The sequence below is a fragment of the Rutidosis leptorrhynchoides genome, chromosome 2, assembly GCF_046630445.1.
Source record: "Rutidosis leptorrhynchoides isolate AG116_Rl617_1_P2 chromosome 2, CSIRO_AGI_Rlap_v1, whole genome shotgun sequence".
NCBI lineage: Eukaryota > Viridiplantae > Streptophyta > Magnoliopsida > Asterales > Asteraceae > Rutidosis > Rutidosis leptorrhynchoides.
In genome coordinates, this window is record NC_092334.1 from 147,137,104 (window position 1) to 147,209,192 (window position 72,089).

The 72,089-nt window shown below is 33.3% G+C and overlaps 3 protein-coding genes across 3 annotated transcripts; 1 reads left to right on the plus strand and 2 right to left on the minus strand.

The window, feature by feature from the left end:
• Positions 1–31,635: 31,635 nt before the first annotated feature.
• Positions 31,636–37,767, plus strand: LOC139891481 (uncharacterized). The gene is made up of 10 exons (XM_071874453.1): positions 31,636–31,751; positions 32,478–32,847; positions 33,402–33,605; positions 33,867–33,924; positions 34,058–34,120; positions 35,813–35,888; positions 36,378–36,490; positions 36,596–36,685; positions 36,771–36,902; positions 37,406–37,767. The coding sequence occupies exons 2-10, from the start codon at positions 32,483–32,485 to the stop codon at positions 37,538–37,540; spliced, it is 1,236 nt and encodes a 411-aa protein (XP_071730554.1). The 5' UTR covers positions 31,636–31,751; positions 32,478–32,482; the 3' UTR covers positions 37,541–37,767.
• Positions 37,768–38,523: 756 nt separating this feature from the next.
• On the minus strand, positions 38,524–43,732 carry LOC139891482 (rop guanine nucleotide exchange factor 14-like). The gene is made up of 7 exons (XM_071874454.1): positions 43,610–43,732; positions 40,506–40,871; positions 40,064–40,218; positions 39,896–39,970; positions 39,539–39,808; positions 39,076–39,420; positions 38,524–38,982 (listed from the first exon to the last, which is right to left on the minus strand). Exons 1-7 carry the CDS (start codon positions 43,692–43,694, stop codon positions 38,608–38,610), a joined length of 1,671 nt encoding a protein of 556 aa, XP_071730555.1. The 5' UTR covers positions 43,695–43,732; the 3' UTR covers positions 38,524–38,607.
• A 4,226-nt stretch (positions 43,733–47,958) lies between these two features.
• On the minus strand, positions 47,959–48,697 carry LOC139888339 (uncharacterized). Its single transcript, XM_071871348.1, has 2 exons — positions 48,382–48,697; positions 47,959–48,242 (listed from the first exon to the last, which is right to left on the minus strand). Exons 1-2 carry the CDS (start codon positions 48,695–48,697, stop codon positions 47,959–47,961), a joined length of 600 nt encoding a protein of 199 aa, XP_071727449.1.
• Positions 48,698–72,089: the final 23,392 nt, after the last annotated feature.

The window sequence follows — 72,089 nt, forward strand, 5'->3', positions numbered from 1 at the left end:
TCTTCAAATGTCTTACAAACTGATCTCGCCTTAAATAGTTGTGCCGAAGAATTCTGACCGACTCTAGACAAGATTTCATCAATCATGTCTCCGGGTAGGTCTCTTAAAATATTGGGTTGTCTATCCATTTTGTGTTTTTATACTGTAAAATAGACAAGAGTTAGATTCATAAAAAAAATACTTATTAATACAAGCAATTTTTACATATATCATAAAGCATAAGCACACTATATTACATATATTACACCACACGAATACAACTATCTTATTCCGACTCGCTTATTTCTTCTTCTTCGGTTTTGGTTCGTTTTGCCAAGTTTCTAGGGATATATGATGTTCCCCTAATACGAGCCGTCGTTTTCCACATTGGTTTAGAAAAACTTGGTGGTTTAGAGGTTCCCGGGTCATTGTTACAACTTAAGGACTTCGGGGGTTGACGATACATATAAAGTTCATCGGGGTTGGAATTAGATTTCTCTATTTTTATGCCCTTTCCCTTATTATTTTCTTTTGCTTTTTAAATTCAGTTGGGGTCATTTCTATAACATCATCGGAATTCTCGTCGAAATCCGATTCATCGGAGAATTGGTAATCCTCCCAATATTTTGCTTCCTTGGCGGAAACACCATTGACCATAATTAACCTTGGTCGGTTGGTTGAGGATTTTCTTTTACTTAACTGTTTTATTATTTCCCCCACCGGTTCTATTTCTTCATCCGGTTCCGATTCTTCTTCCGGTTCCGACTCTTCTTCCGGTTCCTCTTCGGGAACTTGTGAATCAGTACACGAATCATTCCAATTTACATTTGACTCTTCATTTTTATTAGGTGAGTCAATGGGACTTGTTCTAGAGGTAGACATCTATCACATAATATCAAACGCGTTAAGAGATTAATATATCACATAATATTCACATGTTAAAAATATATAGTTTCCAACAAAATTTGTTAAGCAATCATTTTTCAAGTAAACACGGTCGAAGTCCAGACTCACTAATGCATTCTAACAAACTCGATAAGACACACTAATGAAAAATTCTGGTTCTCTAAGACCAACGCTCGGATACCAACTGAAATGTCCCGTTCTTATTGATTAAAAACGTTCCATATTAATTAATTTCGTTGCGAGATTTTGACCTCTATATGAGACGTTTTTCAAAGACTGCATTCATTTTAAAACAAACCATAACCTTTATTTCATCAATAAAGGTTTAAAAATCTTTACGTAGATTATCAAATAATGATAATCTAAAATATCCTGTTTACACACGACCATTACATAATGGTTTACAATACAAATATGTTACATCGAAATCAGTTTCTTGAATGCAGTTTTTTTACACAATATCATACAAACATGGACTACAAATCTTGTCCTTATTTTAGTATGCAACAGCAGAAGCTCTTAGTATTCACCTGAGAATAAACATGCTTTAAACGTCAACAAAAATGTTGGTGAGTTATAGGTTTAACCTATATATATCAAATCGTAACAATAGACCACAAGATTTCATATTTCAATACACATCCCATACATAGAGATAAAAATCATTCATATGGTAAACACCTGGTAACCGACATTAACAAGATGCATATATAAGAATATCCCCATCATTCCGGGACACCCTTCAGATATGATATAAATTTCGAAGTACTAAAGCATCCGGTACTTTGGATGGGGTTTGTTAGGCCCAATAGATCTATCTTTAGGATTTGCGTCAATTAGGGTGTCTGTTCCCTAATTCTTAGATTACCAGACTTAATAAAAAGGGGCATATTCGATTTCGATAATTCAACCATAGAATGTAGTTTCACGTACTTGTGTCTATTTTGTAAATCATTTATAAAACCTGCATGTATTCTCATCCCAAAAATATTAGATTTTAAAAGTGGGACTATAACTCACTTTCACAGATTTTTACTTCGTCGGGAAGTAAGACTTGGCCACTGGTTGATTCACGAACCTATAACAATATATACATATATATCAAAGTATGTTCAAAATATATTTACAACACTTTTAATACATTTTGATGTTTTAAGTTTATTAAGTCAGCTGTCCTCGTTAGTAACCTACAACTAGTTGTCCACAGTTAGATGTACAGAAATAAATCGATAAATATTATCTTGAATCAATCCACGACCCAGTGTATACGTATCTCAGTATTGATCACAACTCAAACTATATATATTTTGGAATCAACCTCAACCCTGTATAGCTAACTCCAACATTCACATATAGAGTGTCTATGGTTGTTCCGAAATATATATAGATGTGTCGACATGATAGGTCGAAATATTGTATACGTGTCTATGGTATCTCAAGATTACATAATATACAATACAAGTTGATTAAGTTATGGTTGGAATAGATTTGTTACCAATTTTCACGTAGCTAAAATGAGAAAAATTATCCAATCTTGTTTTACCCATAACTTCTTCATTTTAAATCCGTTTTGAGTGAATCAAATTGCTATGGTTTCATATTGAACTCTATTTTATGAATCTAAACAGAAAAAGTATAGGTTTATAGTCGGAAAAATAAGTTACAATTCGTTTTTGTAAAGGTAGTCATTTCAGTCGAAAGAACGACGTCTAGATGACCATTTTAGAAAACATAGTTCCACTTTGAGTTTAACCATAATTTTTGGATATAGTTTCATGTTCATAATAAAAATCATTTTCTCAGAATAACAACTTTTAAATCAAATTTTATCATAGTTTTTAATTAACTAACCCAAAACAGCCCGCGGTGTTACTACGACGGCGTAAATCCGGTTTTACGGTGTTTTTCGTGTTTCCAGGTTTTAAATCATTAAGTTAGCATATCATATAGATATAGAACATGTGTTTAGTTGATTTTAAAAGTCAAGTTATAAGGATTAACTTTTGTTTGCGAAAAAAGTTTAGAATTAACTAAACTATGTTCTAGTGATTACAAGTTTAAACCTTCGAATAAGATAGCTTTATATATATGAATCGAATGATGTTATGAACATCATTACTACCTTAAGTTTCTTGGATAAACCTACTGGAAAAGAGAAAAATGGATCTAGCTTCAACAGATCCTTGGATGGCTCGAAGTTCTTGAAGCAGAATCATGACACGAAAACAAGTTCAAGTAAGATCATCACTTGAAATAAGATTGTTATAGTTATAGAAACTGAACCAAAGTTTGAATATGATTATTACCTTATATTAGAATGATAACCTACTGTAAGAAACAAAGATTTCTTGAGGTTGGATGATCACCTTACAAGATTGGAAGTGAGCTAGCAAACTTGAAAGTATTCTTGATTTTATGTAACTAGAACTTGTAGAATATATGAAGAACACTTAGAACTTGAAGATAGAACTTGAGAGAGATCAATTAGATGAAGAAAATTGAAGAATTAAAGTGTTTGTAGGTGTTTTTGGTCATTGGTGTATGGATTAGATATAAAGGATATGTAATTTTGTTTTCATGTAAATAAGTCATGAATGATTACTCATATTTTTGTAATTTTATGAGATATTTCATGCTAGTTTCCAAATGATGGTTCTCACATGTGTTAGGTGACTCACATGGGCTGCTAAGAGCTGATCATTGGAGTGTATATACCAATAGTACATACATCTAAAAGCTGTGTATTGTACGAGTACGAATACAGGTGCATACGAGTAGAATTGTTGATGAAACTGAACGAGGATGTAATTGTAAGCATTTTTGTTAAGTAGAAGTATTTTGATAAGTGTATTTAAGTCTTTCAAAAGTGTATAAATACATATTAAAACACTACATGTATATACATTTTAACTGAGTCGTTAAGTCATCGTTAGTCGTTACATGTAAGTGTTGTTTTGAAACCTTTAGGTTAACGATCTTGTTAAATGTTGTTAACCCAATGTTTATAATATCAAATGAGATTTTAAATTATTATATTATCATGATATTATCATGTATGAATATCTCTTAATATGATATATATACATTAAATGTCTTTACAACGATAATCGTTACATATATGTCTCGTTTAAAAATCATTAAGTTAGTAGTCTTGTTTTTACATATGTAGTTCATTGTTAATATACTTAATGATATATTTACTTATCATAGTATCATGTTAACTATATATATATATCCATATATATGTCATCATATAGTTTTTACAAGTTTTAACGTCTGTGAATCACCGGTCAACTTGGGTGGTCAATTGTCTATATGAAACATATTTTAATTAATCAAGTCTTAACAAGTTTGATTGCTTAACATGTTGGAAACATTTAATCATGTAAATATCAATCTCAATTAATATATATAAACATGGAAAAGTTCGGGTCACTACAGCCGCCTTATCCTGTTTTTGTTTGCTAGTTCGTCGACATCAAATAGTATTTACTGTAGCAAATAGTGTTACTGTAGCAAATAGTATTTTACTGTAGCAAATAGTGTTTTACGGTAGGAAAGTCGTTTTTACTTGTATATATATATATATATATATATATATATATATATATATATATATATATATATACATACATATAATTGTTCATGAATCGTCGAGAGCAGTCAAATGTAATTTAATACATGAAACAGTTCTAAAATTTTGAAATTCAACTTCATAGACTTTGCTTATCGTGTCGGAAACATTAAATCATTTAAAGATAAAGTTTAAATTTGGTCAGAAATTTCCGGGTCATCACAGTACCTACCCGTTAAAGAAATTTCGTCCCGAAATTTAAGTGAGGTCGTCATGGCTAACAATAGAAATGTTTTCATGATGAATATGAGTTGATAAATAGAATTTTATCACCGTTGAATTATATGGATAAAGCAATCCAATTACTCGAAGCGTATGAGAGAAGTTATCGTAATCGAGTGAAATGGAGAATAGAGATTCATCTTAACTTTTGACGTATTAACGATTGATTTTTCGGAATTTAAAGAATAGAAAATCTTCATAATCTATATAAGATTTGACTCTTCGGAATTTGCAGAAATTGGGATTTTCTTTGATTAAATGCGTAATCTGTCTCGATTTCTATGTCTGATTTTTCGCTATAAATTGACCTCTTCCGTTTCATTTATTTTCACCACTCCTATAATCTCATTTTTTTTTATTTCATACATCCCAATAGTTTGTGAAAATGCTTAATCCAGTTCTGATTCTTGATATTTTCCTGGCTATCGTATCCTTCATTCTTCTTTTTCATCTGCCACCAGAGGAAGTTATTTTCTTCTACTATTACCTTGGGGTTATAGTGTTTTTCATTCTCCCGTGTCTTTATATTGCTATACGCATTGATATACACGGTTTGTAATTTCGGGGTTGTTATCGGGCTTTATATTCTCCATTATATTTCGGAGCTTCATGCTTTCGTTTTCTCTTCCCGACCTTAAGTCAAGCGGATAATGGTCCAGAATTCGTAGGTATGAAGTTTCAGATGAACATAACTAATGTTCTAAGAAAAAAATGGTAATAGCACAATCTGACTTGTCAAATTACCAGAATATCTGGAAAAGACCGAATCATCAAGAAAAATATTTTCTTGATATATTTAGAGGTTAAATATAATGAAAGAGTTATGTAACATGGTTCATGATGAGGGTGTGATCTGTGAACCTTTATCACGTTCCATTAGAAACTCAGCATGACTTACTGTAATATAATCACGTTGATCAAGTGTCATTATATTATACTAACCTATGCTTCAATTCCCAACATTACTTCAAAATATTTATATTTTAAACTTGAAAGTTTCAGAATTTAGAAACTAAAATAGTTTCTTTTATGGTGTAACACAGATATCGTAAGGAGAAAATTGATTTTCGATAAGAATGATTATGGAATTATCTCCAGAAATATGGAGGATATTTATAATGAAAGATACGATGATATCTTAGAATTTCTAATATCAGAGGATGATGAAGAATATTGTCCACAAGGGTTTAGATTCGGAAGCAAGGTATTCGTTAATGGCTTCAGCAGATACTGAATCATTTGGATTATTTGAAGACAGATTTCGTCCTTGTGATTTATCCACAGCCTCTTTCATACTTTGCTCAATCCGTTTTCCAGTTCCAAACTTTCTCTTTTTCTGAGCTTTGCCAGCACGCTATCCTTTATCATCAAACTTTCGACTATTAAAGTCGTTTACAGTTTTTGCTGCTTTATTAGCATTTTTCCAAAATTCGAAGAACTAGTTTCGCAGTTTGGGGTGTTTTTCAGAAACTTCACATTCGAATTATGTAAGTCCAGGAGGTAGACGTTATATGTATACATATAACTGTTGGCATAGACGTGTTGCAAGATTTCAAAATACTGATTGCTAATTCCCAATAATTCGTATGGCAATTTTCGTTACAAGATGCAAATGAGTAAATGATAGGGTTTCAATGAGTATTATGATTTTTCAGAAGGTCAACGATCAATGAAGTTGTTGGTAAATTTACTGCTAATGTGGTGGAACATGAAAGGTTCCCCGGTAACAAGAACGTATATGTCCAGATTACAATAAGGCTAATCTGAAAAAAATCAAAGTTGACTGGTTGGAAGTGTGATAAAACTGGATACTTTGAAAAGGATTGCAAGATTATTTTCGGTAAAAACAACGCTAAAGGATCTTGCACAGTTTTGAAGTCAAAATATAGCTTTGAAAGATGTCGAGATCTAAGAATGATGTCACCGGTTCAGAGTTATGACTTGGATTCTGATCCGTCAATATGTAATCGAATTTGTATGAAAACGATTGTATATCGTTGTGAGCATTGTTAATAATTTTTGAATCAAAGTTGAAGAATGTACAGTGTAACATATTAATTGCGAACTTATATATTTCCCGGGTATTACCTACCCGTTAAAGATTTCACCATTAATACTTTGTACAAAAGAATTTTTATTACCGTCTTTATGAAAATATATGTATGTATATTTTCTTCAGATGTAACACAGATTTAATGAGTTAATATCATATTAAGCTCATTTAATTTTCGGCTTGACTTAGAAATGATTAATCTCTAAAACATTAAAGATTAGATAATCTTTGTGGAGTATTTCGCTAATGTAATCGATACTTCATTATTTATTCTTATTGATATTCCTCGGTGAAGGATGTTGGTGCTCGTGGAATTTTTGTGAAGCTTACAAGGCACAGATGATGTTTTCTGAAAAGTTTCGAGTATATTGACATTGAAAATATAAAATCAATTATGTAATTGATTAATACACTTGGTTTATTATGAAATGGAATTCTTTGGATTGAAACAGAGATTGTAGTTAACGAAAGTTAAGTTGTTAACGAAGGATGTACATCATAGCATATTAGTAATATGAATTTAACCGAGTAGTATTTACCCTTTTTCAATTCATACTTAATAGCTTAGTACGAAAAGATTTATGATGGTTTTAAAATATATATAAGATATACATATAAATTTTTCAGAGGGAATGAGTTAATATTTCATAACTCGTTGATACAAATATACGCGTTGTTGACTTGTAATTATATCCACGGTGCTTTCTTGAACTGGCGGAGCTTGTGATGTTAGAGGTGCTGATGATTCTAATGATGTTGACAGCACTAACTGTGCTGGTGAGGCTAAGGGTACTATTGATGTTGTTGGTAAAACAAGTCTAGCTTGTACCTTACGCATCATTCTTGTCAGGGTTTCTATTCTTCCTTCTATTTATCTGATTTACGGTTAGAACTGGGATAAATAATCTCTAAGATTTTAGAGATTACATAATCACCGTAGAATATTTCTTCGATGAAGTTATGAATCAGTACTTCATCATTTATTATTGTTGGCACTCCTTGGTATCTACGGTGCGTATGATGTTAATATCCGAAGTACAGTTTTTAGATGTGATATTGAGGTGTGGGATGCGGATGTGGTTGTTGGTGGTGGTAATGGTACTGTTGTTGTTAATGATGGTGGTACTGGTTATGCTGTTGGTGCTGCTGCTGGTGTTTGTAACCTTCACACCATATTCTCCAAAGCCACTACCCGAGCACGAAGCTCGTTGACTTCTTCTATTATACTGGGATGATCGGTGGTTTGGACGAGCGGATGAATAAGATTTAGAATGTGAGATAGTATATAATCATGACTAGATACTCTGGAAATGAGAGAGAAAATGGTATTACGAACAGGTTCGCCAGTAAGTGCTTCAGGTTCTTCGCCAAGAGGGAAATGTGGTGGATGGAAGGGATCGCCTTCTTCTTGTCTCCAATGACTAAGTAAGCTACAAACCCATCCCCAATTCATCTAGAATAGATGATGGCTAATTGGTTGATCCATTCCGGTTACACTGTCTTCGGAGTTCAGGTGAATATCCATATCGGAATAGCTGTCGGAATTTAAGGAATTTGAACTAGACACGGGATCCATCTTGTATAATTAGGGAGATGATTTTTGATATGAATTAGATTATAGAATTTAGTTTGGTATTCTTCAATACATAATTTACATATGTATATATAATACCAAATTCCATAAATCACGGAGAAATTTTCGAAAGATATCAGGAAAAGTTTACAGTAACAGATACGCTAAGATATGAATTTTTGTCTATACACTATTTATGCAATAAATGCAGGAAAACGTGTCTAGACTTAAGAATGATAAGCATGTAATTTTTGACAAGAAATGATAAGCAAAACTTTTAACATGCAGACACGGTCGAAGTCCAGACTTACTAATGCATCTTAACAACTATCAGTTAGACACATTCATGCAAGACCTGGTTCGCTAGGACCAACGCTCTGATACCAACTGTGACGATCGCTCCAAATCCATATGGACAATACGTCATTCATTGATTTCATTGCGAGGTGTTTGACCTCTATATGATACGTTTTGTAAACATTGCATTCTTTTGAAAAGGCACACCATAAATGAATATTTAAATCAAAGGTTTTCGACATCTGATGATTTCTACATATAGACAATCACCGTAAATAATAGTTTACAATAGTACTTCCGTTGACAATGCAGTCAAAATAAGATACATGGTGATGATTTAGTGAATGCAACGTTTCCTTGATAAGTATGTCATGTAAGACTCCATGCACATAGCTTGTCTAACATATAATCAACAGCGGAAGACTTCTAGTAAACCTGAGAATAAACATGCTAACAAGTGTCAACACAAAGGTTGGTGAGTTCATAGTTTTATTATTTCGTATAATCTGTATGTAAAGGTGAATCACAAGTTTTCAGTTGTTTCATCCAGAAACATTTATCAAAATATTCTACGAAATTGAGCACCCTGGTAACTAAACTTAACGTATATATAATTTGTACCCTTTGTATAATCATCTTAATAATACACGCAAACCAACGTGTACGCTTCTCAAATAGCATACGTCCGTTAAAAGGCTAGTGCTCTAGCTCGGACGGGGATATCAAGCCCTATGGATCCATATACTACTACTCGCGCCCACCAGTTCTTATAACCGGCAGTTACTAGTTACCAAAGCTAAGGGATTTTCGGTTCAAACTCAGTGTAGAATTTAGTATGTACTTGTATCCATATTGTTTAAAATAAATTGCATGTATTCTCAATCCAAAAATATATATTGCAAAAGCATTTAAAAGGGATCTATAAACTCACCTTAGCAGCACATAAAGTTGTTCAGCGTAATGTGACCGAAACTCGGTATATCAAATAATTGTAGATCTCAACCTAGAGAACATATGTTGGTCAATAAATGTCTATCAAGCTAGGTCAGGTCATAGTGTATCACAATCCTAATGCTCGAAATTGACATACAAAAGTTATTCAAAGTTGTTTCAAAAAGTCAATTTTGACAATAGTTCAACAAACGAGACGTACCTTATATAAGGATTCATTTACTCGGTTGGTAATATTCAAAAATCTATTTTATCAATCTCGTAAACAAGTTGTTTAAGTATTAATTGCAGATTCAAAAAGCAATTCCAATTAATGTCAATTATAATTCAGTTGACCATATCTTTTGATTCGTTCCTCGAAACTATTCAATATCTAAATGAAAAGTTATTGATTTTTCGCCAGCTTTCCGAAAACATGTATATCATATACCTTTTACCAGTCATATATGTATTTAATTCGCGATTTATTATAAACTGTTTAACGACAAAATTTAGTATACAATCATGTATAAATATATATACTCGAGCACTAGACATGTATACACTCTTAATTTATAAAAGATAAAATATAAATGCTTACTTATCAATATTGTGATTCAATATTTCAGAAAAGTACGTAGACGTAACGGAGATGATAAACACTAGGTTAAATATTGTAGTGACCCGAACTTATCCATGTTTATATATATATATTAAATGAAATTGTTATTTACATGATTAAGTGTTTCCAACATGTTAAGCAATCAAACTTGTTAAGACTTGATTAATTGAAATAGGTTTCATATAGACAATTGACCACCCAAGTTGACCGGTGATTCACGAACGTTAAAACTTGTAAAAACTATACGATGACATATATATGGTTATATATATAGTTAACATGATTTTATTATAAGTATGTATCTCATTAGGTATTTTAACAATGAGTTATATACATAAAAATGAGACTATTAATTTAAGAAACTCGAAAACGATATATATAACGATTATCGTTATAACAACGTCTTACTAGGTACATATGAATCATATTAAGATATTGATACACTTGGTTAATTATGTTAAATGATAAGTAAATATATTATAAAGTGTATTAACAATGAAATACATATGTAAAAATAAGACTACTAACTTAATGATTTCGAAACGAGACATATATGTAACGATTATCGTTGTAACGGCATTTAACTGTATATATATATCATACTAAGATATATTATATATCATAATATCATGATAATATAACAATTTAACATCTCATTTGTTATAATAAACAATGGGTTAACAACATTCAACAAGATCGTTAACCTAAAGGTTTCAAAACAACATTTACATGTAACGACTAACGATGACTTAACGACTCAGTTAAAATGTATATACATGTAGTGTTTTAATATGTATTCATACACTTTTGAAAGACTTCAAGACACTTATCAAAATACTTCTACTTAACAAAAATGCTTACAATTACATCCTCGTTCAGTTTCATCAACAATTCTACTCATATGCACCCGTATTCGTACTCGTACAATACACAGCTTTTAGATGTATGTACTATTAGTATATACACTCCAATGATCAGCTCTTAGCAGCCCATGTGACTAACACATGTGGGAACCATCATTTGGCAACTAGCATGAAATATCTCATAAAATTACAAAAATATGAGTAATCATTCATGACTTATTTACATGAAAACAAAATTACATATCCTTTATATCTAATCCATACACCAACGATCAAAAACACCTACAAACACTTTCATTCTTCAATTTTCTTCATCTAATTGTTCTCTCTCAAGTTCTATCTTCAAGTTCTAAGTGTTCTTCATAAATTCCAAAAGTTCTAGTTTCATAAAATCAAGAATACTTCCAAGATTGCAAGTTTACTTCCAAGTTTTCTAAATCCATTCCAAGTAATCATCCAAGATCAAGAAACCTTTGTTACTTACAGTAGGTTATATTTCTAATACAAGGTAATAATCATATTCAAACTTTAATTCAATTTCTATAACTATAACTATCTTATTTCGAGTGGAAATCTTACTTGAAATTGTTTTCGTGTCATGATTCTGCTTCAAGAACTTTCAAGCCATCCAAGGATCCTTTGAAGCTAGATCTATTTTTCTCATTTCTAGTAGGTTTATCCAAGGAACTTGAGGTAGTAATGATGTTCATAACATCATTCGATTCATACATATAAAGCTATCTTATTCGAAGGTTTAAACTTGTAATCACTAGAACATAGTTTAGTTAATTCTAAACTTGTTCGCAAATAAAAGTTAATCCTTCTAACTTGACTTTTAAAATCAACTAAACACATATTCTATATCTATATTATATGCTAACTTAATGATTTAAAACCTGGAAACACGAAAAACACCGTAAAACCGAATTTACGCCATCGTAGTAACACCGCGGGCTGTTTTGGGTTAGTTAATTAAAAACTATGATAAACTTTGATTTAAAAGTTGTTATTCTGGGAAAATGATTTTTATTATGAATATGAAACTATATCCAAAAATTATGGTTAAACTCAAAGTGGAAGTATGTTTTTTAAAATGGTCATCTAGACGTCGTTCTTTCGACTGAAATGACTACCTTTACAAAAACGACTTGTAACTTATTTTTCCGACTATAAACCTATACTTTTTCTGTTTAGATTCATAAAATAGAGTTCAATATGAAACCATAGCAATTTGATTCACTCAAAACGGATTTAAAATGAAGAAGTTATGGGTAAAACAAGATTGGATAATTTTTCTCATTTTAGCTACGTGAAAATTGGTAACAAATCTATTCCAACCATAACTTAATCAACTTGTATTGTATATTATGTAATCTTGAGATACGATAGACACGTATACAATGTTTCGACCTATTATGTCGACACATCTATATATATTTCGGAACAACCATAGACACTCTATATGTGAATGTTGGAGTTAGCTATACAGGGTTGAGGTTGATTCCAAAATATATATAGTTTGAGTTGTGATCAATACTGAGATACGTATACACTGGGTCGTGGATTGATTCAAGATAATATTTATCGATTTATTTTTGTACATCTAACTGTGGACAACTAGTTGTAGGTTACTAACGAGGACAGCTGACTTAATAAACTTAAAACATCAAAATATATTAAAAGTGTTGTAAATATATTTCGAACATACTTTGATATATATGTATATATTGTTATAGGTTCGTGAATCAACCAGTGGCCAAGTCTTACTTTCCGACGAAGTAAAAATCTGTGAAAGTGAGTTATAGTCCCACTTTTAAAATCTAATATTTTTGGGATGAGAATACATGCAGATTTATAAATGATTTACAAAATAGACACAAGTACGTGAAACTACATTCTATGGTTGAATTATCAAAATCGAATATGCCCCTTTTTATTAAGTCTGGTAATCTAAGAATTAGGGAACAGACACCCTAATTGACGCGAATCCTAAAGATAGATCTATTGGGTCTAACAAACCCCATCCAAAGTACCGGATGCTTTAGTACTTCGAAATTATATCATATCCGAAGGGTGTCCCGGAATGATGGAGATATTCTTATATATGCATCTTGTTAATGTCGGTTACCAGGTGTTCACCATATGAATGATTTTTATCTCTATGTATGGGATGTGTATTGAAATATGAAATCTTGTGGTCTATTGTTACGATTTGATATATATAGGTTAAACCTATAACTCACCAACATTTTTGTTGACGTTTAAAGCATGTTTATTCTCAGGTGAATACTAAGAGCTTCCGCTGTTGCATACTAAAATAAGGACAAGATTTGGAGTCCATGTTTGTATGATATTGTGTAAAAACTGCATTCAAGAAACTAATTTCGATGTAACATATTTGTATTGTAAACCATTATGTAATGGTCGTGTGTAAACAGGATATTTTAGATTATCATTATTTGATAATCTACGTAAAGCTTTTTAAACCTTTATTTATGAAATAAAGGTTATGGTTTGTTTTAAAAATGAATGCAGTCTTTGAAAAACGTCTCATATAGAGGTCAAAAACTCGCAACGAAATCAATTAATATGGAACATTTTTAATCAATAAGAACGGGACATTTCAGTTGGTATCAGAGCGTTGGTCTTAGAGAACCAGAAATTTGCATTAGTGTATCTTATCGAGTTTGTTAGGATGCATTAGTGAGTCTGGACTTCGACCGTGTTTTCTTTAAAAATGATTGCTTAACATTTTTGTTGGAAACTATATATTATTAACATGTATATATTATGTGATATATATTAATCTCTTAACATGTTTGATATTGTGTGATAGATGTCTACCTATAGCACAAATCCCATTGACTCACCTAATAATAACGAAGAGTCGAATATATATTGGACTGATTCACAAGTTCCCGAAGAAGAACCGGAAGAAGAATCAGAACCGGAAGAAGAATCAGAACCGGAAGAAGAATCAGAACCGGAAGAAGAATCAGAACCGGAGGAGGAAATAGAACCGGTGGGGGAAATAATAAAATGGTTAAGTAAAAGAAAATCCTCAACCAACCGACCAAGGTTAATTATGGTCAATGGTGTTTCCGCCAAGAAAGCAAAATATTGGGAGGATTACCAATTCTCCGATGAATCGGATTCCGACGAGAATTCCGATGATGTTATAGAAATTACCCCAACTGAATTTAAAAAGGCAAAAGAAAATAATAAGGGAAATGGCATAAAAATAGAGAAATCTAATTCCAACCCCGATGAACTTTATATGTATCGTCAACCCCCGAAGCCCTTAAGTTGTAACAATGACCCGGGAACCTCTAAACCACCAGGTTTTTCTAAACCGTTGTGGAAAACGACAGCTCGTATTAGGGGAACATCATATATCCCTAGAAACTTGGCAAAACAAACCAAAACCGAAGAAGAAGAAACGAGCGAGTCAGAATAAGATAGTTGTATTCGTGTGGTGTAATATATGTAATATAGTGTGCTTATGCTTTATGATATATATAAAAATTACTTGTATTAATAAGTATCTTTTATTAATCTAACTCTTGTCTATTTTACAGTATAAAAACACAAAATGGATAGACGACCCAATATTTTAAGAGACCTACCTGGAGACATGATTGATGAAATCTTGTCTAGAGTCGGTCAGAATTCTTCGGCACAACTATTTACGGCGAAATCAGTTTGTAAGACATTCGAAGAACGTTCCAAGAATGTCTTGGTTTATAAGAGACTTTTGTTTGAAAGATGGGGGATATCACATTGAGAAACCCATAAGTTACGATGTGTTTACTTTGGCGCATATATTGCGGGGAACCCAAATGCTATTTTACGCAACGGGTTAAGAAATTATTTTGACTCAATGTATCCGAATATAGGACTTCATGATTTAGAAAAAGCGGCTAACATGCAACATAAAGAAGCATGCTATGCTTACGGGTTAGTAATGTTCGCTTCTCACCAAAGTGAGAAAAAGAACATCGGGCTACAACTATTAAACAAAACGTTCCCACAAGTGACGGAGTCGGTAATTGGGGTAAGAAATGAGGTTTTTAGATTGTTACGGGACTGTTACGTAACCCTCGTCCCTTTGACGACGTTACAACACGCTGTCTTATCAACGGCCATAACGGTTATGTTCCACAAGACCAAGGATGGGAAGTAGTCCTAGTAAAACCAGAATGCATGACTTGTTTCTGGACGTATGAATTACGTGTCTTTATTGCCTTTGCTGAACGACTTGTGTACTAGCTAGAATTATCTTCACAACTATCTTGTATCAAAGTTATTGTGTGCTATATTTCATGCTTTATGTAAAATAAGCGGTATTGTAAGTTTGTAAAATATTGTATAAAAGTTTGAACGCGAAATATTATTATAATCAGTTTTTCATATAGAATTGTAGTAGTTGAATTGTATATTAGCTACTAAATATGAACTTAACGGGTAGGTACTACCCGAATTTAAACTTATAAAACGCTAATATGAAGAAAAAGCTTCTATAAATGAGTTCATATTATGCTACGAAATACTATAAACTACTCTTAATATTATGTATGATTAACTTGTTCCATTTGACTATTTTGAAGGAAATGGCACCGACTACTCGACACACCGTGAATATGAATGAAGAGGAATTTCGTACTTTCCTAGCTTCAAACATAGCCGCAGTACAGGCTGCGCTACATACCAACAATAACCTTGGATCTAGCAGTACAGGAAATCGTGTAGGATGCACCTACAAAAAATTCACTGCCTGCAAACCTTTGGAATTTAATGGAACCGAAGGACCGATCGGATTGAAACGGTGGACCAAGAAGGTCGAATCGGTGTTTGCCATAAGTAAGTGTACTGAAGCGGACAAAGTGAAGTATGCTACACATACCTTCACAGGTTTTGCGTTAACATGGTGGAATACCTATCTATAGCAAGTGGGACAAGATGATGCGTACGCACTACCGTGGTCAGCATTCAAGCACTTGATGAATGAGAAGTACCGTCCCAGAACCAAGGTCAATAAGCTCAAGACAGAACTTAGAGGGTTACGAACCCAAGGATTTGATATACGAAATACGATTCACAGAATTGTGCCTATTGTGTCCGGGAGCGTTCGAAGATGAGGAAGAGAAGATCGACGCGTTTGTGAAAGGATTACCGGAAAGAATCCAAGAAGATATAAGTTCACACGAGCCCGCCTCCATACAACAGGCATGTAGAATGGCTCACAAACTAGTGAACCAGATTGAGGAAAGAATTAAAGAACAGACGGCTGAAGAGGCCAATGTGAAGCAAGTCAAAAGAAAGTGGGAGGAAAACGGTGATAAGAATCACCAATACAACAACAATAGCAATTACAATAATAATCGCAACAATTATCCCAACAATCGCAACATCAATCGCAACTACAACAAACGGCCCAAAAACAACAACAACAACAACAACAACAACAACAACAACAACAACAACAACAACAACAACAACAACAACAACAACAACAACAACAACAACAACAACAACAACAACAACAACAGCAACTACAACAATCATCCCAACAACAATAACAACCGCAACAACAACAACAATCAGAAGCAGCTATGCCAAAGGAGTGAAAAGTATCACTCGGGGTTCTGCACCAAATTTTGCAACAAGTGTAAAAGAAATGGTCATAGGTCGGCGAAGTGTGAGGTCTACGGACCAGGGGTTAACAGAACGAAAGGAACAAATGGTGTCGGAACGAGTAATGGCTGAGCAAGTAGTGTCAGAACAAGTTATGCCAGTGTAGTTTGTTATAAATGTGGAAAACCGGGCCATATTATTAGAAATTGCCCGAACCAGGAGAACACAAATGGACAAGGCCGCGGAAGAGTTTTCAATATTAATGCGGCAGAGGCACAGGAAGACCTGGAGCTTGTTACGGGTACGTTTCTTATTGACAATAAATCTGCTTACGTTTTATTTGATTCGGGTACGGATAGAAGCTATATGAGTAGAGATTTTTGTGCTAAATTAAGTTGTCCATTGACGCCGTTGGATAGTAAATTTTTACTCGAATTAGCAAACGGTAAATTAATTTCAGCAGATAATATATGCGGGAATCGAGAAATTAAACTGGGTAGCGAAATATTTAAGATTGATTTGATACCAGTAGAGTTAGGGAGTTTTGATGTAATAGTTGGCATGGACTGGCTGAAGAAGGTGAAAGCAGAGATCGTATGTTATAAAAATGCAATTCGCATTGTACGAGAAGAAGGAGAACCCTTAATGGTGTACGGAGAAAAGGGCAACATGAAGCTACATCTTATTAGTAATTTGAAGGCACAAAAACTAATAAGAAAAGGTTGCTATGCTGTTCTAGCACACGTCGAGAAAGTACAAACTGAAGAAAAGAGCATCAATGATGTTCCCGTCGCAAAAGAATTTCCCGATGTATTTTTGAAAGAATTACCGGGACAACCTCCACATCGATCTGTTGAATTTCAAATAGATCTTGTACCAGGAGCTGCACCAATAGCTCGTGCTCCTTATAGACTCGCACCCAGTGAGATGAAAGAACTGCAAAGCCAACTGCAAGAACTATTAGAACGTGGTTTCATTTAACCAAGCACATTACCATGGGGAGCTCCTGTTTTGTTTGTCAAGAAGAAGGATGGTACATTTAGGTTGTGTATTGACTACAGAGAGTTGAACAAACTTACCATCAAAAACCGTTATCCACTGCCGAGAATTGACGACTTATTTGATCAACTACAAGGCTCGTCGATTTATTCGAAAATCGATTTACGTTCTGGATATCATCAAATGCAAGTAAAGGAGGATGATATTCCAAAAACTGCTTTTAGGACGCGTTATGGTCATTACGAGTTTATGGTTATGACGTTTGGATTGACTAACGCACCAGCTGTGTTCATGGACCTTATGAACCGAGTGTGTGGGCCATATCTTGACAAGTTTGTCATTGTTTTCATCGATGACATACTTATTTACTCAAAGAATGATCAAGAGCACGAAGAACATTTGAGAAAAGTGCTAGAAGTATTGAGGAAAGAAAAACTGTACGCTAAGTTTTCAAAGTGTGCATTTTGGTTGGAAGAAGTTCAATTCCTCGGTCACATAGTGAACAAAGAAGGTATCCAGGTGGACCCGGCAAAGATCGAAACCGTTGAAAAGTGGAAAACCCCAAAAACTCCGAAGCATATACGTCAATTTTTAGGATTGGCTGGTTACTACAAAAGGTTCATCCAAGATTTCTCCAAAATAGCAAAACCCTTGACTGCATTAACGCATAAAGGGAAGAAATTTGAATGGAAGGATGAAAAAGAAAAGGCGTTTCAATTATTGAAGAAAAAGCTAACTACGGCACCTATATTGTCATTGCCTGAAGGGAATGATGATTTTGTGATTTATTGTGACGCATCAAAGCAAGGTCTCGGTTGTGTATTAATGCAACGGACGAAGGTGATTGCTTATGCGTCTAGACAATTGAAGATTCACGAGCAAAATTATACGACGCATGATTTGGAATTAGGCGCGGTTGTTTTTGCATTAAAGACTTGGACGCACTACTTATATGGGGTCAAAAGTATTATATATACCGACCACAAAAGTCTTCAACACATATTTAATCAGAAACAACTGAATATGAGGCAGCGTAGGTGGATTGAATTGTTGAATGATTACGACTTTGAGATTCGTTACCACCCGGGGAAGGCAAATGTGGTAGCCGACGCCTTGAGCAGAAAGGACAGAGAACCCATTCGAGTAAAATCTATGAATATAATGATTCACACTAACCTTACTACTCAAATAAAGGAGGCGCAACAAGGAGTTTTAAAAGAGGGAAATTTAAAGGATGAAATACCAAAGGATCGGAGAAGCATTTTAATATTCGGGAAGACAGAACCCAGTATAGGGCTGAAAGAATTTGGGTACCAAAATTTGGAGATATGAGAGAAATGGTACTTAGAGAAGCTCATAAAACCAGATACTCAATACATCCTGGAACGGGGAAGATGTACAAGGATCTCAAGACACATTTTTGGTGGCCGGGTATGAAAGCCGATGTTGCTAAATACGTAGGAGAATGTTTGACGTGTTCTAAGGTCAAAGCTGAGTATCAAAAACCATCAGGTCTACTACAACAACCCGAAATCCCGGAATGGAAATGGGAAAATATTACCATGGATTTCATCACTAAATTGCCAAGGACTGCAAGTGGTTTTGATACTATTTGGGTAATAGTTGATCGTCTCACCAAATCAGCACACTTCCTGTCAATAAGAGAAGATGACAAGATGGAGAAGTTAGCACGACTGTATTTGAAGGAAGTCGTCTCCAGACATGGAATACCAATCTCTATTATCTCTGATAGGGATGGCATATTTATTTCAAGATTCTGGCAAACATTACAGCAAGCATTAGGAACTCGTCTAGATATGAGTACTGCCTATCATCCACAAACTGATGGACAGAGCGAAAGGACGATACAAATGCTTGAAGACATGCTACGAGCATGTGTTATTAATTTCGGAAACAGTTGGGATCGACATCTACCGTTAGCAGAATTTTCCTACAACAACAGCTACCATTCAAGCATTGAGATGGCGCCGTTTGAAGCACTTTATGGTAGAAAGTGCAGGTCTCCGATTTGTTGGAGTGAAGTGGGGGATAGACAGATTACGGGTCCGGAGATAATACAAGAAACTACCGAGAAAATCATCCAAATTCAACAAAGATTGAAAACCGCTCAGAGTCGACAAAAGAGCTACGCGGATAGTAAAAGAAAAGATATAGAGTTTGGAATTGGAGAAATGGTCATGCTTAAGGTTTCACCTTGGAAAGGCGTTGTTCGATTTGGTAAACGGGGGAAACTAAATCCAAGGTACATTGGACCATTCAAGATTATAGATCGTGTCGGACCAGTAGCTTACCAACTGGAGCTACCTCAACAACTCGCGGCTGTACATAACACTTTCCACGTCTCAAATTTGAAGAAATGTTTTGCTAAAGAAGATCTCACTATTCCGTTGGACGAAATCTAAATCAATGAAAAACTTCAATTCATTGAAGAACCCGTCGAAATAATGGATCGTGAGGTTAAGAGACTTAAACAAAACAAGATACCGATTGTTAAGGTTCGATGGAATGCTCGTAGAGGACCCGAGTTCACCTGGGAGCGTGAAGATTAGATGAAGAAGAAATACCCGCATTTATTTCCAGAAGATACGTCAACACCTCCAACTGCTTAAAATTTCGGGACGAAATGTATTTAACGGGTAGGTACTGTAGTGACCCGAACTTTTCCATGTTTATATATATATTAAATGAAATTGTTATTTACATGATTAAGTGTTTCCAACATGTTAAGCAATCAAACTTGTTAAGACTTGATTAATTGAAATAGGTTTCATATAGACAATTGACCACCCAAGTTGACCGGTGATTCACGAACGTTAAAACTTGTAAAAACTATACGATGACATATATATGGTTATATATATAGTTAACATGATTTTATTATAAGTATGTATCTCATTAGGTATTTTAACAATGAGTTATATACATAAAAATGAGACTATTAATTTAAGAAACTCGAAAACGATATATATAACGATTATCGTTATAACAACGTCTTACTAGGTACATATGAATCATATTAAGATATTGATACACTTGGTTAATTATGTTAAATGATAAGTAAATATATTATTAAGTGTATTAACAATGAAATACATATGTAAAAATAAGACTACTAACTTAATGATTTCGAAACGAGACATATATGTAACGATTATCGTTGTAACGACATTTAACTGTATATATATATATCATACTAAGATATATTATATATCATAATATCATAATAATATAATAATTTAACATCTCATTTGTTATAATAAACAATGGGTTAACAACATTCAACAAGATCGTTAACCTAAAGGTTTCAAAACAACATTTACATGTAACGACTAACGATGACTTAACGACTCAGTTAAAATGTATATACATGTAGTGTTTTAATATGTATTCATACACTTTTGAAAGAATTCAAGACACTTATCAAAATACTTCTACTTAACAAAAATTCTTACAATTACATCCTCGTTCAGTTTCATCAACAATTCTACTCGTATGCACCCGTATTCGTACTCGTACAATACACAGCTTTTAGATGTATGTACTATTGGTATATACACTCCAATGATCAGCTCTTAGCAGACCATGTGAGTCACCTAACACATGTGGGAACCATCATTTGGCAACTAGCATGAAATATCTCATAAAATTACAAAAATATGAGTAATCATTCATGACTTATTTACATGAAAACAAAATTACATATCCTTTATATCTAATCCACACACCAACGACCAAAAACACCTACAAACACTTTCATTCTTCAATTTTCTTCATCTAATTGATCTCTCTCAAGTTCTATCTTCAAGTTCTAAGTGTTCTTCATAAATTCCAAAAGTTCTAGTTTCATAAAATCAAGAATACTTCCAAGATTGCAAGTTTACTTCCAAGTTTTCTAAATCCATTCCAAGTAATCATCCAAGATCAAGAAACCTTTGTTACTTACAGTAGGTTATATTTCTAATACAAGGTAATAATCATATTCAAACTTTAATTCAATTTCTATAACTATAACAATCTTATTTCGAGTGGAAATCTTACTTGAAATTGTTTTCGTGTCATGATTCTGCTTCAAGAACTTTCAAGCCATCCGAGGATCCTTTGAAGCTAGATCTATTTTTCTCATTTCCAGTAGGTTTATCCAAGGAACTTGAGGTAGTAATGATGTTCATAACATCATTCGATTCATACATATAAAGCTATCTTATTCGAAGGTTTAAACTTGTAATCACTAGAACATAGTTTAGTTAATTCTAAACTTGTTCACAAATAAAAGTTAATCCTTCTAACTTGACTTTTAAAATCAACTAAACACATTTTCTATATCTATATGATATGCTAACTTAATGATTTAAAACCTGGAAACACGAAAAACACCGTAAAACCGGATTTACGCCGTCGTAGTAACACCTCGGGCTGTTTTGGGTTAGTTAATTAAAAACTATGATAAACTTTGATTTAAAAGTTGTTATTCTGGGAAAATGATTTTTATTATGAACATGAAACTATATCCAAAAATTATGGTTAAACTCAAAGTGGAAGTATGTTTTCTAAAATGGTCATCTAGACGTCGTTCTTTCGACTGAAATGACTACCTTTACAAAAACGACTTGTAACTTATTTTTCTGACTATAAACCTATACTTTTTCTGTTTAGATTCATAAAATAGATTTCAATATGAAACCATAGCAATTTGATTCACTTAAAACGGATTTAAAATGAAGAAGTTATGGGTAAAACAAGATTGGATAATTTTTCTCATTTTAGCTACGTGAAAATTGGTAACAAATCTATTCCAACCATAACTTAATCAACTTGTATTGTATATTATGTAATCTTGAGATACGATAGACACGTATACAATGTTTCGACCTATCATGTCGACACATCTATATATATTTCGGAACAACCATAGACACTCTATATGTGAATGTTGGAGTTAGCTATACAGGGTTGAGGTTGATTCCAAAATATATATAGTTTGAGTTGTGATCAATACTGAGATACGTATACACTGGGTCGTGGATTGATTCAAGATAATATTTATCGATTTATTTTTGTACATCTAACTGTGGATAACTAGTTGTAGGTTACTAACGAGGACAGCTGACTTAATAAACTTAAAACATCAAAATATATTAAAAGTGTTGTAAATATATTTTGAACATACTTTGATATATATGTATATATTGTTATAGGTTCGTGAATCAACCAGTGGCCAAGTCTTACTTCCCGACGAAGTAAAAAATCTGTAAAAGTGAGTTATAGTCCTACTTTTAAAATCTAATATTTTTGGGATGAGAATACATGCAGGTTTTATAAATGATTTACAAAATAGACACAAGTACGTGAAACTACATTCTATGGTTGAATTATCGAAATCGAATATGCCCCTTTTTATTAAGTCTGGTAATCTAAGAATTAGGGAACAGACACCCTAATTGACGCGAATCCTAAAGATAGATCTATTGGGCCTAACAAACCCTATCCAAAGTACCGGATGCTTTAGTACTTCGAAATTATATCATATCCGAAGGGTGTCCCGGAATGATGGGGATATTCTTATATATGCATCTTGTTAATGTCGGTTACCAGGTGTTCACCATATGAATGATTTTTATCTCTATGTATGGGATGTGTATTGAAATATGAAATCTTGTGGTCTATTGTTACGATTTGATATATATAGGTTAAGCCTATAACTCACCAACATTTTTGTTGACGTTTAAAGCATGTTTATTCTCAGGTGAATACTAAGAGCTTCCGCTGTTGCATACTAAAATAAGGACAAGATTTGGAGTCCATGTTTGTATGATATTGTGTAAAAACTGCATTCAAGAAACTGATTTCGATGTAACATATTTGTATTGTAAACCATTATGTAATGGTCGTGTGTAAACAGGATATTTTAGATTATCATTATTTGATAATCTACGTAAAGCTTTTTAAACCTTTATTTATGAAATAAAGGTTATGGTTTGTTTTAAAAATGAATGCAGTCTTTGAAAAACGTCTCATATAGAGGTCAAAACCTCACAACGAAATCAATTAATATGGAATGTTTTAAATCAATAAGAACGGGACATTTCAAATATACCCCCGAACATTACCCATAACCTCCTTGGCAATAACCCATAATTTCCTTAGTTCTATCCCGCTCGAAAAACCATTTTGAAAGTGATACGCTCAAGACCTTGTCGTAGTATTTTATGTATAATATTAATACTACTAATAATAATAAGATTAATAATAATATTAATCTTAATAATAATAATAATAATAATAATAATAATAATAATAATAATAATAATAATAATAATAAATATAAAAAATAATACAGAGGAATGTGGAAACCAGCTCGAGCTTTTATAGGATTCTGGCCTGCTACAGTACCGCCTTATCCTGTTTTTGTTTGCTAGTTCGTCGACATCAAATAGTGTTTACTGTAGCAAATAGTATTTTACTGTAGCAAATAGTGTTACTGTAGCAAATCACTGTAGCAAATAGTGTTTTACTGTAGTAAATAGTGTTTCACTGTAGCAAATAGTGTTTTACCGTAGCAAATAGTGTTTTACTGTAGCAAATAGTGTTTTACGGTAGGAAAGTCGTTTTTACTTGTACATATATATATATATATATATATATATATATATATATATATATATATATATATATATATATATATATACATATAATTGTTCATGAATCGTCGAGAGCAGTCAAATGTAATTTAATACATGAAACAGTTCTAAAATTTTGAAATTCAACTTCATAGACTTTGCTTATCGTGTCGGAAACATTAAATCATTTAAAGATAAAGTTTAAATTTGGTCAGAAATTTCCGGGTCATCACACTATGCATGAGACGTATATTTATGAGAAATGGAGATGAAATTCTTGTGGTCTATTAAAATGATGGAAATGTTTATTTATGTTAAACTAATGAACTCACCAACCTTTTGGTTGACACTTTAAAGCATGTTTATTCTCAGGTATGAAAGAAATCTTCCGCTGTGCATTTGCTCATTTTAGAGATATTACTTGGAGACATTCATGACATATTTCAAAAGGCGTTGCATTCGAGTCGTTGAGTTAATCAAGATTATTATTAAATCAATTATAGTTGGATATATTATGAAATGGTATGCATGCCGTCAACTTTCGATGAAATGAAAGTTTGTCTTTTAAAAACGAATGCAATGTTTGTAAAATGTATCATATAGAGGTCAAGTACCTCGCGATGTAATCAACTATTGCGAATCGTTTAAAATGTATATGAACGGGTCCTTTCATTTTATGTAAAATGTAAACTTTTTATTTTTCAATTTAACTCTTCTTTTCCTTCCTCACATTTATACAAAATACAAAAGCTGTTTTTTCTTTTTTGATAAAATACTTATAGAATTTTTGATATATTTTTATTTAATTATTTAATTTGTGCTTTTTTAAATAAAATAAAAAAATACAGTATTAAATATTCATGTTATAATTCAGTAGGCTTATAACTACCTTTAGTGGTTCTTGACTGTAGAAGGTATATAGAGATAGAGATACTGTAAAACTGAGAAAACAAAGGTTGAACAAAAGGTATGAGTAATTGGTTTTTTATTTATAGAAAAATGTACAATGAGAGTTTGGTGGCATTTGGAATCTAGAGAGAGAGAGAGTGTTTTTGTTAATCAAAAAAATACATACCATAAACTCTAACTCAACACACCTATTTATACTCAAAAAAATATACTATGCAATATCTATAATAATAATAAAATTATCATCCAATTATTACTTTTATAACACTCCCCCTTGGATGATAATTTTATTAGTGAATAACTAGTACTGCCTCGTTAAAAACCTTGCTAAAGAAAACCCTTTGGGATAAAACTTTAGCTAAGGGAAAAAGAGTGCAGCATAGAGTTGACTCCCCCTCAAGTAGGCAACGCCTGAGTTGTTACATCTTCTGAACATGCCTCATGCCAATATTATGAACGTGTGTTCTGAAAATAGCAGTTGGAAGTGCTTTGGTGAAAAGGTCAGCAGAGTTTTTGCTGGACTGAACATATCTCATTTCAATCTGGTTGTCCTTAACGAGATTTTGAGTGTATGAAAAAAATCTAGGGGGTATGTGTTTTGTTCGGTCACTTTTGATATACCCTTCTTTCATCTGTGTTATGCAAGCTACATTATCTTCATAGATAGTTGTTGAACTTTTATTGCGTTCTAGTCCACAAGAATCAGTAATGAGTTGTGTCATTGATCTCAACCAAAAACATTCCCGACTGGCTTCATGTAATGCAATTACTTCGGCATGATTTGATGATGTTGCAACAAGTGTTTGTTTTTGAGAACGCCATGATATTGCGGTACCTCCATTTAGGAATACATATCCATTTTGAGATTTAGCTTTATATGGATCAGATAAATAACCTGCATCTGCATAACCAACCAAATCTTGTTTTGATTCGTTAGAATAAAATAATTATAAATCAGTAGTTCCCCGAAGGTATCAAACTATTTGTTTGATCCCATTCCAATGTCTTTTGGTAGGGGCTGAGCTGAACCTTGTCAACAAATTAACTGCAAAAGAAATGTCAGATCTTGTATAATCTATAAGATACATAAGAACCTCAATTGCACTAAAATATAGAACTTCCGATCTGTTAAAATTTTCATGATCTTCGCAGGGATGAAATAGATCAGTGTCAATATTGAGTGATCTAACAACAATGAGTTTGTCTTTAAAAAAAAATGTTTTAAAATCTTTTCGGTATAAGTTGTTTGATGTACGAGTAAACCATTAGGCATATGCTCAATTTTCAATCCAAGGTAATACTTGGCTTTTTCAAGATCTTTCATTTCAAAATAATTCTTTAGAAGTTGAATGATTTCATAGATCTCTTTATTTGTTCATATGATGTTAAGAACATTGACATAAACAACTACGATCTCATATCCGAACATTGTTTTTATAAAACATACGTGCAAAATAAGTTTATATTTATACCCTTTTTTTTTATCAAGTAGTCATTTAATCGGTTATACCACATACGTCCCGTTTGTATAAACCCACTTAGAAATCTTTGTGATTTAATGGAATATATTCCCTTGGGTTTTACATTAGATGCTTATGATACCTTAACCCTTTAGGTATATTCATATATATCACTATTAAGTGATCCATACAGATAAGTAGTAACAACATTCATGAGATGCATTTAAATAACTACCAGGTTGATTAAGTATCTAATAAGTAATTGTATCCATTACAGGAGGATAATTTTTCCTCCTAATTCATTTCTGGTCTTTGTGGGAAATATTGAGTTACAAGTCTAGTTTTGCCTTGTAACTTCATTTGCACATTTCTTTTCGGATAAAAATTCATTTGTATCCCATACGTTTCACATCTTTAAAAGTGATAACGATTGATCCGAAAACTTTTCTTTTATCGAGCGATTCTAATTCAGCTCTTATTGCTCCTTTCCATTGAGCTCAATCATGTCCATTTTGTATATTCAATGACAGATTTTAGTTCCAGATCATCATCTTTATTCATGATGTCATTGTAACATTATATGAAAATATCTCATAGAGATTTTAGTTTCATTTCGGTTCCATAATATTGCATAATTTATCGCAATTTTAGTATTTACATTTATCAATATCCTCTGCAGAAGGAATATTGATTTGTGGTTCTTCTTGAACACTTTCTCTTACCTCATTATCAGCTGATTTTCTTTTTCAAGGATTTTTATCTTCGGAACCAATTGATCTTCCACGTTTGATGCGTGGCAAAGACTCAACAGTGACATTATTGCCAGCTTTTGGAATTTCAGTTCGAGCTGGAGCATTTATCGCTGGTATATATGATTTAGTCACTTTTTTATATCTGTAAATGCATAAAGTAATTAATTTGCAAGTTCTTGCATATGCATTATTTTTGAACTTTCGTTTCACATTCTTTTGTGCGAGTTCAATATACCTTAATTGATGTTCACATCATGAAGCATCATTTTATTTTTTATTTTTATTTCTCCCCCTAATCTAGGGAACAATGTTTTATTAAAATGACAATCAGCAAAACGTGCTGTAAAAACATCACCCATCATGGGTTCAATATATCTTATGATTGAAGATGTTTTATATCCAAAATATATTATCATCTTTATTTGAAGAACCATTTTATTGTGTTGTGGTGATACAATTGGAACATACACTGCACAACCAATGTTTTAAGGTAGAAAATATTTGGCTCTTGGCCAAAATCAAGTATTAAGTGAAAATATTTACGACTTCCACATGGTATAATGCGAATTAATGTCGCAGCATGTAAATTTACATGTCCACATATAAATATTGAGAGATTTGTACTCATTATCAATTGTCTAGTTATTAGCTGTAAGCGTTTATCTATTGATTCAGCTAAACCAATTTTGTGTATGCACATGAGCAACTGGATGTTCAACAACAATCCCTGTAGATATATAATGATCATTAAATGCTTGAGATGTTAACTCACCAGCATTATCAAGTCTCATCCTTTTAATGGTGTAATCAGAATAATGTGTTCTCAATTTAATAATTTGTGCAAGAAACTTTGCAAATGCCATATTACGGCTTGATAACATACAAATATGAGACCATCCGCTAGATGCGTCTATTAGAACCATGAAATATCAAAATGGTTCATATGATGGATGAATTGGTTCATATATCTTACCTTGAATTCTTTCAAGAAACATTTGTGATTCTTTTTCACAATATACTTTTCATTAATCACCATATGTGCTTTCCATTAATCACCATATGTGTTTTTTTTTTTTTTTTTTTTAAATCACCATATGTGTTTTTTTTTAATCATATATCCTTTTCACCATATACGCTTTTAATCATATGCGCTGTGTTTTTCACCATATGCGCTTTTAATCATATGCGATTTTCATCATATGCGTTGTGCTTTTCATCATATTCGCTTTTTATCATATGCGCTTATCATATGCGATGCGCTTTTTATCATATGCGCTTTTTATGTGAATAGTAAATTAATTAATTTCGTTTTACTATTCATATGAATTAATTTAGATTTACTATTTTGTTAATTGAGTAATATATATATACATCATATACTTGTGACTCCGAAGGCTCAAATGAATTTGACCATATAGTTATACGTTGTACCTTGCACATTAATTTTCAGTAGAAGCTTTAGATGCATATTATTTTCAGTAGAAGCTTTAGATGCACTTTTTTTTAATCACCAAATACCACAAACACTTTGTTTGCGTTTGTTCATAGTCATCAATGAAAACCATTTTCTTTAATTTTATTTTATACAATAAAATTAACGCATCATTATTCTTTTCAAAAACAATAATCTATTGTTATTGTTCACTTGTGCCATGTTTAACAACAAAAGTCAACAACATCTGTCTTGTTTGTTGTGGCAACCAAAAACAACCTTTGCTTTTGTTACCGAGAATCCAAGACCAAAAAATAATTAATTTTTAATTAATCTTTTATCAAAACCATAAATGATTTTATTGATCTACGTTGATATGGCCATAAAGAATTGACGGCTGACCTACTTTTGTAAGTGTATTTCGGCTATCATCCCGAAAACGCACAACGACCTTTTTTTTTATGAACTATTTGTTTCATATCTAGCTTAGGCAATTATTGTGAACATTTGGTCCCTATAAGAGCATTTATTTTTTAGACTTTTAGTTGATTTGTACTTGTCACAATTAGGGATAGCACCCGCGGGTCGTGGATGCGGATCCATTGGATCCATCACCCGTACCCGCGGATTTTTTTTAAGAGACATCCAATTGAACTCTTGTTCGTTGAAACAATTTGACTATATTTTTACTCCCCATTATTAAACGGGCCATTTTGATGCACACTCTTAAAAAAATAATTTGTTTTTTAAGTTTTATTATTCAACCTCCTTTTTTCAACGGTCACGTTTTTAACAAAACATTTGACAAGTTTGGAAAAAAGTTTTTTATTGATTATCATCAAAAGTTTTCTATTGTCACTCTACTGGATGGAATTATGGCATACAACCAAAATTGCAACCCAACACTACATAAGAACAAAAAGGTTGTTTTTAATTAATATATGTATATGTGTTAAACTCGGAATAATAATAACTTATTTTAGAAAATTAACATAAGACATGTTAAAACATTTTTGTCACATTTAGTTCATCAAGTCTAATACTTATCATTGATAGATTTTATCACGTCTAGAAGATGTTTACTTTTTTCTTGTATTAAGTCCTACTTTCATTTACCTTTGTTTGGAAAAAAGTTTTTTTTTACTTTGCTTTCCCCCTTTCTGTAAAACTCATTTAAACACTTTCTTTGTTTTTTTTTTTTTTTAAAAAAAACTTCCTTTTTTTTACGTTACCCGTAAATTATAAATATATAAAAAAACTTTTTGTTTAAATTTTTTTTCTAGTTTTTAAAAGGCCACTTGACCAATTTTTTAATTCTTTCACAACACCTGATATCGTGATCTTGACCTTTCACCAAAGCAAGAGATATTCTTGATAAACTAAACACGGACTCGTGTTTGAAATTGCCGGCCACAAAAAAATTCATTTGATAAAAGTATATATATATTTTTTTTTAGTTATAGAAGGAGACCACTTCATTTTCAATACTTCATTTTTGACAAAAAACTATTCCATTTTACCATCCCTTTTTTTTCTTACTTTAACTTTTAAGATATACTTTTAATAAAAATACAAACTACTTTTTCTTATTTTAACTTTTAAGATTTACTTTTAATAAAAATACAAACTACTTTTTGTATTTTAACTTTTAAGATTTACTTTTAATAAAAGTACAAACTAGTTTTTCTTATTTTAACTTTTAAGATTTACTTTTAATAAAAATACAAACTATTTTTTTATTTTAACTTTTAAAATTATAAATTTAAGAATAAACATTAGTATGCATGAAATAAATAATGATTAATTGCATAAGTAATCATAAATGTTAGATAACATATAAAGACCCCGTCGTATTCGTATTGATCGGAATTAATCTCGACCCATGGTACCGTGTTGTCAAATGACGTGTTGCGTACATAAAGTACCGTGTTGTCAAATGACGTGTTGCGTACAATCATGAGGTCTTATTAACATAAATATAAATGTTAGTGAAGTTAATAAGAGTTAGATTACAGAAAATATAATTCAGGTGGTATAACCGACCATATATAACTTAAATAACATAAATATAAATGTTAGTGAAGTTAGTAAAAGTTAGATTACAGAAATATAATTCAGGTGGTATAACCGACCATATATAACTTAAATAACATAAATATAAATGTTAGTGAAGTTAGTAAAAGTTAGATTACAGAAATATAATTCAGGTGGTATAACCGACCATATATAACTTAAATAACATAAATATAAATGTTAGTAGTCCAAAATTTGATATATTCGAGTCTGAAAATTATTAATAATTTCATACCTTGATTAGTGATTCGTGATCGTTTGAGATATCTTTTAATTACACTAAGCTTTTCGTGCTGATAACGTGTTATAATTCAGTAGGCTTATAACTACCTTTAGTGGTTCTTGACTGTAGAAGGTATATAGAGATAGAGATACTGTAAAACTGAGAAAACAAAGGTTGAACAAAAGGTATGAGTAATTGGTTTTTTATTTATAGAAAAATATACAATGAGAGTTTGGTGGCATTTGGAATCTAGAGAGAGAGAGAGTGTTTTTGTTAACTAAAAAAATACATACCATAAACTCTAACTCAACACACCTATTTATACTCAAAAAAATATACTATGCAATATCTATAATAATAATAAAATTATCATCCAATTATTACTTTTATAACAATTCAAAGTATGTATTCCATAAAATAAAACTTTACTTCTGGTACGGCTGTTTTATTAAGTTCACTGGACTAAATTACAATTGGCCATTTTCATTTTGCCTTGGTGTCTCCTTGAGGTACTCAACCTTTCTGGTGCCTCACGCTTATCACCTGCTTCAGGTAATAATCTTTCATTTATTTTAATTCTTATTCGTAAACCTCAAATTGAATAATAATTGTATCCAATACTTGATTTTGTTGCCTTTTTATATATGTATGTATATGTATGGATGGATGGATGGATACCACTTCAAATTGTTTGTAAAATATCTATATTCATTACAAATACCTACATGTTTTAGGATATATAGCTATAATATCTATGGCTTTGTATGTAATTGCAGTATCTAATGTTTTAATAAATGCTTAGGTGCAAAATGCAAATTATGACCGATTATTTGACTTGAGGTCAAATTTGCTGCTGTATAAAACTATAAAATGATATATATGATATGAAATTATGAATATTGTTAGGTATTTTACATTAATGTTTTCCAGCTGTGTTGTTGTTTGATGTTCATTTTTTGCTAATAAATTAGCCCTAGAACTATTCATATTAGCTAACCCTACCAACATCAAGTTTATCTGTTTTTTATATTACTTTAAGCACATTGTGTTAATGAACCAATCTGGAAAAAGTTTAGTCTAATGATAAGAAATATAGCCTGATTAATTCTAACAATTTAAATATAATATGAGAATGTTGCTACTAGAGAGTATAAGCTGAATATTAGCCATCTCGATGTCAAAAGTAAATAAAAAAAATGTTATGCCAGAAATTAAGAGACCGATACACTTGTATTTCGACGATCGTATGATAATATATACTGTATGTTAAAACTGCAGTAAAAATGGTGATTACGTCTACCGGAACCTGTACTTGTGGTTCCATGGAACTAGCTGCATCCTCATTTAAGCCTCGACATGTCACACATGACTATGTTCATCTTAGGAGTTTGAGTTCCCAGTTGCAGCATCAACTGCCTCGGTGGTTTGGATTTTGTAATGAAAATGTTACGGGTCGCACGTTGAAGATGATCTTAAATGGTTATGTTGGGAGAGGCACTTACAGGATGAAGAAAGATAATGATGATAAGATTTACAGGAGGCTTGATTCTTGTTTGGTCGTTCCTCCACCTAAAGGCAAGAAGCCAAAGGGCATTATTAAATTCCTTGGTGGGGCCTTCATAGGGGCAGTTCCTGAAGTTACGTATAGGTGAGCTGTTTATTTGTAGTTTTCCGCTGCTTCCATCGTTAGCATGATTACTTTTAAATTATGGGTCAACTATGTAAAACTTATTTGTCGGTTGTATTACTTATATGGGAACAGATATCCAGTTACTTCAGTAATTTGGAGAGTATCTACCTATAATTATAACAGTAATGATACAAAATATGTTGATGTCCCTGCATTTTTGCATAATATGCCAGTGTTGCATAACTCTGAATTATTTGGCGAGTACTCGGTTTTTGCAACTCGGGAGTACTCGGTCAAAATAGGCCAAAATTCTGGGATTATTCGGGAAATCAGTCAAAATTGGTGAAAGTCAAACTTGTCATCATTCGAGTACTCCCCGAGTTTCCGAGTATTCTCTAAAAAGTCCCGGTCGAATACTCCCCGAGTAGCGATTTAAGCAACCTTGTGTTATGCTCATCTGTGGAGTTTGTGATAGATATATAACTTTCTAAGAACAATTGAAAAGATTTTGGTTTTTTCCCCTAAATGATATCTTTCCGACTTGCTTTGTACAAATTATGATATCCGTGCAGCTATCTTCTTGGACTACTGGCAAATGAAGGTTATCTCATTATTTCAGTGCCATACAATGTGACTTTTGATCACTCGCAAGCTACTAGAGAAGTTTACGACAAGTTTCATTCTTGCTTGAGTTCAGTGTTAACATCTGGACTGCCCAATGATGGCCTATTAGCCGCTGAACTTGTCGATCTTCCTCTTTATTCTGTTGGTCATAGGTGCACATTTTTTAATGCAATTACTTTACAATTTTATTTAGTGAACATCTATAAATGGCTCTATAACCTCCATATTTTGGTTCATATGTCATATATCACAGTGAAATGACTTGTAAATTTGTATATTTACTGCTTTGTATTCACATTATGAATTTATGCATCAGATTAAAGTATTTTTTAGTGAAAACATTTACTGCCAAATATGTATAGCATCCTCTCACTCGTATATTGCATTCATGTAAAAAAAAAAAAAAATTGTAGTAACGGCGCCCTACTTCAAGTACTCACTGGAAGCTATTTCTCAGAGAAGATACCAAAGGTTTGTAAGCCTCATTTTTTTCCTAGGTGATATGGTTTGACAAGTGCAATTTAAGTCCCTTTTTTTCAAGATATGTTATGTTATTATTATTATTTTGAAAATTGACGATTGAATGTTTACTGCGTTGTGGAAGGCTAATGCCATAATATCATACAACAACAGGCCTGCAACAGAGGCAGTACCCTACTTCGAACAGGTAATGACTTGTTATCATTAAACCGTGCTTATTGTTATGGTTTTGTCATAATCGTCACATTTTATTCGTTATTTAGAAACATGGTTATTAGATCACTCTAACAGATGGGGGCATTGAACGTGTTCGTACAACAACTGTTTTAAAAAAAACCCCGATTACTCCTGGTCAATCCCTCATTACTCCTTTTTAAGAACAGACCTGTCTGATTTTCCAAAATCCGTTTAATTAATTGGTCAACGTTGGATAATGGGTCAAAATCAATTTTGTTGGTCAAAGTCAAATTGGTAAACTAGAATCTTAGAGTTTATGAACGAATGAACGATTATGTTTATGTTTTTAGACAATTATGTCAAAGTTTATATTTATGGTTTTCTTTGATATTATTTATACATAATTTTGAGTTTATCATTTAGATGTATAAAAAATCCAATCCGATTAATCCCCGAGTTGCCGATTACTCCATCCAAAGTCCCTATTAGAATATTAAGATCAGCCCAACTCGAATGTATAGACGGGCTCGGTCCATTAGGGTTTAGCTATGGTTTATGTATCTATAAATAGTGATCAATGAAACATAACCTCACGGGGTTCTATTATTCTACATGGTATCAGATGCTTAGGTTTCCTATGCTCTCTTCTTTTCTTTGTTTGCTTGCTTCCACCAAAAATCCGGTCTGCTGCTGCCACCAAAATTGGTCTGCCGCCGCCACAGAGTACTGGTCTGCCGCCGCTTTCCTTACCTTCTTTCTTCTCTTCGCGTTCCCCGACCGCGAATTAAAAGTTCTTCTATATCTTCACTTTTTCGTTAATATCTACTTATGATACATAATCAATCTTTGATCTTTGATTAATCCCTATTCTTCAACGGAGGATATACGATCTTTGATCTTTGATTAATCCCTATTCTTCAACGGAGGATATACGTTTTTTTTTTTTTCTTTCTTCAAACCTTCTTTAATCTCTATTCTTAGATCATCGATATGTTTTCTCAAAAAAAAAAAAAAAAAAAAAAAAAAAAAAAAAACAAAGAAAAAAAAAACTTCTTTTCCTACCGGTTGTCCGTTGTGCTTTCTCGATCGACTTCTGTTTACAACCTTAATTATTTTCATCTAGAATGGCTTCATGCCTGCACCCCATGTGCAACAGCACCCCATATTCTTTAAAATCATCTTCTTCTTTTTTTAATTATTAAAAAAAAGAAAACTCGGTATATCTCTTACGCACATCCATAGATACATAAACCATAGCTAAACCCTAATGGACCGAGCCCGTCTATACATTCGAGTTGGGCTGATCTTAATATTCTAATAGTCCCGACGAGTACACCCCCAGTGGCGAGTTTTGCAACCTTGTACACAACTACAATTACTAACATCTAAAATTAATTGTTTACCTGTATAAGGGTTAAACATGTAGGGAAGAAAAAATAAGCTCGTAAAAGTACACAACCTGCTCCTTTTTTTTTTTTTTATAAGTGTGTGCTTTTTTAAAAACAGTTATAAAACTGATTAGCTTGTATTTTTAGAAAATGCTTGAAGCACCATTCTTGACCATCATTATGATAACTCACTATAAATTTCATGTTACATCAGGCTACTAAAGTTTGAAATATATTATAACTAGCATGAATTTCTGAATCGGTAACTGCTGCAGTTTCCAAAGCTTATAATAAAATTATACAAACTTTCGCAGTTGGGCCCTCTAGTAAGCCAGTTGATGCCTGCTGTAGAAGCTTCTCCTGTATCTTCCATGGCTAAGGGTGCTGCAGGTAATCACTTTCAAACTTTTGTTTCTTGGTTATCTGAAATTACGTTTGGTGAACAATTATCCTCGTCTTAGTAATCTGCTTTTGAACCAAATGGTCACTGGCCTAGTGGTACTGACGTAGCCCTTCCAACAAGGTGGTTGAGGGTTCGAGTCTTGCTATGGACAACTTGTATATATTTCGTGGATTAATTCGTGATAGTGGTGAGTGCCTTTAAAAAAAAAAAAGAAAGAAAGAAATCTGCTTTTGAGTTTCTGTTTTTTTTTTCTCTCGTGAATGAGAAATCTAATTTTTAAAATGAATGGTTACCTTTTAGACTTTTTAGTGAAATAATTTAACTTCTTATTAAAGAGAAGCCATTGATACTATTTGTTTATCCTTTGAGATGCTCAAGGATGTTTTAGAAACATGTTTTTCTTCATGTTTGAAAGGATAGAAGAAACTGTTTAGGACTTCAGGTAATGCATTTTCGTTTATACATTCTATAAGCAGATGCATGGAAAGCACTACTTGATGCAGCTGAAACAATGACACCTGATTATGATCCTGAAGCCAGGCTTTCATTGGACAAATTTGTTGATCAGTTGCCTTCAGTTTTTAATCAGGTATTATGCTCTCTTATTTAACTTATAGTTTTATTTTATTGAACCTTTCCTGTTTCTCTTAAAAAAGGTGTTGTTTGATCACTAAAAGACGTTTATTTCTGGCAGGTTGCTCAAGGAATATCAGAATTCAAACCAACGCCAACTGAGAATCGAGAATGTTGCAAAAATTCATATAATGTCCAAAAAACACTTCTGGTACTTTTTTGTTTCTGATGGTAGAATTCATGAGTTTTCCTTTCACTTATTTACTTGATTCATATTTCATAATTGTTTGTTTCAGGTGAAGTTTAATGTTGACGCCATTGATGAGACAGATCTTCTTGAAGAGACATTGAGGCTTCGTGTGGAAGCAATAGGTGGAACACTTGAAAAAGTTTCTTTAAGTGGTACCCATATTACACCTTGCATTCAGGTAACGTTTTTTCATGTCTGAATTTGATAAATTTTGCTGATATATAACCCTAAACCGAGTTTGTGTAATTTATTCTCAAATCCCAAATCTTTGCTGTATTTTGTTGATTTTCTGTCACAATCAGAATTGACCTGCAAACATTTGTGTCCATATTTTTGTAAAAATATGATACATCAGATATGATGACAAACACTATGTTATTATATTTATGAACCTTAAAAAATTAGATGAGTTAAGAGGCAGCGTTAGATAACAATTTATTGTGACTATTATCCCAATTCCCATATGACATGTTTTTCTTTTAGCTGAATTTTTTTTATTCGACCTATTAGGGATTAATCATATCCAAATAGGACCCGTTTAAAATTGGTAAGAAAATGGGTCGAAATTGCCATATCTAAAGTTTCTAAGATGGTAATGAATTGCCACCTGTTCTCAAATATGATTTCACGAGGTAGCACTATTACAACTTATGATTTCTATGTTACATTTTGTGTGATCAGGATCCAAAACTCCAAGTAGGCGATGTATACACTCCTGCAGATGCAATTGCTCAAAGACTAAAGACTCTTTCACTAAATGAAACCAAAATTCTTGCTAGAACAATTGCAGACTGGTTTAGCAGCATCGACTACTAAGGTAATTGTCTAGATTCAGAAAGTTTAAACTAAACCAACGCCAACCAAATTGGTTGAGCTTCCGAATTTGTGATATTTTGTTGTATATTGGGAATAACTAAATTTAGTGTGAATATAAAATTCGGAACATGTATATATCTACATTCATGAAGTATACTTAATTGCCACTGTACTTTGATTTATATGTCCTTGGGAGCTCGATAAAGAATATAATTATAATTGTAGAATGATAAAGTATGTAAAAAGGGATGATAGTTGACTACTTGACTTTCGTATTAATGAAACAACACCCAAAACATGAAGGAACGGGTTGAGCCTACCCGCAGACACATTTTTTTCTTTAAAAAAATCATGTAGATAGCTATTGTGCTAACTTTGGTTAAAAAAAATATACCAGGTCTTCAGCAAATTAGTACATTTTAGATGCAACTTAACAACTCCCTGACACGTTTCCTGTTTGGTTAAACCTTTAGCTTGACTCGTTAGTACTTGTTGTATTTCGCACCTGGAGAATTTGACCCATCAAGCAACGCTTTTAGGCTTTTAGCTCACTTGGTCAACTTCATTATATTGTTAACAATAATTCACTAGTTGTATGCACCTCCTACTTACAAATTGCCATGAGTACACAGCTCCTTAAGGAATGTTGAGAATAGAACTGTTGAAAACTAAGGCCCCGTTTGGCACACGGAATTCAATGGGATTCTGGCGGAATTGGAATTGAATTTAGACATGACACGTGTCTAAATTCAATTCCAATTCCGCTGGAATCCCATTGGATTCCGTGAGCCAAACGGGGCCTAAGTCTTCAGAATTACTAACGATAGAACACCTAAGCAAAATGCTTAACATATGGTATAGAATAGATATATTAATAGATAATGGTCTCAACAAGTTAAACGCAAGTCAGTTAGTGCATATAGTTCGGCTCATTTACACCCTCTTTTTTTGTGTTTTTTTTTCTCTTTCTGATCAACCCATAATTCACTCATCCGTGACATAATTTATAATTCATCAAAAGCAATTAAGAACATTTACAAAGAGAGACTACGTTGATGCTGTCAATATCAAGGGGTGTCTCTGGGGGACGAAAAATAAGCCTCCTTACCGAGACAACATCCGGAACTTCTACTAGGTGTTGTTGTCACCGACCTATTTTGTTCATCGCTTAATAATCCAGTATTAGAAGGAGGCTCTTCCGTTATTAACAAACTCGACTTCCCCTCTATGTGATCCATTTTATCAATTAGTGTGTGCCTTGTTGGCATTTTCAAATTAGGTATACTTGAAATCCCAGGAATAATAAGGCTGCCTGTTGACATCGGCGAACGGGGGTCACTTAGAATGTCTTCTTGAAAAACGTCTCCTATTCTTGTTAGTATGCTGAATGCCAAGTTTCCGAGAACACGAGAATATGCTTCTAAGATTGCGTGGGCCACATCCTGAAACAATGAAAGATAACATGTTTTTTCTTCTGCAATATGCGAAACGTTTGAATAAAGACCTAGCATATTACTATATTAGAGATTACTGACCTTGCCGTATTGGATTTTCATGACATCATGAAACTTTTGAGGGAGATTCGGGTAACGAATCTTGATTTCGCATGAAAGCTCTTCAGCTCGGTTTATTAATAACTCCATTTTGTCAAGTTCAGAAACCGAATCTTTGAATGACCATGATGTTCTGGATGGAGATTTACGACTGTCATGTTCCTTAATCTTGTTCTTCCATGTATATATTGCTGCTTCTAATCTGTTAATGACATCTAGGGCGCTGTTTTCAGATTTTAAATGCAGTGATGTCAGCATACTGGAAGCTGAGGTGGAAACTCTGTTTAGCATCTTATAAAGATCCTCGCCGAGGCTCGCCTTTCCAGACTGTAGAACGGAAAACAAGTCATCATTCAAGATGCTCAATTTGAAATGAACAAGTTGAAATTGATCTGGATGATGAAGTTATGAAGGATTTGCAAGCCAAATTAGGTTTTTGGCTTACCTTTGGAAGTGCATCTTCGATGATTTTCGGTAGTGGCATTTCAAGCAAGATGGTCTCGTTGATTGATTTAGCAGCTTTGAAAATTTGATGAACCAATTTGCCCTGATTAACCAATTTCTTTCTTTCACCGTCTGCTAAACCACCTACGGGCACTTGTGGTGTTGGAAGCCACCATCTTTTGCTTTGTTTAAGATTCTTAGTCCTTCCTTCAGCTCGACTACCGTCTTCTTCGTACCAAAATTCTGTATCGGTCATCGAATCCAGTGTTTCCTGTCAGCATCATTATGCGCATTTGTAACATTAGACAAACATCGGTATCAGATATGTTTCGAATGAGAATAAAGAGAGATCACTTACAAGAAGCATGGAGTCTAACTTCCTTAGTGCCGGGAGATTCAAATGGACATCTCCACGAGCTTTTGGTGTCATTATCTGTAAAATGAAGACAGTTTTTTTTTTTTTTAGATTTATATTTAAATAAATAAAGATAAAATAAAATAACCTAGAATGGAAAGGAAACGTTGCCTCTAATATCCTGCCGTCTGAACCGCATTGCTTAGCAGGAACTAACTGAACCATATAGTTAGTAGGAGAAAGAAACCACTCCATTTCTTTTCTCCATTTGTTCTTTTTATCCTCTGAAAGAGGCTCAAGTTTCCATAGCTCACCGAAAACAGTTCCTACACATCAACATATATCTATTATAAGTAGTGTTGCAGAACCAGGAATTACTCTACTCAATATTTGCAACTCAGATTGTACTCGGTCAAACTTGGTCAAACTCAAATAAAATACTGAGGATATCTCGGAAGATTCGGTCAAAGTCAAACTTGGTCAACATTTGAGTACTCCCGAGTTTCCAAGTACTCCCAAAAAAGTCCCGACCAAGTACTCTCTGAGTAGCGATTTTTGCAACCTTGGATTCTTTATGGAAAAGCGCACCATGATAGAGAATTGGAAAAAGTACCAGCTAGATTTGTTATGGCGTTGGACAAAGCCAAAGCAGGGGAGATTCCATTGCGACCTCCAGTAGTATCTTCACCCAAAAGGAGTTTTCCTAATTTTTCTTTAATTTCTTCCACATCCGAATATGGAACTGCAAATGATGGGTTCTCTTTGTCAACGAACTGTTGTGGGTCCCATTCGTCTAGTCCATGTTCGTCTCTCTTCATCATACTCCATTGAGAAAAAAATGAACCAGAAGGATTGTTGCTAGAACAACAGCTTGAGGGTGAGTCTGTTGGGCATACGTCTCCTTTACTTGCAACACTTTCATCCTCGTAAGCGTTTGCATTTAGAATGCAGCTCTCGAGCCCATTGTAAGTCATTATTCCTGAACGGTTACAAGTTCATTTGGTAAGCTTTCAGCAAGTTAGTTACAAATTGATTTACAGAAAGTGATTAATAATGTTTACGAATATAATTTTATAGCGGGATAATTACCAAATTCGAGTCCATCTTTACATAAGTATTAAATAAAGAGTATTCAGTGTACATCTAATGGTTAAGTGAGCAGTTTTATTGCTGGAATATAGTTGCATTATCAAACGATGATTCATTAAATTTCCTAAAAAATGGTCAAAAATTATTCTATATTCTATCTTAGTATCTCTTGGTAGGCTGTTTGGATCTGGAGTGGTTTGTCGATCTGTGTAAATGTGTATATATTATGTTGCATTATTTATGTTTAAACTCTTGGATCTGCAGACTGATGCGTAGGATTGTAGGATGATGTACAATTATTTGTTTTTTCTGACTAATTTTGTGGTTTAAATGGCATTATAAATAAAATATATATTTTCCCCATGTTGTAATACTGAGTACTGACGAGTAGGAGGATTTCGACCCGCTTCGCCTGCCCTTCGGGATGGTTCCGGGTCACTGTAATGCTGTTAGGGTTTCCGCTCGAAAGCGCGTGTGTGCGTGGTTATTCCCCGTTTCCAAATACTTGTCTTTCAAAGAAAAAAGTATGACGCTTGAAATTTTTTGGTATGAACTGTTTGTGACTCATGATAGCTGTATCTCCACGTTTCTAGATTTGAGTATCATATTTATGCTACTACTAATGACAGAAGTATACGTTAATAATATAATATACGGAGTATATATTAACCAATTTAAGTGTTTAACCATCACAATCACAAATTAACCTTGTAAGTAAGAGAGGGTCAGATCTCACTAAGAATACATTTTAGATGATCAGCAAAAAAGTTTGAAAACGGTTACGGTATAACCAGTTAGGCCGAATCCCTTCATAATTCATATACTAATACTAATTCATAATTCATGATAGCTTCATTCATCTAACCAGAACTAGGGGTACAAGAATAAGTAGAATACTACAACATGTTAACACAAATTCTTTAAGTGTGTCTAACATGACATTTTTTATTGAACTATATACAAAAGAAACTTCGACACTTTTTCACAAATTTCATCTAGTAGATATAACTATATAAGCTAGTTTCATGAATAATCGTCATATTTAGGTTAAGATATTCAACCGAATAGGTCAATCAAATAGAACATAATACTCCGTAGTAGTCTTTTATTACAGTTAGGTATTAGGTATATGGAGATGGAGATATACGTGTTATACATTAAAAAAGTTATACCCGTATATTAGTCATGTGTCCCCACAATCATTTATGAAATAGGTTAGGACGTTTGTTTAGTAGTTGGTACTACATACTACTATGTCACACAATGTACCATAACGCCATTAAGGAACACTATTTTTTCTAGGTCAAATTTTTTTAGTATCTTTTAAACAAGAAACCTGACATTTTCCGTGGGTGATGACCTATCACTATCACTTTTATTTATGGATTCCTTTGCCTTTTTCTTTCAATACTTGGTACTTTTTTTTATGTGAGCAATCATTCTATTTGCCATTTCAGCAAGAGAGTTCTTTTGTTCAAACTCTTGTTATTAATCAACCTTTTACTCCGTATTACTTTATAAGTGTTTACTTACATTTCAATATTCCATGAAATAGGGGAAAATTTTGTGGTTCCATCTTTCGAAATTAAAGTTCTTATCATACATTTTGTTTTTATGTCATATTTTAGTTAGATAGATAAAATTTTGAGACATGTAGTTACCATGGCTCTCTCTGAGTTGTATGTAAAAGATATTGAAATGCTAACTAGTAAAAACCAACACTTTTCACTACAAGAAATTGCATTTTTGGGGACGACTTTTTTCAGACTTTAGGGATGACATATCGTCCCCAATAGGTCATCCATAATACGTCGTCCTAGAAAGTCCTTCCGGACAAAAAGTTGTTTTTTCTGGACGAAAGCGGGCCCCACTTTGACTTTTCTTTCCGACAATAGAGGGCGACTATTCCAAACGACCTTTAAGGGCGACAAGTGGGGGAAAAAAAATTTCGGGGCGACATGTCGTCCGGAAAAAAATAATAAAATATTTATTGCATTAAAGAAGACCAAAAAGCGGGAAATTTTGTCATTTACACGACTTTTCCGGATGACAAAATGTCGTTCGAAAAAGTGTAGTCCGGATTTTTAGATTTTCTTGTAGTGTTTCTTAAGTTGCCAAGCTAATACTTTATGACTTTCTGAATAAATATTCTGCACAATAAACATATATTTACTTTGGACCGAAATGTACTAGATCTACATCTTTTATCTTTTATTATTGTATATAAGACAAACTCTAAAAATTATTATTAAATATTTACAAAGATACATAAAGCATATGTTGTATGTATGTTGGCAATTTTTATACGTAAAAAATGACACTTTTTAAAGTCCTATTTAAGTGATTATTATTAAATGTATACAATTGACATTATTAGAACTTTAATATAGAACTTTTCAAAGTTCCCAACATACAATGTTAAAAAAGTGTAAAGTTCAATAAATTATGGAATAATAAACCCCGAAAATAAATGTACTAGGATCCGCCAATTTTTAAGTGTCTAGTAGTAACCTGTTTTTTTGCTCCATAGTTCATCATCATTTTAGTTTTGGATTTTGTTTTATGTGTAATAAAGTTAAATTAAAAGTTAAAAGATAATCAGAAGTTGAGGGAAGGAAATGAACGTACTGTCAGGTGGTGGTTGGTCAAAGTCCATACTGTTGTTGATTCCTCTGTTCCATGTACAGCAATTCAACCTCCTCAATAACACCATCCCCCCTCAATCTTAATCAACTCCTATTCAAGATTTATCGATTCTGCATCGTGTACAACAAAAAAATAAAATAATAATAATAATAATAATAATAAGTTTATAAATTCGTTACTGTTTTTGCAAAGACGATTAATACTCCTAAATAATTACAAGAGAGTGGTTAGGCAATTTTAGAGTCAGTTGTAGTATTAATTATGGGGTATAGATATTCCTTTCTGTACTCATTTAATTTTGATATATGAAAGTTTTTGCACGATAACTCTGAGTTATAAATATAAATTTTTTAACCATAAATATATTTCATTATCGATAAGTAAAATGTATTTCTAGTTTTCTGTCACGCTCAATCAGTAATAAAAACTTACTGTATCAGATCAAAATCATTCCATTAAAAGATATACTTTGATTTAGCTTTCAATTTTCACCATTTAATGCATGAAAAACTATTTGCATTCTCACTAATGATTATCCTCATTTCTTAATCATCTTTTTCTCATCATTAATATTAATAGTACTACTAATTAGTACTGATACTAATGCTAATTACTGAAACAATAAAACAAAATTTCAGTAACTTCGTAATTAACCAATATAAACCGCATTCATTATCTTAAAAAACTCCAATAAGTAACAAACGGAAATTGCAAGCGATCGAGTTTCAGTAACCACATCGATAACATCAACTTCCCCCAAATTAACATCAAAAGTATTGATTTCTAATAAAATTACTTCAACATCAACAAAATATCAAATATAGAAGTATGATAAAATTATTAAAAACGTACCGTATAGATTTCGTAACCGGTTTCTCGTGTAGATTTATCCTTTGATCACTAGATAGATGACTAACATGTCGACTTAAAAACGTTGATGAACGGAATATATGTGCACCGCCATTGATGAAGAATGTGTGTGTGAAAATGAAGGAATTGAGAAATTAAAGTCAAAAATAGTAGGTCACAGGAGCAGTAGCTATTGAATTACTACAAGTCATGCTAATGCTATATACACACTGTTACTGTTTATGTGTGTGTTTGTTAGTGTGTGTCAGTAGGTATTGTGGATACGGTAAAGGATCTGGTTTAAATGGTACGGGTTTTGGACTTCGGATCCACTGAAACGAAGTAAGGAACGTTGAATTTATAAATTTGGATTGCCAAAATTAATGAAATGCGGAGTGAAATTTAGGCTCCGTTATCAATAAATAAACCGTGTTAGAAAAAGTTTTCAAATACAAACAGCTTTTTTTTTGCCGAAATTAATTAAATTATATACTATTAACTTGATTAACTCTTAAGAGCACAGGGTGCCCGCGCCGTCCTTCCCCGCCGAACCGCCGTCCTCCGACACCGTACCACCGTCGGTCCTCCCGTCCATTTCCAATGTCGCGCCGTCGACGCTGTAAAAATTCGACAGTTGCCTTTTTTTTTGATGTTTTATTATTTGTGAGGTTTTTTTTTTTGTGGTTTTTTTTTTTTGCAGGTATTAAAGATGAAGAAAGAAGCTATAAAAATGAGACGCATGTGGAGTGGGTGAAGTGGTCAAGTAGGGTTCAATAATTTTGGGCTTAAAAATATTTGTTTATGGGCTGAACTCTTTTAATTGAATTATTGTAATATTCTGTTTGCTTTTTTTTTTATTTAATAATGTTATCTAAGAAAAATATATAATAAAAGGTATTAGAAAATAAAAGAAAATAATAAAAATGAAAATGAACACTGAAATGGACACTGTGGACACCAGCACCCAACAGTCAGTCAGTCAACCTCAGTGTCCAAAATGGACACTGAAAATGGACACTGAGGAGGACTACGGGTACCTCGTGCTCTTAATTTGCCGATCAACGGAGAAATCGCCTATCAGACCAATCTCAACCATGACGTCTTCCTCAACACTTCCTCAGCGTCACATCAGCTTTCTCTCTCCACATTACTCACCACTTCCTCTCATAACACACAATTGTCAATCATGACATACTTCCTCCCCATCACATACCCTACAAAATTAATTAAATAAATTAAGTTATAAATGTATAAGTTGTGGGTACAAGTGAAAACAACAATTCTCTCTCTTCATCTGTGCTCATTTATGCTTCAATATGAAAAATTCCAGAGCGAGAGAGGTGAGGGCAAGTGAGGGCTTGATAATGCTAATGGAGTCCTCGGATTACATGTTTGATGACGGCTCTCATGACTTGCCATTGGAAGTGGTCTCACAAGAATTCACCCATGGTTACTAAAAGTACATTTTAGGACAGAACAATTGTGTTTTTAATGTCAAGAATAAATTAGTTTTTTTTTTTTTTTGTTTGTTTGTTTGTTTGTTTGTTTGGAAAAGCAGAACTTTTATAAAACAACGAAGATACATACAAGTAGATCTCGAGAACGAGCGAAAGATACTGAGCTAAAATTCTACGCTAGAAACAAGTTACATAATTCAATATCTTACGCGCAACAAACAAAACGGTTAAACTAAGTACAGTTGCGGATTATGTAACCATTCATGCCACTCGACCTTTTTGATTTTGCACCTCTTCGTGATCCATTCAAAGCTCTTAATTTGAATCTCATTTAACGCCATCGGAGGGGACCAACACTTCTTCTTGAAAACCTTTTGATTCCTATTCTTCCAACTAAGATAATTCCTTGTCCATACAACCGCAAGAAAAAAAAAATCCCAAGTCCGAAGCTTGTAGAGAAATATTACCACAAAATAGATTATCAAAAGAAGGGAGAGCCGAATTGATGCCCCACGAACTTAAGACCTTTTCCCAAATTGTAATAACATTTTTACAAGCAAGTGATGAGTGTTCAATCGATTCAATATCATCATCGCAAAGAGGGCAACAGACGGAGTTAAGATCGATACCCCGCTTATCAAGTTCTATAAAACAGACAATCTTTTTTGTTTTTGCCCTCCACACAAAAACTCTCACTATTTTAGGAACTAATTTTTTTTTTTGAGTTGCCATTGAGGATGCATTCGAAGGAAATACGCAAGACATGATAAGCTTAGTTAGACACTGTGTCGAGAATTTACCGCACCCACTTAATTTCCAAACTCACGAATCTTCTTTATCGGGATCCATGATCAAAGAGGGTAGTAATGCTTGATCGGTGTCGAAGGGTCAGTCAAAAATGAACCTAATTACTCTACTTTAGATAGGGCAAACAGGATTCGTTCCACGGGAAATAGTGGTTAAAAACAAACAATTCTCAGGAGTTCGGTTTTGTGATTAACTAAACAATTACTAATTCTAAAGATTATCTAAAGACTTAATGATTCAAGGGCAATGATCAATTAAATAACTAAAGTAAAGAGTTATAAACAATGATTTAAAAGGCATTTATTCCTTCACAATCCCAATTATGCATGCATTCATTCAAACAAGTCTTATGTTCACTAAATATTGATTAAATCTCATAGACAAGAATTCTTAAGCTTATTAATCACAATTATCTTAGGCTTGAAATATGTACTCTAGACACTTTGTCTTTCTCCTTAATCTAATTAACACTAAGTTAGATTAAGCACACAATGTTAAATTACTATAACTCAACTTGCAATAATTAACAATCAATGAAACTTGCATTAATCAATATCCAATTGGTTCATAAAATCATAAAAACAAACGACTTAAGTCTTACAAAATCATAAACCACATAATAATTTGATTGAAACAAATACATGCACTAATTGTTCATGGAAGAAATAAAGAGAAAGAAACTAGTCACTCATGACGATGATGATGAAAAATTTGACCTTTTGATGAAAAAGCATGAAGAACACCACTTGAATCCTTGAACTTTGATGATGAATGATGTTGTTGTTGGTGTTTTTGCCTTCAAAATATGCAGAGAATGGTCCCCAATTCGTGGTCTAGAGTTTGCTATTTATAAATATATCATGTATCTTGTTCCCGAAGCAAAAATCCCCTCAAATTCGGCCTCAAAATATATCCAGAAATTTGCCAAGCCACAATTTGCACCCATGGGCCGCAAATTTTGGCCGGACCGCAAAAACGAGCCGCAAAAATGTGCCCAAACTAACCCTGACAGCATTTCGATCACCAGCCTGCCGCAATATGCGCCTGGCCACTGCAAATTGCGACTGGACCCTTTTTTTCTTTTTTTTTCTCGTTTAAACCCCGTTCTTCGCGTACTTGTCTCGAATCGTCACTTATTGCAAAAATCTTATGAACTAGCATTTTAAACCTCAAATATACGCGCAAACTTCAACCCTTAACAACAATATTGATCGCCATTTATGACCCGATCAATTCTTCGAGTTCTTCCTGTTCACCTTTCGTTCGCTTACTTATATTCCACAACCAACACCATCTTGCCACGCAATGTTGTCCGTTCCAGCTTAAACGATCCGACACTGTTGCATCTTGATTTGAATCAAGTCGCACCAACCTTTTGAAGACATCTTTGAGAGGTTTGTTGATGAGCCAATCTTCATTCCAAAACTTTGTATTCTTGCCATTACCAATTATCTTTGAGAAGGAGTTGGTGAATTCCACTCCCATGTTATCAATCTCATAACCTGTTTTAACAAACTACTCCAAGTAGAATTAGTTGCCAAAAGTGTGTCATTCCCACCCGAATTAAGTGAACCCGGAATCCCATAAATACGTTTAATAACATTAACCCACAAGGGGTTTTAAACCTCCACCACCACTTGCCGATTAATGCTAAATTTTTTAAATTAAGAGAACTGAAATTATGTCCGCCATCCGCCCATAGACGGATGACATCATCCCATTTGACCCACGAGATTTTTGACTCGTCACCCGACCCACCCCAAAAAAAATTAAGTCTTACACACTCGAGTTTTTTAAGCACACCAGGCAGGGCACGGAAGAGCGAAAAGTAATACAACGGTAAACAACTAAAAACCGAATTCACAAGTGTTAAACGTCCACTGAATGACATCGCACGTGCTTTCCAATTGGATAACCTTTTCTGAAATTTATCAATCACCGGTTTCCAACTAGACATTTTACTCATCATTGCTCCTATTTGTAATCCGAGGTAAATAAACAGAAACGAGCCAACCATACAACCAAAAAGACTAAACATTTCCTCTACTTCTTTTTTGTCTACATCCACACCGAAGATATTACTTTTGAAATAGTTAATTTTTAAACCGGAGCATAATTCAAAACACTTAAGGAGCTTTATAAGATTTTTGAAATTATCTAAACTCCAAGTATCAAAGAAAATGGTGTCATCCACATATCGGAGGTGAAAATGTTCGTTTTAGTAACCATTTTGAATTCATCTGCATCACATCCATCTACAAATTGTTAGTTAGAATATACTCACCTTTGTGATTAACTTTTAATGTGTCCTTTATAACACTTTCGTACTCATCTCTTCTTCTATTTTGGGCCTTATGACTATATTTAAACCTTTAATTTGTTAAAAATGGCAATATGAGTATATTTTATATTTAGTTTAAATATATTTGATATGATATTATGCTATTTAGTTGGGTATATAGAAGGGAAAATCTGAAATTCACCCTAATACTAATAACAAAATTATATAAGAAAAATTGATACTAAAAAAAGTTTATTTATACTTCGTGATTAAGTAAACAAAGTTTGTAAACTTAATTCATTATGCTTAAACGTAACCGTAAGAGTTATATTTAACATTCTCATTAAAACATATGTCAATCTGTTACTCGAATCTATTATTACTAAGTGTTTTTAATCACGATCTTCAAATATGAAGGAAAGAGTTACTCGTATATGAAAAAGCAAATAAATAGAAAAAAAATACGTAGTTATAGAGCCTAGTGCTTTACTTCTAGATCTCCATAGGTAAGTTCAAAAGACAAAATAAAGCCTATAGCATTTTTTAATACACATTAGCTTTTTCTGATAATAATAATATTGTTTGACCTTTTGTTAAAGCCTAGGTGGATAGAGTTTCGGTGGATAGAGATCGTATAGTCATTTTTTTATTAGTTTTATAGTGAGATTATTTTGAAGGGTATTTTTTGATAAGTTTTACATGCTTTTTTTTTTTTTTATTAACTAACATAAAATACGAAAATATTTATTTACATCCTTAATTTTGCTTAAGAATCAGGAAATAAATCTCTACCCTTGAATAAATATAATTAATGGCTAAGATTAAAAACACTGAACAAACGCATGTGATTAACTAGGATTAAAAACGTGAGACAATCACATGTAATTGTAAGATCCAATCACATGTAATTGTAAGATCTCAGGCAATATTAAGGATTCAAATGAATATTTCACACATAAAATACGAATCTGGAGCACTTCTTCTTCCGAGAGTTAGTATCTGTATTCTACTAGTGCGTATTGCATGAGTAGCTCAGCTAGTTTGTTCGGCTCTTGGAGTATTGGTTGCATGTTTCGTAATCCTGGTTGCGTCGCTCCCTTGTTTGCTTCTTGAAAGCTGGAGTTGCCTGCTGCATTTCCCGAGACACGCACTCCAAATCTTGCGATTAGAGCGTTGGCTACTTCTAATGATACGGTGTAAGTTTGCCAGAAAGGCTTCGTTTTTGCTCTGCTATTGCAGGCAGAGGTGTTTGCTTTGTTGTTAGCCAAAGTGTTGAAACATAAGCGTTGTTGCGAAACTAGCGAGTTCGTGTTTTGTGCGTTTGATGCATAGTAGATGCACATTAATGCTCTATGGCTTGGTTTGTGTACCCCTCCCCATCGACGTTTTCGATTAGTACGGGTCCATAGTACCTTATTTTTGGTGGCGTCTGGCAAGTGTTCAGTGGCGGCAACCAACTTTGAATCATGCTTGTTGGCATGGGCGGTGTGCTAGTGCTTGGCGGGGGGTTCTCGCTTTTTACGACTGTTCATGGCGTGGCGTCCTGTTCTACTGGAGGATCTGTTATGGGTAACGTTGGTTGCTCGCATTCAGGTTCCATTGTTAGGTATTTTTGAGTTTTAGGTGCGGAGTTCTACGAATGAAGGACCTATCTTAGATAGTTAGTTTATAGCGGATGACGCCATTTGATCAAGCGTATGTTCGTCAGCCGTTAACAAGACGGCTCCAGTCAATAATCTTAAGCGCGGAGATTGATTTGGATGATATGTTGACGATTAGTGTTCGCTCTCTGATCCGGATACCGTAAATAACCCAGTTGGAGATGAGGATCTCGAAGGGTTGGCGTACAACTAATCTAGATATACTATACTCGAATATGGATTGCATGACTGAACTGATAAGTGAGTCGTGAGGGAATACTTCTAGAAAGAAAGTATCAGTTCTCATTCACTATGATGTGACTTATCATGTGTGTTATCTTGGGAATAAGAGTAGAATATTTTGTAAGCAAACATTAGGGTTTATGTTGTTCGTGAGTCTCCATGTTGATGTGTCATTCGTTATTGGGTTTTGGGCAATATTGAGAGTTGGGCCCAAGCCATTTCAATATTGTCTGTGTCATACTTACGTGGCACACTGATTACACGTGTGCGCATTGCTATGTGTGCGGCTCTCGTGTACTACAATGATCGACCCTTCGACACCGATCAAATTTTGGTGTCGCTGCCGGAGAGGTGTGCGCTTGATTGCAAGCTCTTATTTCATTGCTTTCGTGTTAAATCAGAAAAAAAACCATAAAAATTATAAAACCAATAAAAATCCAAAAATAATGTTTTGTTTATTTAGTTTTTATCAGTTTTACGCTCGGTGTTCTTGTTTTTATTGAAGTGCAGGTCAGTGTATGCAAACTCGGAGTTCGGGAGATCAAAATCTTAAGCCTTTAGACTCGGAAATCGAGAAATCCGCAAAAGCTAATCAAAAAGCTACAAGAATCTTAAAGGGCTCGACAGTGGCTTCAGCATCCACTCAACCACAGTTAGAGTCACATCCGATTATTCCACCAAACTCTCCTAAAGATACTGAAGAGGAAGTTTTTGATCAACGAGACGAGATGGCCGAACGACTAAGAGGGGTAGACACCTACTACCAACCGGGTGATTATGAGGATCTTTCACCCATTGTTTATCCTGCACCAGCAGGAGGAAACACATGACGATTTGAGGTCCGTGATGTTATGCGAGGTGTATATAAAATAGCTTTATATTTTAGCAGGAAATACTATTAAATACGACACAATTTTACACAAGATATTTATTTATTTATAGAATGGATATATTTAAACCTTGCTACAACACTTATAGGCAGTGTACCTAATCGTACAGTAGTGTAGTTTTTAGTAAGTCCGGTTCGTTCCACAGGGAAAATCTTTAAACAAAGCTTAACGCTATATTAGTTTACTTTTATAAAAATACAAATATATATATAAGTAATATTATTATTATAAAGGGGTTTTTTACCGTTTAATGACCGGTTTGTCGATTTTAAAACTTTAGTCGCAGTTAAAACCAAATGTAAAATAATAAATAAATACAAGACTTAAATTAAAGCGTAAAGTAAATAACGATAATGAAATTGCGATAAATAAAAGTGCGATAAAATAAACTTGCGATAATTAAAAAGTACGAAAATTAAAGTGCAATTAAATACAATAACAATAAATAAAATGCGATAATTAGAAGTGCAATTAAATATAAAATAAAGGAAATAAAATAATTATGCTTATTTAAACTTCCGTAACCATGATGTTTGACGTGTTGATTTTAGTTTTATGCCCATGGGTTAATTGTCCTTTGTCCTGGATTATTTAATATGTCCGTCTGGTTTTTGTCCATAACAGTCCATCAGTCATAAATATAAAGTGCGAGTGTCCTCGTCAAATTATCCTTATACCCGAAGTTAAATATTCCAACTAATTGGGGACTTAAACTGTAACAAGATTTTAATACTTTGTTTAATAATTACACCAGGATGTCGACTGAGTGTAACCCAAGGTTTTAATATTTTGTTATCAATTATACCAAGTGTCCTTGTACATAATTTCACCCCTGTTTTAATTATTCTAGTGGCTATTAATCCATTCCCGTGTCCGGTTAAATGAACAATTATTCGTACATATAAATACCCCGCCCATCGTGTCCGATCGAGTGTATATGGTAATTTATAGGGACGCCCAATTGTAAATCTTTATATTAACATTAACAAACTATCATTTAGTTAAACAAATATAAAGCCCATTAATAGCCCATAGTCTAATTTCCACAAGTGTCGTTCTTTTGTCCAAACCCCAATTATGGTACAAAGCCCAATTACCCAATTTTAGTAATTAGCCCAACATCATGATTACTTCGGATTAAATAAGCATAATAATAACTTAGCTACGAGACATTAAATTAAAAAGGTTGAACATAACTTACAATGATTAAAAATAGCGTAGCGTTACACGGACAGAATTTCGACTTACACCCTTACAACATTCGCTAACATACCCTTATTATTAGAATTATAATTAAAATTAAAATTAAAATATAAATTATAAATATAAATATTACGTATGAATGGAGAAGAGAAAGATATATGTTTTTGCGTTCACCAAACTGCAAATTTATAGGAGATGTGGCCTGACTTTTCATGCCATACGATCGCATGGACTTTCTTCTTCCTGGCCATGCGATCGCATGGCCAGCTGGGAGAGCTCACATGTTGCTTGTTTCCTTGTGCCGACGTTTTATAAATATAATATAATATATATATTAATTTTAAGAATTAATTATATATTATATTATATTCATATGCATAGTTGACTTGTAATTTTTAGTCCGTTGCGTCGAGCGTTGAGAGTTGACTCTGGTCCTGGTTCTGGATTTTCGAACGTCCTTGCGTACAATTTAATATCTTGTACTTTGCGTTTTGAATCTTGTACTCTTGTAATTTTGAGACGTTTCTTATCAATAATTGGAACCTCATTGATTGTATTTTGTACTTTTGAGCTTTTTGGTCGTTTGCGTCTTCAATTTGTCGAATCTGTCTTTTGTCTTCACCTTTTATTATTTAAATGAATATCACTTGTAAATAGAATAGTTGCAACTAAAAGCTTGTCTTTCTTGAGGAATAATGCTATGAAATATATGTTCGTTTTTAGCATTATCAAATATTCCCACACTTGAGCGTTGCTTGTCCTCAAGCAATATAGTCTTGAAATACAAGAATCACTTCTTTATTCTTCACATTTTGTACATCAGTGATTTCAATACGGCGGTATAAACAATGGTAGTAACGATGTGGTTTACAGTTCCACATGACTATAAAATTTAGATCCATTAAGGAAATTGGATCTTTATGAAAACATTTGATCTTTTGAAAATTAAATCTAGTTTTTACCCTAGATAAGTTTTCCGGAATAACCCTTCACCGGTGTTTGCAAAATATTTTTGTGGGCTTGGTGGGTTTCAGATTTGAAAATTTTAGCTCAAAACTTGCGGTTTTGTGTCACCCACTTGCTAACCTTGTATTAGGAAAACAACACGTCCAGTTTACTTGTCCCGTATATTACCTTTCGGTAAACTACCGTCCGGTTGTAAAGGAAAGCGTTGAACAAGCAACTGTTAAGGCAATGTCCCCTGACATGCTTTTAATTATGGTCTATAACGTGTCGGACCCAATTACTATCCTTTGTAGGAGCAATAGTAAAGATCACCCTTATAATTTTTCGGTCTGGCACAAGGTCCTGTCTTCGACCATGCTATGCAACCACCATTCTTACGATTGACACCCGATTTGGTTCAGGTGACCTAATGAATTCCAGGTGAATTCCTAGGATTTTACGTTCAATGGTAATGAACGCATTGAAAATGGGTTTTCAGAAAACAAATCGGTTTTAATTTGATCAAAATATTTTCTCGTTCAAGCTCGAGTTTAGATATCATCGAATTCCATGAGTTTGTAATTCTCAATCTTTAAAGTCAATCTCAAGGATTGAGTAATATCAGGCTTAAATGATGATTTTTTATCTTTAAGGAGATTATTCTTTTCTGGAGGTCTGATTCATTAGTCTTATCAAGCTAATTTGCACGGCACCCTCCCCGTTTAATGCTGAGGTCCGTGGATTTCCTGCTGATTTTAGTGATGACTTTTCTAGGTTTTTCGTCAACCTACAGCTGGTCTGGACGACAACTTCTTGACCTAAATCAAGAAGCGCGTTTCTTTTTCGGAAGACTTCCTTTTAGTGATGGAATTGATTCATCGTGTAGATCCATCTCTTCTTTTCTTTCATCGGGTAAAATAGTTTAGTTTAGTCCAAAGCAAAAGTATTTTCAGTTATTTGTTACAGAAATATGTGACATATGTTTTAAGATAACTTGGTAATTTTTCCCACACTTGGCTTTTATTTTCTTTTTTTATTGTCCTCTATTCCATTTTAAATGAATTTTAACATTTTGGTTTGTTTCTCAATTTATGTCCTTTCTGAGCTAACAATAATTTCGGTGTTAACACCTAGTTTTATCGTTCATAAATATGTATAAAGATGATTTTGAGTTCATTTAATTGAAAATTTTGAAAAATTTTACTAGATTTGGGTAGTCAGTATATAAGACTAGGGCTGTTCTTTATCATCAGAGAGCACTAGATTCTAATACAACTACTACGTTACTAGTATTTTTAATGGTAACCAAGTGTTTAAGATAAAAATTTTAAAAATCCGAAAGAATTTAACCCCTTCCCACACTTAAGATCTTGCAATGCCCTCATTTGCAAGAAATCAGTAACAATTTAAATTATTGAGGGTGATTAGCGTAAAAATGATTAAATTTTACCAAAGTTTCCAAACATATTGGCGTTTGGTTGCTGAATGATAAATGGTGCATATCATTTGTTCATTTCGTCTGTTGTTACATCACATTTATTTGTCATCTTGTCGTCAAAATTAGTAGCTTTTGCTGAACTTAATGCCAGTCTTTGAAAATGCGCTGTTTTACCCTGTTTTGTACAATCGACAATATACATACATACAAATATAATCATGCATGGCAATTTGAAATGGGACTTAATATCCCACTTTCAAATTCTAAATATGAAATATTAGTACACAATAATAATAAAAATAATAAAAATTACACAAATATATCCAATAACATAAGTTTAAACATGAAAAAGTCAAAAGATAAAAACATAAAAATCATAAAAATAACCAAATGGAACTAAATCAGTCTGGATATGGGTTCCAGTTCATCTCGTCAGGTGGGTTCCATTGTTGATTATAGGTGTTTTGATAGGCTTGGTTATAGTCATACCGGTTAAAGGGTGGTCGGATATCGGGGCTATGTGGCGGAAAATGAGCAGGTCGAGTAGGTACATAGTTATTTGGTACCTGATATGATAGCTGGCTCATGATTTGGTGCTGATGAACTAACCAGCTATCGTGTTGGCGTCGCCTATAATTCTCGTATACTCGCTCGGAGTTCCACTGCTCATACATACTATGTCTGGCCGCGTTCGTCATTGCTTCCTCATCTATACGAACGTGGACGTCAAGAATAGCATCTCGAAAGACATCCCTAATGTCTTCCGCCTCCTCCATTTCCTCGTCTGAGCCTCTCTCTACCTGAGGATGAGATCCCTCATAGGGTACTGCCTGGTTACGTCTACTTTTCAATACCTTAGCACCCACATAAACTTTCAATCCTAAGGGCTCAACCTGTTCTCTACAAAGCTGTAATGGACCCCCTTGGTTCCTATCAACACCTAAATATTCTCCAATGAGAGTAACAAAAATACCTCCTCCTATTATACTCCCGTCCTGCATTCCCTCTACCATTTTAGATAAATAAAAAGCAACACAGTAAGGGATATTGACAAAGCTTCTAGGATCCCGAATACACTTTAGGTAGAATAAATCATGTAAGGTAATTTTTTCTTTATTATGACCTCTCTGTGTAATCGAGTTAGCCAAAAATCTATGAATAATACGAAGCTCGGCTCTGTCAATATGTGTATAGGAGTGTCCTCCTGCTCGTGTAAAAACATCAAAATGTGACATACGCCTCCAAATGGCGTCAGCGTCAAAGTTACTATCTACCCTTTCACCATAATGAATCAAATTTGTACAATCGGGTAATAGCAACTCACCAGGAGTATATATCTGTAAGGCCCTGGCCATGTCCAACATGGACATTCTGTACATCCTACCGCCAAGGATAAACCTAAGAAATCTTCTATCATCTATTCTAACTATATTTGTATCAAGTGATACAGTACTCATCAACTCAACACACCATTCCTTATATACAGGTCTACGAATGGTGAAAAGACGTTCCCAATCAGTAAAAGAAGAACTGCCATACCTTTGAACTAAAAGCTGTCTAACACGGTCAACTAGATGGACCGTTTCCAAAGGGGCCCAATCGATTACCCTTGGCACCTCTACATTTTTTGTTACCAATTTGAATTTGTTTCTTTGATATGTCTCGTAATCTCTCCATCTCCTATCAAATCTCAGATTAGGATGCAGAGTGTGCTCAGGAATCGTTGGGAATTCTACTGGCGGCCTCATTGGGAATACTATGAATTCATCAACAAACTGTACCGGATCATAATAAGGTATGTGCTGATCAGGCTGTTGTTGTTCCTGTTGTGGTTCTTGTTCGTGTTGCATTTCTGGTTCTGGTTCTGGTGCTGGTGCTGGTCGTCTAGATGATGATGCTCCTGAACCTCCAGTATCGGCTTTCTGCAAAACACATTAAACATAAAATTTGTGCATCCAAATATGCATTAGTGTTAGCAAAATAACAACTTAAAACAATCACTATAACATGTTAAATCAAAATTAAACTTATACACATTTTCACAATTTTTCACAATTCTACACTTTTCAAATAAGCACATATGAAAATGTATACAAAATTCATAAGCATTTAACTTAAATAACATGTCAAAATATTCATTACTAATAATTAAACAAGTCTCAAATGGCAAATATATCAAATTAATCAAGTTCATGAATTTTGGACTTAAAAAGTCCACTTTAATCTCCAAAAATCATGTTTAGGATCAATGTTTGGATCATTTAACTATCTAAACATGTTACACTACTCAATTTAGCAATAATTTATGACAAAAATCGGCCATAACCTGTTTATATCAAAAAAGCCCCAAATTGCTCAAGAACACAAACCCTAGATTTCTAAAGATTTTGAAGTTTTTGGCTTCAAATCATGTTAAATAGCATCAATATAGGTTATACATGCATAAAATACTAACAATTTAATACTAATTACACTAGAAATTAACAAAATTGAATTAGGTAAAAAATTGGTAATTATCACAAAAACTAGGAATTTATAGAGTTTAGGGGTGTAATTTTTACCAATTTGCTGAAGAATGAGAATCTAGGCATGATTAGAGCAAGAAATTTGATGAATTACGGTGGAAAAATGGCGAAAATTGGTGAATTTTTGGGTGAGTTTCGTGAATGTGTGTGTTTTGTGGAGAAGAAACAGACCAGTCTGATGTATGTATCAGGCCTGTAATTGGCCTCCATGCGATCGCATGGATGGATATGGTGATTCCCATGCGATCGCATGGGTACCCGGCTACAGTGTTTTTGGCTTTTTTTTTTTTTTTTAAAAACTTTAACTTATAAAACAATTAAGTGATTAATTTTAAAATTTTGTTTCCCTTTGTCTTAGGACGAGGTCGTTTCGGATCGATGTCCTAGTCCGTCTTTCGACAAAATTTTAAAATTTGTCTTTTTCAAGCGATTGTTTTAAAAGCTTAGATTTTTGGGTTTTTTTTAATTTTTTTTGGCATACCTTAATTCAATAAGATTAAAAATAATGATAATAAAAGTTCTCGTCCTTCCCTCGGGTAAAGCAATTTCGGTTCAATGACCTAGTCTTCAAGTTACGACGAATTTTAAAAATCATATTTTTAACTTAATGAGATAAAGTAAATTTTTGTTTTTAAATTCACACCAAACTTAAAATAAAAATACATAAAATTCAAAATTAATATTAAAAATTCACACCAAACTTAAAATTTGAAATGCATAAAATTAAAAATTCTTATTTTAAAAATTAAAAATTCACACCAAAATTATATTATATTTTTCAAATATTTACAATTTTAAATATATTGTTTTTACAAAGTTTATAATATTAATTTAAAATTTATATATTAATTTTAAAAACATGGTAAAAATAAATTAAAAATCTTTTTGGCTTTTTATCCCACTTTTATCAATCAAATATTATCAAAAATATGCGCCCCTCTTTTCGGTAAAGTAATTTCGGTTCCATGACCTAATTTAACTCATGACGAATTTTTGAAATATTTTGGGTTGATTGATTAAAGATATTTATACCTTAAGAATAAACGTTAAATTTCGCAGTGATGTAATAAATTTTTGTATGATATCAATAATTTCGGTCGCCAAACCTAATTTTATTTAATACTAATTTAATACTTTATAGCGAACAAATTAGCGTTTATTATCAAAAGGTTAAAAATAAAAATAAAAAAAAAACTGTACAGACTTACCTGTGAGATAGTATTCTTAGTTATATGATCTATTCCATTCATAAGATAGTCGGTTTAATTGGTTTTCCATAGCTACATAGGCGTAACCTCGAGCATTCAGTGTTTTTTCTTCTAAACATATGAACGGTCCGTCTCTGCATAAAGTAACAAATTCGGTATTTGAATAGGTTTGATTATTTGAACATTTACCTCCATGTGACCATTTTCCGCATTTGTGACATCTTTCAAGGTGTCGTGCTCTTCTTTTCGCTGCGGATTTTGATTTTCCTTTACCAAATTGTAACTTATTATCTTCGCATCTGGATTCTTTTCTTACTCCGTCCAATCTTTCTCTGATTACTGATACTATTTCACTCGGTAGTGTGTCATTATTACGTTTAGTGATCAAAGCGTGTAGCATTAGACCATGGTTTAGTTCACAGGTAGTCTTCATTTCCTAAAAAAATAAAAATTCAGAATGGGAGAAGAAGACTAGTTCTTTAGGGTCTGCTAGGGAAAGACCGTTCGGGTTCTATTTTCGAGAACTACACGAAAACACACAATCTAACTCTAACAGAAATACATAAACCCCCTATACTTAGTTAGCTGTGGTATCGAAATTGTGATTAACTTCATTGTCTTCTTCCATCGGCCCATGTATGTAATGTTTAACTCTGTGACCATTAACTTTAAATTCAATCCCATTTGAATTTATTAATTCTATCGTTCCGTATGGGAAAACTCTTTTGACTATGAATGGTCCAGACCATCTTGATTTCAATTTTCCAGGAAATAGCTTGAATCGTGAATTGAAAAGAAGAACTCTGTCTCCTTCTTTAAATTCTTTTGAACTTCTGATTCTTTTATCATGCCATTTCTTCGTTCTTTCTTTATAGATTAACGAATTTTCGTATGCTTCATGTCTTAATTCTTCTAATTCGTTTAGTTGACTTAATCGTAGACGTCCGGCTTCATGTAAATCAAGATTACATGTCTTCAAAGCCCAAAATGCTTTGTGTTCAATTTCTACTGGAAGATGACATGCTTTTCCATAAACAAGTCTAAAAGGTGTGGTTCCAATTGGAGTTTTGTAGGCTATTCTAAAAGCCCAGAGTGCATCCTCCAATTTAATGGACCATTCCTTCGGATTTGATCCTACGGTTTTCTCTAGAATACGTTTTAAAGCTCGGTTGGTATTTTCAACTTGTCCACTTGTTTGTGGATGATATGCGGTGGAGATTTTATGAGTTACTCCATATATTTTAAGAACTTTCTCAAGTTGATTATTACAGAAATGAGTACCCCGATCACTTATTAAAGCTTTCGGTGTTCCAAACCTTGCAAAAAGACGTTTTAAAAAGTTGACTACAACTCGTACATCATTAGTTGGGAGAGCTTGTGCTTCCGCCCATTTAGATACATAATCAATGGCTACGAGAATATAGAGATTATTATGAGATTTTGGAAATGGACCCATAAAGTCAATACCCCAAATGTCAAATACTTAACATACTTGTATGACATTTTGTGGCATTTCATCACGTTGACTTATTTTTCCGGCCCTTTGACAAGCATCACAGGATTTGCAAAGAAGGTGTGAGTCTTTGTAAATTGTAGGCCAATAGAATCCAGCATCATAAACTTTTCTTGCTGTTAGTTGAGGCCCATAATGCCCTCCTGTTGGTCCTGTGTGACAATGGTTTAAAATTTTACTAGCTTCATCTCCAAATACACATCGGCATATTATTCCATCGGGACAACTTTTAAACAGATGTGGATCTTCCCAAAAATAGTGTTTTATATCACTGAAGAATTTCTTTCGTCTTTGGTACGATAATCCTTTTTCAAGGAATCCACAAACTAAGTAGTTTGCATAGTCTGCAAACCATGGAATTTTTTTATAATCTATCTTCAATAGATATTCATCAGGAAAGTTGTCTTGTATGGCCGATTCATTTATAACTTGTAACTCAGGATTTTCAAGACGAGAAAGATGATCAGCGGCGCCAAAAATAACTTGATGTTATGCGAGGTGTATATAAAATAGCTTTATATTTTAGCAGGAAATACTATTAAATACGATACAATTTTACACAAGATATTTATTTATTTATAGAATGGATATACTTAAACCTTGCTACAACACTTATAGGCAGTGTACCTAATCGTACAGTAGTGTAGTTTTTAGTAAGTCCGGTTCGTTCCACAGGGAAAATCTTTAAACAAAGCTTAACGCTATATTAGTTGACTTTTATAAAAATACAAATATATATATAAGTAATATTATTATTATAAAGGGGGTTTTTACCGTTTAATGATCGGTTTGTCGATTTTAAAACTTTAGTCGCAGTTAAAACCAAATGTAAAATAATAAATAAATACAAGACTTAAATTAAAGCGTAAAGTAAATAACGATAATGAAATTGCGATAAATAAAAGTGCGATAAAATAAACTTGCGATAATTAAAAAGTACGAAAATTAAAGTGCAATTAAATACAATAACAATAAATAAAATGCGATAATTAGAAGTGCAATTAAATATAAAATAAAGGAAATAAAATATGAAATAAAATAATTATGCTTATTTAAACTTCCGTAACCATGATGTTTGACGTGTTGATTTTAGTTTTATGCCCATGGGTTAATTGTCCTTTGTCCTGGATTATTTAATATGTCCGTCTGGTTTTTGTCCATAACAGTCCATCAGTCATAAATATAAAGTGCGAGTGTCCTCGTCAAATTATCCTTATACCCGAAGTTAAATATTCCAACTAATTGGGGACTTAAACTGTAACAAGATTTTAATACTTTGTTTAATAATTACACCAGGACGTCGACTGAGTGTAACCCAAGGTTTTAATATTTTGTTATCAATTATACCAAGTGTCCTTGTACATAATTTCACCCCTGTTTTAATTATTCTAGTGGCTATTAATCCATTCCCGTGTCCGGTTAAATGAACGATTATTCGTACATATAAATACCCCGCCCATCGTGTCCGATCGAGTGTATATGGTAATTTATATGGATGCCCAATTGTAAATCTTTATATTAACATTAACAAACTATCATTTAGTTAAACAAATATAAAGCCCATTAATAGCCCATAGTCTAATTTCCACAAGTGTCGTTCTTTTGTCCAAACCCCAATTATGGTACAAAGCCCAATTACCCAATTTTAGTAATTAGCCCAACATCATGATTACTTCGGATTAAATAAGCATAATAATAACTTATCTACGAGACATTAAATTAAAAAGGTTGAACATAACTTACAATGATTAAAAATAGCGTAGCGTTACACGGACAGAATTTCGACTTACACCCTTACAAAATTCGCTAACATACCCTTATTATTAGAATTAAAATTAAAATTAAAATTAAAATATAAATATTACGTATGAATGGAGAAGAGAAAGATATATGTTTTTGCGTTCACCAAACTGCGAATTTATAGGAGATGTGGCCTGACTTTTCATGCCATACGATCGCATGGACTTTCTTCTTCCTGGCCATGCGATCGCATGGCTAGCTGGGAGAGCTCACATGTTGCTTGTTTTCTTGTGCCGACGTTTTATAAATATAATATAATATATATATTAATTTTAAGAATTAATTATATATTATATTATATTCATATGCATAGTTGACTTGTAATTTTTAGTCTGTTGCATCGAGCGTTGAGAGTTGACTCTGGTCCCGGTTTCGGATTTTCGAACGTCCTTGCGTACAATTTAATATCTTGTACTTTGCGTTTTGAATCTTGTACTCTTGTAATTTTGAGACGTTTCTTATCAATAATTGGAACCTCATTGATTGTATTTTGTACTTTTGAGCTTTTTGGTCGTTTGCGTCTTCAATTTGTCGAATCTGTCTTTTGTCTTCACCTTTTATTATTTAAACGAATATCACTTGTAAATAGAACAGTTACAACTAAAAGCTTGTCTTTCTTGAGGAATAATGCTATGAAATATATGTTCGTTTTTAGCATTATCAGTCCGACCTCAACTCATTTCGTTTTTGCCAACCTACCGAGGTATGGCTAACGAGGAACCATATGAACACATCACTGAGTTTAATGAGATATGTGCTACTAATCAGGTAAATGGTTTCACTGATGATGAAGTACGTCTGCGGTTATTTCCTTACTCACTTAAAGATAAGGCAAAACGATGGTTTCTCTCTTTGCCCGCCCGGAGTATTAATACTTGGGCGGAAATGAAAAAACGGTTTTTAGAAGAATTTTATCCCATAAGTAAAACTTCAGACAGGCGTACGCATATAAAATCTTTTAGACAATTACCGGGTGAATTATTTCATGAAGCGTACGAGCGTCTGAAGGAGTTACTTAGGGCATGCCCACACCATGAAATACCAAAGTGGGAATTGGTTAAAGTTTTCTATGATCGTTTGGATTCCCAAAACAGGCAATTTCTTTTGGCGGCTAGTGGTGGGGCGTTTTTAACTCTATCTAGTGAGGACGAATGGACATTCTTTGAACAGTTAAGCAAGGGTTCAAAAACCCAAGCTTCGGTTAATCGTAAATAACCTAGTACCTCCCGAGTGAATCATGTTTCTGACTCGGGTGGTTCATCTAGGAACTTAGTTCAAGAATTAGATGATTTGAAAATGCTTATATTTAACAACCTAAACCAGGGTCTTGCTTGTAATGTTTCGCAGGTTCAGGAAGTTTGTGAGATTTGTGGAGATCCTTCTCACTTTGCTTATGGATGTAGAAATGGGATTCCACCGGTGAATCAACAGATAATGGAGGAACAAATTAATGAAGTTCAGGGACGGAGATTTGATCCATACTCCAACACGTATAATCCGGGTTGGAGAAAGCATCCTAATTTTAGTTGGATCAATAACAATGCTCTAAATGCTACCCAAGGTAACCAACAAAGACCTCAAAATAATTTTCAAAACCAGGGCAACTTTTAGAACCAAGTCAACTATCAAAGAAACTATCAAAATCCTTATCCCAACAATCGAAACCAAAACCAAAACAATTACCAAAATCAAGGCCAAAACCAAAATCAAAATCAAAATAATGCTTCACCCAATCAACCATCTAGCTCGGATGCCAAGATGGATGCGTTTATCTCCGAAATGCGGAAAATAGTGGAAGTGCAAAACAAGTCAATTGGTGCATTGGCTAAGGAGATTGGTAATGTAGCAGAAAGTAAAGGAAATCGGGAGCCAGGTACAATTCCAAGTTACACGGTTCTAAATCCAAATCATAAGGACCAAGGAAGAGGACATGAAGTGAACATGGTGAGCACTTTAAGGAGTGGAAAGACATATGATAATAAGGTAAAAATGTCCAAGAAATCAGAAATCAAGTATGGTCCAGGTAAGTCTCCTATTTTAAATGATTTGAGTAATGATGCTAATGAGGTTCCCGTAGATTTTGGAGTTGGGTTAAATGTGGAAAAACCGGTAGTTGAAAAGTTTGAGAAAATGGATATGACTAATACTATTCCATTCCCCGAGGCTTTGGAGTCTCCAAACCAATTCCCTTATGGGAAAAAGGGACCAAAAACAGATGATATGTGGGAGACCTTTAAGCAAGTGAAAATCAATATTCCACTTATTGATGCAATCAAACAAATTTCATCATATGCTAAATTTTTAAAGGATTTGTGTGTTCAAAAACGGAAACTAAATGCATCATTGCCCAAAAAAGGTAAAATTAACTGAAAAAGTGAGTGCGGTCATTTCTGGTTCACTTCCACCGAAGTTTAATGTAACACCCCGTCAAAAATCCCTTTAACGGAATGTTAACGCTGGTCCCAGTGCTTGGCTTGACTTCTACGTAACAACAATATTCTACAGCGGAAGCAATTAATACCTGAGAATAACAACACGCAAAAACATGTCAACAAATAATGTTGGTGAATCTACAGGTTTAAAGTAATATAACAGTATCTGAAAAACAGTTATCAGAAAAATAGTTTAGCTTCCTTGACCACGAGATTCTATCGCCTGCATAAACCGAGCACCTGAATACTAGCAATGATCCGAGTATAGAAGCCACTATACCCGACCTTACCTCGTAAAATGTTATACACTTGTTCAAATGTATTTAATGTTTAAAGTAAATGCACGACTGTTTTTATAGCGGGTGAGGTTGTCAACCTAACGGATCCGTCCATCTAAATTGTGCTTACACCGATGGTATTAAAAGTATTCAAGCTAGAGGCTTTTTAAACAAACTCATTATGCGTATGTGTAGTACTCATGTCAATATAAAAGTATTTGAAAATGTAAATATAACAGCGTGTATTCTCATCCCTGAAAACATGTAAAAAGCGGGACTGTAGACTCACCTTTGAATAAGCTCGGAATGAAAAGTGAACGATTAACTTGTACAGTTTATAGCAGAGTAATGCAACCTAAGTATACGTATGTAGGTTGGTCAATATATGTATCTTAAAAAAGTGTGGTTTCATAGTGTACGTTGTCTTATTGCTCGACTCGACGCGTTTCAAAGTAAAAGTCAACTATATCATGCAAGTCAAACAAAGTCAACCGAAGTCAAACCGAAAGTCAAACTTGGTCAAAGTAGTCAACTAAAGTCAACATCAGTAGGTTCATGTCAAATATTGGTCAATAAGTCAAACCTAAGTCAAACAATACGTTTTGGGTCATGAATGATCATTTCCACAATTTCAGTTTATCGTCATGCACAAAATTTATGAACACGTAGCATACTTAGCACATTATCTCATAGTACAAAATTCAAGTAAATATGGAAAACTCCAGATCATAAATATACTTAAAATCAATTCCAAAAAGTCTGGCCAGGGACTTATACGACAATTAAAAGTCAGGAATCAGAAGGGATACATTTGGGGTTTGCCAAGTCAGTTTCTGACCGCGCACTGATTTAATTTTGGCTATAACCGGAGTTAGGAACATGCAATTGATATAATACCAGTGGCAATAGTTCTAGGACAAATCAAAGTAACACATATCAAAAATCTAGCAACTTTTGTTTAGCCAATATGTACAGTTTATTCGTGCAAGTTGAACATTCAGTTTTCAGCTCAAATCAGAATTCACATAAAGTATGGCTCTATTGTGCCTAATGCATAAGGTTTTAGAGATTGACATAAACTAACAATAAGTCACATATCATGTTAAGCTTCATTTCCCAGAATCATACATGATCAAACAATTCACATAATCCACAGAGTACAAAACCGTGATCAATTTACGGATTCGATTCTCATTTAGTTAGTCACAATCGCATGCGATTATCCGGAGATCTAGATACAATTAGCCTATGATATCTACATGAAATATGAATTACTTTTTGTCTAATTTTCAAACATGCAAAGCTTTAATCACAGAAGTTAACATATTTTATCATACAAGGTTATTTTCATGCAAGTGCTGTATAAAACTACTTTTACTCTAATTCGAGCATATCTATGGCTATACATAAGAAAACGACATGATATCCTAGTTTAACTTGAGTGTTTTTAAATTATCTATCCAGTGGTATAAGTCTCACATGCCAATTCATTGTCTACCAATACCAGATTTCTGATCAACAACAAAAACACAAGGATAATTCAAATCGACATAACTTAATCATACGGAAACGAAATCAAGCGAATCCAAAGCCTAAAATCAATAGTTTTTCGCAAGGAATCTGATTATAACTGATGTTATGCGAGGTGTATATAAAATAGCTTATATTTTACAAGGAAATACTATTAAATACGATACAATTTTACACAAGATATTTATTTATTTAGAGAATGGATATACTTAAACCTTGCTACAACACTTATAGGCAGTGTACACTGTAGTGTAGTTTTTAGTAAGTCCGGTTCGTTCCACAGGAAAAATCTTTTAATCAAAGCTTAACGCTATATTAGTTTAATTTATAAAAATACAAATATATATATAAGTAATATTATTATTATAAAGGGGGGTTTTTACCGTTTAATAACCGATTTGTCGATTTTAAAACTTAGTCGCAGTTAAAACCGAATGTAAAATATGAAATAAATAAAAGACTTAATTTAAAGCGTAAAGTAAATAATGATAATGAAATTGCGATAAATAAAAGTGCGATAAACTTGCGATAATTAAAAAGTACGATAATTAAAAGTGCAATTAAATACAATAACAATAAATAAAAGTGCGATAATTAGAAGTGCAATTAAATATAAAATAAAGGAAATTAAATATGAAATAAAAGAATTATGCTTATTTAAACTTCCGTAATCATGATGTTTGACGTGTTGATTGTAGTTTTATGCCCATAGGTTAATTGTTCTTTGTCCTGGATTATTTAATATGTCCATACGGATTTGTCCATAATAGTCCATCAGTCATAAATATAACGAGCGAAAGCCTTCGTCAAATTATTCTTATTCCCGAAGTCAAATATTCCAACTAATTGGGGATTCGAATTGTAACAAGGTTTTAATACTTTGTTTAATGAATACACCAGGTTATCGACTGCGTGTAAACCAAGGTTTTACTACTTTGTTAACAATTACACTAATTACCCTTGAATGTAATTCACCCCTGTTTCAATAAGTCTATTAACTATTAATCCAGTTCCGTGTCCGGTAAAATGAATAATTATTGGTATTTATAGATATCCCGCCCACCGTACCCAGTCAAGCGTATGTGGTTATATATAAATACGTCGAATTATAAGTTTGTATATTAAATTAACAAGGTATTGTTTAGTTAATATAAAACCCATTAATAGCCCATAGTCTAATTTTCACAAGTGTCGTTCTTTTATCCAAACCCCAATTACGGTACAAAGCCCAATTACCCAATTTCAGTAATTAGCCCAACATCATGATTACTTTGGTATTAAATAAGCATAATAATAACTTAGCTACGAGACATTAAATTAAAAAGGTTGAACATAACTTACAATGATTAAAAATAGCGTAGCGTTACACGGACAGAATTTCGACTTACACCCTTACAACATTCGCTAACATACCCTTATTATTAGGATTAAAATTAAAATTAAAATTAAAATATAAATATAAATATTTACGTATAGATATAGAGAGGATGGATTAATGGATATTTTTGCGATCAAACTGCGTTTGCTTTTATAGGGATTTGAGTCCAGGTGAGCTCCGAGACTCGCGGCATTTTTGGCCTCCATACTCCGCAACTCGCGGAGTTCGTAATTCCAGCTCACAAAGGTTTGTCTTTTAATTTGCCGACGTTTTTAAATATTAATATAATATATATATAATTTTTAAGAATTATTTATATATTATATTATATTCATGTGCATAGTTGACTTGTAATTTTTAGTCCGTTGCGTCGAGCGTTGAGAGTTGACTCTGGTCCCGGTTCTGTATTTTTGAACGTCCTTGCGTACAATTTAATATCTCGTACTTTGCGTTTTGAATCTTGTACTCTTGTAATTTTGAGACGTTTCTTATCAATAATTGGAACCTCTTTGATTGTATTTTGTACTTTTGAGCTTTTTGGTTGTTTGCGTCTTCAATTCATCGAATCTGTCTTTTGTCTTCATCTTTTATTATTTAAACGAATATCACTTGTAAATAGAACAATTGCAACTAAAAGCTTGTCTTTCTTGATGAATAATGCTATGAAATATATGTTCGTTTTTAGCATTATCAAATATTCCCACACTTGAGCGTTGCTTGTCCTCAAGCAATATAGTCTTGAAATACTAGAATCACTTCTTTATTCTTCACACTTTGTACATCAGTGATTTCTATACGGCGGTATAAACAATGGTAGTAACGATATGGTTTACAGTCCCACATGACTATAAAAATTTAGATCCTTTAAGAAATTGGATCTTTATGAAAACATTTGATCTTTTGAAAATTAAATCTAGTTTTTACCCTAGATAAGTTTTCCAGAATAACCCTTCACCAGTGTTTGCAAAATATTTTTGTGGGTTTGGTGGGTTTCAAATTTGAAAATTTTAGCTCAAAACTTGCGGTTTTGTGTCACCCACTTGCTAACCTTGTATTAGGAAAGCAACACGTCCAGTATACTTGCTCCGTATATTACCTTTTGGTAAACTATCGTCCGGTTGTAAAGGAAAGCGTTGAACAAGCAACTGTTAAGGCAATGTCCCCTGACATGCTTTTAATTATGGTCTATAACGTGTCGGACGCAATTACTATCCTTGGTAGGAGTAATAGTAAAGCTCACCCTTATAATTTTTCGGTCTGGTACAAGGTCCTGTCTTTGACCATGCTATGCAACCACCGTTCTTACGGTTGACACCCGATTTGGTTCAGGTGACCTAATGAATTCCAGGTGAATTCCTAGGATTTTACGTTCAATGGTAATGAACGCATTGAAAATGGGTTTTCAGAAAACAAATCGGTTTGTAATTTTGATCAAAATATTTTCTCGTTCAAGCTCGAGTTTAGATATCATTGAATTCCATGAGTTTGTAATTCTCAATCTTTAAGGTCAATCTCTAGGATTGAGTAATATCAGTCTTAAAAGCTGATTTTTAATCTTTAAGGAGATTATCCTTTCTGGGGATCTGATTCATTAGTCTTATCCAGCTAATTTGCACGGTGCCCCCTATTTTACGAGATAAATCCTTCTCATGGTTAGGATAAATCTGACCACTTGGCGACCCTGCTTTATGCTGAGGTCCGTGGATTTCCTGCTGATTTTAGTGATGACTTTTCTAGATTTTTCGTCAACCTACAGCTGGTCTGGACGACAACTTCCTGACCTAAATCAAGAAGCGCGTTTCTTTTTCGGAAGACTTTACTTCCTTTTAATGATGGAATTGATTCATCGTCTAGATCCATCTCTTCTTTTCTTTCATCGGGTAAAACAGTTTAGTTTAGTCCAAAGCAAAAGTATTTTCAGTTATTTGTTACAGAAATATGTGACATATGTTTAAAATATCTTGGTAGATTTTCCCACACTTGACTTTTATTTTCCTTTTTATTGTCCTCTATTCCATTTTAAATGAATTTTAACATTTTGGTTTGTTTCTCAATTTATGTCCTTTCCGAGGTAACAATAATTTCGGTGTTAAAACCTAGTTTTATCGTTCATAAATATGTATAAACATGATTTTGAGTTCATTTAATTGAAAATTTTGAAAAATTTTACTAGAATTGGGTAGTCAGTATATAAGACTAGGGCTGTTCTTTATTATCAGAGAGCACTAGATTCTAATACAACTACTACTTTACTAGTATTTCTAATGTTAACCAAGTGTATAAAGTAAAAATTTTAAAATCCGAAAGAATTTAACCCCTTCCCACACTTAAGATCTTGCAATGCCCTCATTTGCAAGAAATCAGTAACAATTTAAATTATTGAGGGTGATTTGTGTGAAAATGATTAAATTTTACCAAAGTTTCCAAACATATTGGCGTTTGTTTGCTGAATGATAAATGGAGCATATCATTTGTTCATTCCGTCTTGTTGTTATACACATTTATTTTGCATCTTGTCGTCAAAATTAGTTGCTTATGCTGAACTTAATGCCAGTCTTTGAAAATGCGTTGTTTTACCCTGTTGTATACATAAGATAAACTGCAAACATATATACATATTTTTGAAGTTTGGTATATTACCCCACATTCAAACATTATTAAAATCTAAAAATAAAAATTAGTAAATTATAAAAACTAATACAATTCCAACATAAGTATTAAATGTATCAACATTACAAATTATAAAATAAATAAAACTAAGTAGACTAGGGATGATACTGATACTAGTAGGGGTTCCATGCATAACCATATGTGTTATAAAATGCTTCAGCTGGGTTATACGTAGGATACGGTGGTTGGATCTCTATAGACCAGGGAGGAAATACGGGCGATGGAGTAGGAATATAGTTTCTACCTATTTGTTGGCAATAAGCTATGATTTGGTTTTGATGAACTTGCCAATCTTCAAATGCTCGATGTCTAGCATTTTCGTACTCTTGTGAAGCTATAAACCTTTGCATTTCTGTCATTTCATTTCCCCCTCCCACATTACCTTGCTGTTGGTTTCTCTCAACCTGTGGATGTCTACCATGGTATTGTACTGCGGCGTTATTTCGCCTCTTCAAAACCTTCGCACCATGGTATACATTTAAACCTATTGTATCGCGGGGTTCTGGTTCTTCGACTAATAATCCCCCCCGACTTATATCCACACCGAGATATTCAGCAATCAAAGTAATAAATATACCACCTCCTATTATGCTATGCGGTCTCATCCCCCTAACCATAGCTGATAAATAATAACCCACACAATACGGTATACTTACAGCGCTTTGTGGGTCTCGAATACACATATGGTAAAACAAATCTTGTTCATTTACCTTTTCCTTATTCTTACCTCTTTGTGTAATCGAATTAGCTAAAAACCTATGAATTACTCTTAACTCTGCTCTATCTATATTCAAATAAGAGTAATTTCCCCCTTTAAATCGGTGATGGCTAGTCATTTGACTCCATACACCATGTGTATCAAAATTTTCGTCTATCTTTCTACCATTTAGTATCAACCCTCTACAATCGGTAGATGCTAACTCCTCAGGCGTATATATACGTAAGGCCTGAGCCATGTCTAGTAAAGACATGTGGCGCATCGAACCTCCTAACAAAAATCTAATAAAAGATCGATCGGTTAAACTAGCTACCCGATCATTTATTTCTATACTACACAACAATTCTTCACACCATACTTTATATATAGGTCTACGCATGTTGAATAAACGTACCCAATCGTTAAAAGTAGAATTACCATACCCCTGTGTAAGTAATTCCCTAATTGGCCCGGCTAATTCTACAGATTCTAACGGTGCCCATTCTATTACCCTAGGTACTTCAACAACTTTAGAATGAAGAGTATGCAAACCCCTTCGGTATTTTGGATAATCTATCCAACGTCTGTCAAATCTCAAGTTCGGGTGCAAATCTTCCAAGTGCATATCTGAAAATGTCATGACTGGATGAGGTATATCTTGTTTGTAGTAGTTATCCA

What these genes read in the sequence shown, in the direction of transcription:
- LOC139891481 (XM_071874453.1), top strand. Translation starts at nt 32,483, where the DNA reads ATGGTGATTACGTCTACCGGAACCTGTACTTGTGGTTCCATGGAACTA. An exon ending in CTTTATTCTGTTGGTCATAG is followed by an intron (nt 33,606 to 33,866) that starts GTGCACATTTTT and finishes AAAAAATTGTAG; the next exon opens with TAACGGCGCCCTACTTCAAG. An exon ending in CAGTACCCTACTTCGAACAG is followed by an intron (nt 34,121 to 35,812) that starts GTAATGACTTGT and finishes AAACTTTCGCAG; the next exon opens with TTGGGCCCTCTAGTAAGCCA.
- LOC139891482 (XM_071874454.1), bottom strand. Translation starts at nt 43,694, where the DNA reads ATGGTGTTATTGAGGAGGTTGAATTGCTGTACATGGAACAGAGGAATC. An exon ending in AGTTAGACTCCATGCTTCTT is followed by an intron (nt 39,809 to 39,895) that starts GTAAGTGATCTC and finishes TGATGCTGACAG; the next exon opens with GAAACACTGGATTCGATGAC. An exon ending in TCGAAGATGCACTTCCAAAG is followed by an intron (nt 39,421 to 39,538) that starts GTAAGCCAAAAA and finishes TCCGTTCTACAG; the next exon opens with TCTGGAAAGGCGAGCCTCGG.
- LOC139888339 (XM_071871348.1), bottom strand. Translation starts at nt 48,697, where the DNA reads ATGTCTAGTTGGAAACCGGTGATTGATAAATTTCAGAAAAGGTTATCC. An exon ending in AAAAAATTTAGCATTAATCG is followed by an intron (nt 48,243 to 48,381) that starts GCAAGTGGTGGT and finishes TTGTTAAAACAG; the next exon opens with GTTATGAGATTGATAACATG.